General features: G+C 46.9%; 1 protein-coding gene across 5 annotated transcripts; it reads right to left on the bottom strand.

The window, feature by feature from the left end:
• Positions 1 to 31,168: 31,168 nt before the first annotated feature.
• On the bottom strand, positions 31,169 to 67,983 carry LOC140494829 (proteinase-activated receptor 3-like). 5 transcript variants are annotated; one of them, XM_072594486.1, is made up of 3 exons: positions 67,881 to 67,976; positions 55,388 to 55,489; positions 31,169 to 32,778 (listed from the first exon to the last, which is right to left on the bottom strand). In XM_072594486.1, the coding sequence occupies exons 1-3, from the start codon at positions 67,954 to 67,956 to the stop codon at positions 31,643 to 31,645; spliced, it is 1,314 nt and encodes a 437-aa protein (XP_072450587.1). In that variant the 5' UTR covers positions 67,957 to 67,976; the 3' UTR covers positions 31,169 to 31,642. The 5 variants fall into 5 exon arrangements, with proteins under 5 accessions (XP_072450587.1, XP_072450590.1, XP_072450589.1 ...); XM_072594489.1 differs by lacking the exons at positions 55,388 to 55,489; positions 67,881 to 67,976 and adding exons at positions 36,972 to 37,118; positions 44,523 to 44,617; XM_072594488.1 differs by lacking the exon at positions 55,388 to 55,489.
• Positions 67,984 to 72,089: the final 4,106 nt, after the last annotated feature.

Genomic DNA, 72,089 nt, shown 5'->3' with positions numbered 1-72,089 from the left:
GCCCTCCACTACCACCTGATGAAGGAGCGTCGCTTCGAAAGCTAGTGTGCTTCCAATTAAACCTGTTGGACTATAACCTGGTGTTGGGGGATTTTTGACTTATTTAGAGGTAGGATTGTCTCTGTCATGACAGCAAGTCTCTCAAAGAGGAGAAATGTACTCATAAGAAGCCAACAATTCGTGCAGCAGCTTTGAACAAGTCAATCACCAGCAAGAAGGATATTAATGGAAAAACAAGCAGGGGTTTCTCTTTGGTTAAGAGACATTCCAAGCTGAACGAGAACAAAGCATTAGGTAAAAGGAAGGAATATTTGGAGAAAAACCAGCAGTAAAATCAAAGCCAAAGAGCAGGATCGAACTTTTGTGGAGTACATCACAGAAAGGAACGAGGGATTTTCTCCAGCACTGGCAAAGCAGTGTTCAAACTGGAAGGAACTGGTTCACTTTGGACATAATTGTTCAGCTGGGGAAAAAAAGCCAATAAAAATGGCCGCTGGAGAGATATCAGCTGGTGATTCTGACAGGTTGGCATTATTAGGTCACATTGGGAGTAGCTGTTAGAATAATGATGGAGAGGGAATGTGTAACGACAAACAGATTCCAATGCTTCCTGCAACAGAGAGTCATAGAGATGTACAGCATGGAAACAGACCCTTCGGTCCAACCCGTCCATGCTGACCAGATATCCCAACGCAATGTGGTCCCACCTGCCAGCACCCGGCACTTATCCCTCCAAACCCTTCCTATTCATATATCCATCTAGGTGCCTTTTAAATGTTGTAATTGTGCCAGCCTCCACCACATCCTCTGGCAGCTCATTCCATACATGTACCACTCTCTGCGTGAAAACATTGCCCCTTAGGTCTCTTTTATATCTTTCCCCTCTCACCCTAAACCTATGTCCTCTAGATCTAGACTCCCCCACTCCAGTGAAGAGAATGTCTATTTATCCTATCCATGTCCCTTGTGATTTTATAAACCTCTATAAGGTCACCCCTCAGCCTCCGACACTCCAGGGAAAACAGCCCTAGCCTATTCAACCTCTCCCTCCTTGAAAGTGGAGTCACAGCTAGATAGGATAGTGAAGAAGGCATTTGGTATGCTTTCCTTTATTGGTCAGAGTATTGAGTACAGGAGTTGGGAGGTCATGTTACAGCTTTAACTGAACGTTTGGAATATTGCATGCAATTCTGGTCTCCTTCCTAGCAGAACGATGCTGTGAAACTCTGTGTGGAGTTTGCACATTCTCCCCGTGTCTGCGTGGGTTTCCTCTGGGTGCTCCGGTTTCCTCCCACAGTCCAAAAATGTGCAGGTTAGGTGAATTGGCCATGCTAAATTGGCCGTAGTGTTAGGTGAAGGGGTAAATGTAGGGGAATGGGTCTGGGTGGGTTGCGCTTCGGCGGGTCAGTGTGGACTTGTGGGGCCGAAGGGCCTGTTTCCACACTGTAAGTCATCTAATCTAATCTTGAAAGGGTTCAGAAAAGATTTACAAGGATGTTGCCAGGGTTGGAGGTTGAATAGGCTGGGGCTGTTTTCCCTGGAGTCTTGGAGGCTGAGGGGTGACCTTATAGAGGTTTATAAAATCATGCGAGGCATAGATGGGATGAATAGACAAAGTCTCTTCCCTGCTGTGGGGAGTCCAGAACTAGAGGGCACAGGTTTAGGGTGAGAGGGGAAAGTATGTATGGAATGGGTGCATGTATGGATTGAGCTGCCCGAGGAAGTGGAGGAGGCTGGTACAATTGCAGCATTTAAGAGGCATTTGGATGGGTATATGAATAGGAAGGGTTTGGAGGGATATGGGCCGGGTGCTGGCAAATAGGACTGGATGAGGTTGGGATATCTGGTCGGCATGGATGGGTTGGACCGAAGGGTCTGTTTCCATGCTGTACATCTCTATGACTGTAAGTCGATGAGTGAGTGAGAGAGAGCACCATGGTACCTCCTGAGGAAGATTCCAATATTGCTCAGCCTGAGCATGAGCTGGAAAAGAATAATCCAGGAAGGGATAACTCCAGTAGACCGGGCAGCATGGCAGATGTAATATCCTGAGGTGATGTTCTGTAGAAAGGAAATAATCATTAACCTTAAGGAGATGAGAAGAGATACTGAAACATCTCCAACTGAGCTGTTGGGGATTGAGTCTAGTCTGAGGAAAGCTCTACTGACCAAACACAAGCAATAAACAGCCCATCAGCCAGTGACTGTGAAGACTTGAGCTCAGGAAACTAAAGAGGCACACGTGAACCTCGAGGGAGCACGGATGAAGCTGGGAGTAAACCTCTTCAATCTCTCATGGTCCCAGTGATGTCTATCGAGAGGAACTGGGAGTTAGATTCACTGACTTCAGCAAATACCAATGGGATTGTAGGCTGCCTGAGAAAACACAACTTCAGCTGCTCCAGCGTTCCAACATTCGGGATGAAGGCAAATGTACACATAGTAAAGACTGAGAAATTCATTCCCACACAACATCCACACACTATCCCCAATCCAATGGGAAATCTGAAGTGATGATCACCAAAGGAATCATACAGTAGTGAGTAAATCTCACTCTGGTGTACAAGGGGAGCTGCTCAGTGACTGAGAGTCTGCAGAACATCACCCATAACCATCACTTCCAATTGGAAAGTGCCTACTTTAATCGTGTCAGTAACAAAACCAAAGTGGAACAATAGAAAGACAAATTTCACTTTCGCAAAACAGACAAGTCCTCACGGAGCAGAGTATCTGTACCCACAGCTCAGGCAGGAAGAGCTGACTATGAGTTGGGTTTGGTTAATAATTTATTGACATTTACTCTGATGAATATCTTTGTTCAATGTATGATTTCTTATCAACAAATAGAATTTCTGGTCACAATGAGAGCTTGTGAAGCACTGACTCACACATTTAAACATAGTGAGCTGTGGTTTTCAATGGCTAACGACAGACAGAAATAGAGGTAAGAAGGTCAGTTCATTAACTGGATTAGTGGTGCTGGAAGAGCACAGCAGTTCAGGCAGCATCCAACTTGCAGCGAAATCGACGTTTCGGGCAAAAGCCCTTCATCAGGAATAAAGGCAGTGAGCCTGAAGCGTGGAGAGATAAGCTAGAGGAGGGTGGGGGTGGGGAGAGAGTAGCATAGAGTACAATGGGTGAGTGGGGGAGGAGATGAAGGTGATAGGTCAAGGAGGAGAGGGTGGAGTGGATAGGTGGAAAAGAAGATAGGCAGGTCGGACAAGTCAAGGAGACAGTAACTGAGCTGGAAGTTTGAAACTAGAATGAGGTGGGGGAAGGGGAAATGAGGAAGCTGTTGAAGTCCACATTGATGCCCTGGGGTTAAAGTGTTCCGAGGCGGAAGATGAGGCGTTCTTCCTCCAGACGTCTGGTGGTGAGGGAGCGGCGGTGAAGGAGGCCCAGGACCTCCATCTCCTCAGCAGAGTGGGAGGGGGAGTTGAAATGTTGGGCCACGGGGCGGTGTGGTTGATTGGTGCGGGTGTCTCGGAGATGTTCCCTAAAGTGCTCTGCTAGGAGGCGCCCAGTCTCCCCAATGTAGAGGAGACCATGGATACAATAAATGATATTGGTGGATGTGCAGGTGAAACTTTGATGGATGTGGAAGGCTCCTTTAGGGCCTTGGATAGAGGTGAGGGAGGAGGTGTGGGCGCAGGTTTTACAGTTCCTGCGGTGGCAGGGGAAAGTGCCAGAATGGGAGGGTGGGTGGTAGGGGGGTGTGGACCTGACCAGGTAGTCACGGAGGGAACGGTCTTTGCGGAAGGCGGAAAGGGGTAGGGAGGGAAATATATCCCTGGTGGTGGGGTCTTTTTGGAGGTGGCGGAAATGTCGGTGGATGATTTGGTTGATGCGAAGGTTTGTCGGGTGGAAGGTGAGCACCAGGGGCGTTCTGTCCTTGTTACGGTTGAAGGGGTGGGGTCTGAGGGCGGAGGTGCGGGATGTGGACGAGATGCGTTGGAGGGCATCTTTAACCACGTGGGAAGGGAAATTGCGGTCTCTAAAGAAGGAGGCCATCTGGTGTGTCCTATGGTGGAACTGGTCCTCCTGGGAGCAGATACAGTGGAGGTGGAGAAATTGGGAATACGGGATGGCATTTTTGCAAGAGGTAAGATGGGAAGAGGTGTAATCCAGGTAGCTATGGGAGTCAGTGGGTTTGTAAAAAATGTCAGTGTCAAGACGGTCGTCACTAATGGAGATGGAGAGGTCCAGGAAGGGGAGTGAGGTGTCAGAGATAGTCCAGGTAAATTTAAGGTCAGGGTGGAATGTGTTGGTGAAGTTGATGAATTGCTCAACCTCCTCGTGGGAGCACGAGGTGGCGCCAGTGTAGTCATCAATGTAGCGGAGGAAGAGGTGGGGAGTGGTGCCGGCGTAATTACAGAAGATCAACTGTTCTACGTAGCCAACAAAGAGACAGGCATAGCTGGGGCCCATACGTGTGCCCCTGGTTACCCCTTTGGTCTGGAGGAAGTGGGAGGATTCAAAGGAGAAATTGTTAAGGGTGAGGACCAGTTCGGCCAAACGAATGAGAGTGTCAGTGGAAGGGTACTGTTGGGGATGTCTGGAGAGGAAAAAACACAGGACTTGGAGACCCTGGTCATGGCGGATGGAGGTGTAGAGGGATTGGATATCCATGGTGAAGATAAGGCATTGGGGGCCGGGGAAACGGAAGTCTTGGAGGAGGTGGAGGGCGTGGGTGGTGTCTCGAACGTATGTGGGGAGTTCCTGGACTAGGGGGGATAGGACAGTGTCGAGGTAGGTAGAGATGAGTTCAGTGGGGCAGGAGCATGCTGAGACAATGGGTCGGTCAGGGTGGTCAGGTGGATCTTGGATCATTCGTGTGGCCGAACTGGTCCTCACCCTTAACAATTTCTCCTTTGAATCCTCCCACTTCCTCCAGACCAAAGGCGTAGCCAGGGGCACACGTATGGGCCCCAGCTATGCCTGTCTCTTTGTTGGCTATGTAGAGCAGTTGATCTTCCGTAATTACACCGGCACCACTCCCCACCTCTTCCTCCGCTACATTGATGACTGCATTGGCGCCACATCGTGCTCCCACGAGGAGGTTGAACAATTCATCAACTTCACCAACACATTCCACCCTGACCTTAAATTTACCTGGACTATCTCTGACACCTTGCTCCCCTTCCTGGACCTCTCCATCTCCATTAGTGACGACCGACTTGACACTGACATTTTTTACAAACCCACTGACTCCCATAGCTACCTGGATTACACCTCTTCCCACCCTATCTCTTGCAAAAATGCCATCCCGTATTCCCAATTTCTCCGCCTCCGCCGTATCTGCTCCCAGGAGGACCAGTTCCACCATAGAACACACCAGATGGCCTCCTTCTTTAGAGACCGCAATTTCCCTTCCCACGTGGTTAAAGATGCCCTCCAACGCATCTTGTCCACATCCCGCACCTCCGCCCTCAGACCCCACCCCTCCAACCGTAACAAGGACAGAACGCCCCTGGTGCTCACCTTCCACCCTACAAACCTTCGCATCAACCAAATCATCCACCGACATTTCCGTCACCTCCAAAAAGACCCCACCACCAGGGATATATTTCCCTCGCCACCCCTTTCCGCCTTCCGCAAAGACCGTTCCCTCCGTGACTACCTGGTCAGGTCCACACCCCCCTACGACCCACCCTCCCATTCTGGCACTTTCCCCTGCCACCGCAGGAACTGTAAAACCTGCGCCCATACCTCCTCCCTCACCTCTATCCAAGGCCCTAAAGGAGCCTTCCACATCCATCAAAGTTTCACCTGCACATCCACCAATATCATTTATTGTATCCGTTGCTCCCGATGTGGTCTCCTCTACATTGGGGAGACTGGACGCCTCCTAGCAGAGCGCTTTAGGGAACATCTCCGGGACACCCGCACCAATCAACCACACCGCCCTGTGGCCCAACATTTCAACTCCCCCTCCCACTCTGCTGAGGACATGGAGGTCCTGGGCCTCCTTCACCGCCGCTCCCTCACCACCAGACGCCTGGAGGAAGAACGCTCATCTTCCGCCTCGGAACACTTCAACCCCAGGGCATCAATGTGGACTTCAACAGCTTCCTCATTTCCCCTTCCTCCACCTCACCCTAGTTCTAAACTTCCAGCTCAGTTACTGTCTCCTTGACTTGTCCGACCTGCCTATCTCCTTTTCCACCTATTCACTCCACCCTCTCCTCCTTGACCTATCACCTTCATCCCCTCCCCCACTCACCCATTGTACTCTATGCTACTCTCTCCCCACCCCCACCCTCCTCTAGCTTATCTCTCCTCGCTTCAGGCTCACTGCCTTTATTCCTGATGAAGGGCTTTTGCCCGTAACGTCGATTCCGCTGCTCGTTGGATGCTGCCTGAACTGCTGTGCTCTTCCAGCACCACTAATTCAGTATTTGGTTTTCAGCATCTGCAGTTATTGTTTTTACCCAGTTAATTAACTGACCCAGTTCTTGCTATCATTATCTCTTATGGTTATTTGCTGCGGAAATGTGTTGTTTGATCTTGGAAGGTGCTGTCCTAAGAGAGCTTTGCTTCTTTCTCACTGGCTTTGCACCTGAATTTCTACACCCCCCAATTCAAAATGTCCTTAAACTCCTTGCTTGGTCCCCAGATGCCAAGTCAAACCCAGTATGGAAGGTATACACACAGTGCATCGATCTCCTTTCCACATCCTTTCCCTCCTTCCATGGTGTCGAACAGATCTGCACCGTAGCCAATCACACCACACAGCCCTTCAGCCCCTCAACATTGCACCTTCATTCTATCCTGCTTCATTCCCAATACCACTCCCAGTTCTCCTGGAGTCTCTCCACCTTCAGCATCTCCTCAAATTAAGTCTGACAGAAATGCCTGGCCAAAGAGGGAAGCAACAGTAGGGGGTGGGGGTCTGGACAAGGGGGAACGCGAGAGTGGGGCGTGGGGGAGGAGGGTGTGGGAAGGGAATTTCACATCCTGGAGTCCCAGGTGGCTCTCACACCCAATTAGAATTGGACTCTGGAGCCCATCCCCTCACCCTGTCAGTGAGCATGTCCCAGACTCCAGCTGTCCCTAGTGTGTGTAGGTCACAGCTCACCCCTCACTCAGTGACACCTTTTAACTGGAGACTGCTGGACCCTGAAGGAATCTCTCCCTCGTCACTTACAGAAACACTTGCTGCCCAGGCCAGGAGGGGAAGCACAGAGAACACGGAGAAAAACACAGGAAGCGTTTGAATAAGAGATTGAAAAGTGTGCTGGTTGTATTGTTGCAGAATTGTGTCCTTTCCAATGTCCACAATATGATAGTGCAAACCCAGCCGAGTACAGGTAATAACTCATCGAGGCTCCAAAGAATCCTGACCTCAAAATTCATCACCTTCATTGTCGCTGGGTCAGCATCCTGGGATACCCTCCCTAAGGGCATTCTGGGTCTACCCCCAGCACACGGTTCCGGAAGGCAGCTCATCTCCACCTTCTGAAGGGGCAACTAGGGACGGGGTGATAAATGCTAGGCCCAGCCAGCGATGACCATGTCTCCTGAAAGAGTGTTAAAAGTGACTCAAAGTTCTGATGAGAATCTACTGGAAGTCTGCAAATTCTCATCAACATTCTCATCAACATTATCTGTTTAACTGATGCATTTCTCAGGAAAGTTTCCAAAAACTATCAAACACGACAGCAAAGGCTGAGGCATTCAGACAGACACACAAACAGGCAGAGAATAGCGAGAAATAGACCATCTGCAGGCAGACTGGATTAGTTTAGGATGACATCATGGTCAGTACAGTCTTGGTGGGCTGAAGGGCCTGTTTCTCTGCTACACTGTTCTTCATAAATTTAACTATAAATATATTCCAAGTTAGGGAGTACAGCAGCAGAGGGATCTTGGAGTTCATGTACATGTTTCTGAAGGTGGCCAGGCAAGTTGTTCAGGCTAGAGTCACAGATAAGCATCAATAACACCCAGGCAGGATGTGTCACAGCACAACTGCTCTGCCCAAGACCACAAGAAATTACAGAGAACTGTGAACACAGCCCAGTCTATCACACAAACCAGCCTCCCATCCAATAACCCCATCTACCCTTCCCACTGCCTCGGGGAAGCAGCCACTATCATCACAGACCCCTCCCACCCTGGTTATACTCTCTTACAGCCTCTTCCTTCAGACAAAAGATATAAAATTTAGAAAACACACACCAACAGAATCAAGAACAGTTCTCCGCTATTATCAGACTTACGAACAGACCGCTCATAAATAAGGATTGGTCTTTCCCTGAACCTTCCCTGTAGCTGTCACACTATATTCTGCATTCTGTGCTATTACCCTGATGTACTTATGGAGGGTATGATTGTCTGGTTAGCACACAAAACAATACTTCTCACTGTAACTTGGGTAGCCAGGACAATAATAAAATCAAATCGAAAGACTTTTGGCCCATCCAGTCTGCAGTCGGTCAAAACCAACCACGTAGTGATTGAAATCCCAGTCCCAGCACTTAGCCAAGATTCTCACCTCTCTTGGAAATGTAAGTGCACATTGTTAACAATCACACAACACCAGGTTATAGTCCAACAGGTTTATTTGGAAGCACTAGCTTTCGGAGCACTGCTCCTTCATCAGCTGGTTGTGGAGGAGACAATTGTAAGGCACAGAATTTATAGCAAAAGTTTACAGTGTGATGTAACTGAAATGATACATTGAAAAATACCTTGATTGTTTGTTGAGTCTCTCATCTGTTAGAATGACCATGATAGTTTCACTTCTTTCATGTGTAAATCACAAAACTTTTTTTATTTAAAAGTTGCATTCTCAGGTTAACTGGAACAATTGGTGTCAGCCAGACAATATGTTGAAGGTGTTGGCCCCCTGTGTTCTCTGTCTATGCCATGATGTTTAGACTGATTCTAATCTAAAAAGTGAGATAACAGAGTCTTACATGAATTCATGCAGTTTTTGAGCAAAGTACATTGTAACTCGGCAAGTACAAACTCACCTCACAAACATATATGTATATGTGTGCATGTGGGTCTGTGTGTGTGTGTGTGTGTGTGTGTGTGTCTGGGTTGAGGGGTTGTGAGTGTGAGAGAGACTGTGTGTGTGTGTGTCTGGGTTGGGGGATTGTGAGTATGAGTGTATATGTGTGTGTATGTGAGTGTAGAGTGTCTTAAATCTGTGAGAGGGTGCATGTGTGTGTGGGAGTGTGTGTGTGTCTGGGGTGGGGGGTTGTGAGTGTCTGTGAGAGAGAGTATATATGTGTGTGCATGAGTGTAGAGTGATGTAAGTCTCTGAGAGGATGCATGTGTGAGTGTGGGTGTGTGAGTGAGTGTCCGTGTATATGTCTGTGTATATGTGTGTCCGTGTGTATAGGAGTGCCTGTGTGTGTGTGTGTAGTGCAATGGTGGTCACCTGTAATGTGACATGAACCCAAGGTCCTGGTTGAGGCCCTCCCTATGGGTACGGAACTTAGCTATCAGCCTCTGCTCGGCCACTTTTCGCTGCTGCCTGTCCCAAAGTCCACCTTGGAGGATGGTCACCCGAAGGTCCGAGGTTGAATGTCCTGGACCACTGAAGTGTTCCCCAACTGGGAGGGAACCCTCCTGTCTGTTGATTGTTGTGCGGTGTCCATTCATCTGTTGCCATTGCCTCTGCTCGGTTTCCCCGATGTACCATGCCTCAGGGCATCCTTGCCTGCAGTGTGTGAGATAGATGTTGGCTGAGTCACATGAGTACCTGCCATGTACATGGTGGGAGGTGTCCACCATGTACATGGCAGGGAACACTTAAACGGTCCAGAACATTCGACCTCGGACTTTCGGGTGACCATCCTCCAAGGCGGACTTTGGGACAGGCAGCAGTAAAAAGTGGCCGAGCAGAGGCTGATAGCTAAGTTCAGTACCCATAGGGAGGGCCTCAACCAGGACCTTGGGTTCATGTCACATTACAGGTGACCCCACTGCACTATACACACACACACACACATTCCTATACACACGGACACACATATACACAGACATGCACACACACCCTTACAGACACACACACATGCACCCCCTCACAGACTTAAGACACTCTACACTCACATACACACACATATACGCTCTCTCTCACACTCACAAACCCCCAACACAGACACACACACAGGCCCACATGCACACATATATTTTGTGGGGTGAATCTATACTTGCAGGGTTACATTGTACTTTGCTCAAAAACTGCATGAATTCATGTAAGACTCCATTATCTCACTTTTTAGATTAGAATCAATCTAAACATTATGGCACAGACAGAGAACACAGGGGGCTAACACCTTCAACATATTGTCTAGCTATTGTTATAGTTAACCTGAGAATGCAACTTTTTAAAAAACGTTTTGTGATTTACACATGAAAGAAGTGAAACTATCATGGTCATTCTAACAGATGAGAGACTCAACAAACAATCAAGGTATTTTTCAATGTATAATTTCAGTTACATCACACTGTAAACTTTTGCTATAAATTCTGTGCCTTACAATTGTCTCCTCCACAACCACCTGATGAAGGAGCGGTGCTCCGAAAGCTAGTGTTTCCAAATAAACCTGTTGGACTATAACCTGGTGTTGGGGGATTTGTAACTTTGTACACCCCAGTCCAACACTGGCATCTCCAAATTGTAAGTGCACATTGAAATCCTTCTTCAATGTGATGAGAGTATCTACTTCTCCCAGCCTCACTGGCAGCGAGTTCCACATTCTCACCTTCCTCTGGGTGACAAAGACTTTCCTCACCTCTTCTGTAAACCTCCTGCTTCTTTCTGTAAATCTCTGTCCCTCTGGGCTGCCAAGGCGAAAGCTCCTTCTTGTCTAGTTTTATAGACATAGTTTTATACAATTCAATCCTGTCCCTCTCTATCTCCTCTGCTCCAAGACAAACAAACCCCAATCTGTCCGATCTCTCTTCAGAACTGAAACTCGCTAGCCCAGACAATACATCTCCTCTGCATGGTCTCCATTACAACATGATCACATTGCTCTGAGGATGAGTTGGTTGATTGATCCCACACCAACACTCCATTCATCCTTTTTGGTAAAGCTACCAAATTTATAGAAATAGAAATTTATAGGTTTAAGAATAGCTGCCAAATCCTCATTGCATCATTGCTCAGGCAGCCCTGCACTGACCTGTCTGTTTGTGAACTTTCAGAGAGATAAGAGACACACTGGAACATAAATTGCTTCAATGACAAGTTCAGTCTCATCCCAGTAAGAGAGATGTCTCATAGTTCCATCACTAAAGCCAGGATTATTCTCATCACCTTGCAGCAAGTTATTTGCAAAGGAACCTGTTAACAGGCATGTGAGGTGGTGAAACATTGGGAGGAAAACAAATCCTTCAACTATGCCTCTATGGGTGGGCAGGAGTGACACAGGTTAGTGAGACCAGGACAAAAAGGAAAGAAATTGGGTTCATTTCCAGAGGGATACAATTCATAAGCAGAGAAATTAATGTTTATAGAAATTTAGTTTGATAACATCTTGACATCCTAGAGGTCACCATTCACCAGAAACTGAACTCAGCCGCAGGTGAAACCCCATGAACAATGGTGGGCCCAGTTAGAAAGACACAGAGACATTGGGGAAAGGTACAAAATAGAATACAACTGAGAGGCTCACAGTGCTATCTGATGTAATTGTAGTGAGGTCAGCTAATTGAATATGCATTCCCTGATTGGGGCTGTTAATCTGGTTCCATCAGGGACCCTTAGCTGACGGATATAAACAGGAGTGTTGAGGATTCCGTCTGAGAGCTGGTTCTGAGGGAGCTGGACAAGTGTCAAGTGCTGTGCATGTGCAGATAAAGAGTAACCTGGTGACAGAATACTGGCCTCTGTGGGATTATTTCAGCATCGTGATAGGCTGGACAAAGGGATCATGTTGTGTCTGGTCGAGGAGTTCACAATTAACGTCATCAGTATTAAAGCGCTGCTAATAAAAATCCAACAGACAATTCAGGAGAAACCTTTTTACCCAGAGGGGGCAAAGTTTGTGACAGGGAAAGGTTGAGGTGAATTGTGTTAATATATTTCATCGTGGTTATAGAAACATACAACAGAGAGAAAGAAGAATAAGCCAATGGTGTGAGATGAAGACTGATATCAGCAACTGCTACACAAATACCAAGCAATGACCATCTCCAACAAGAGAGAATCTAAATGTTGGCCTCTTGACATTCAATGGTGTTGCCATCATTATCAGCATCCTGGTGTTTACACTTTTAGGTGTGTGTTCATATTTAAAACAAGCAGAAAACCTGAAATCATTCAGCATTCAGGCAGTCTCTGTGGTGAAAACAAGATGAATGTTTCAGCTTGAAGCTCTCAGTCAGTGATGTACCTGGCACTGAATTCACATTGAAACAACATTTACCTCTCTCTGGTCCCTCTGCCCAGCTCCATGCATTCACAGAGGGAGATTGGTGGGGCTCTGAAAGGAACACAGAGATGACAGGTCTGACACCATCAAACACTCATATTGGACACTGTTTCTCTCTCCACACATACTTCTGGACTTGCTGAGTTTCTCCAGCCCTTTCTGTTTATTGAGCTGTGTTTTCTGTTGTCTGTCATGGGACAGTTTTTTTTCTCATTCCCAATCCTTGCACACATCAGGTAACAGAATCAAAGTTCCCTTTAAATTCTCTCAGTTATCTTCAACTGAAACAGGATTTTTTCCGATTCCAGTGAACACATTAATGAGTTAAATGGGGTGGGGGTGGGAAGGGGGGATATTCGAATGAAAAAGAATAACCTGGAAATTGTCAAAATCATGCTATTTTTCCATCTGGCATGGAGTAAACTCTTATAGAGTCACCAAACCATTCCTGTTCAACACAAATCGGTCATCAATCCTGTCAGAATTACAGGGGCAGAGTTAGGGACATGGGGTTGCAAATCCCTGACACAGACAGTGGCTTGAGTGCCCAGTTCCACAGGGACCAGTGCTGGGAGCCCAAGCATCTGTAATAGATAGAAATGGCTTGGAGAAGAATGTAGACGGCCTGACTAGCAAGTTTGAGAATGACAGAAACATTTGGGGGTGCTGTAAATAGTGAGGAGGATTACCAGAGGACACAGCACAATATGGATAGGTTGGAGACTTGGGCGGAGAAATGGCAGATGGAGTTTAATCCAGAGAAATGCGAAGTGATGCATTTTGGGAGATCTAATGAAGGAGGGAAGTATACAGTAAAAGGCAGATCCCATAGTAGTATCAACACACTGAGGGACCTAGGTGTACTTGCCCACAGAGCCCTGAAAGTGGCAACACAAGAGGATAAGATAGTGAGGAGGCACATGGTATGCTTGTCTTCATCAGTGGGAGCACAGAGTATAAAAATTGGGAAGTCATGTTGGAACTGTATAGAACTTTAGTTTGGTAATGTTTGGAATATTATATACAGTTTTGGTCACCACATTTCTCGAAGGATGGAGGCTCTGGAGATGGGACAGAAACAATTAACCAGCTGTTGCCTGGTTTGGAGGGTACTACCCGTGAGGAGAATTTGGACAACTTGGTCTGTTTCCACTTAAGCATCAAAAGGGGATGAGCAATAGCCTGATCGAGCTTTCCAACAGTATGACAAGGATGGACAGTCAGAGTTATTCTGAGATGTGAGAGGCAGATTTTTTACACAGAGGGAGGTAAGTGCCTGGAAACACTGCCAGAGGAGGGGAGCCCAGTTACAAGTGGAGTTCAGCCTGGAGCCCAGTTACAAGTGGAGTTCCGCAGGGATCAGTTCTGGGTCCTCTGCTGTTTGTAATTTTTATTAATGACTTGGATGAGGGAGTCGAAGGGTGGGCCAGTAAATTTGCAGATGATACGAAGATAGGTGGAGTTGTGGACAGTGAGGAGGGCATTTGTCGTTTGCAGAGGGACTGAGATATGATGCAGAGCTGGGCTGAGGAGTGGCAGATGGAGTTCAACCCTGCCAAGTGTGAGGTTGTCCATTTTGGAAGAGCAAATAAGAATGCGGAATACAGGGTTAATGGTAGGATTCTTAGTCAGGTGGAGGAACAGAGGGATCTTGGGGTCTATGTACATAGATCTTTGAAAGTTGCCACTCAGGTGGATAGAGTTTGTAAGAAGGCCTATGGTGTATTATCGTTCATTAGCAGAGGGATTGAATTCAAGAGTCGTGAAGTGATGTTGCAGCTGTACAGGACTTTGGTTAGGCCACATTTGGAGTACTGTGTGCAGTTCTGGTCGCCTCACTTTAGGAAAGATGTGGAAGCTTTGGAGAGGGTGCAGAGAAGATTTACCAGGATGTTGCCTGGAATGGAGAATAGGTCGTACGAGGATAGGTTGAGAGTTCTCGGCCTTTTCTCGTTGGAACGGCGAAGGATGAGGGGTGACTTGATAGAGGTTTATAAGATGATCAGGGGAATAGATAGAGTAGACAGTCAGAAACTTTTTCCCCGGGTACAACAGAGTGTTACAAGGGGACATAAATTTAAGGTGAAGGGTGGAAGGTATAGGGGAGATGTCAGGGGTGGGTTCTTTACCCAGAGAGTGGTGGGGGCATGGAATGCGCTGCCCGTGGGAGTGGTAGAGTCAGAATCATTGGTGACCTTTAAGCGGCATTTGGATAGGTACATGGATGGGTGCTTAATCTAGGATAGAAGTTCGGCACAACATCGTGGGCCGAAGGGCCTGTTCTGTGCTGTATTGTTCTATGTTCTATGTTCTATGTTCTAGGAGGTGGTTGGAAAACAGCAGCAGACAGAAAAATCAATTTTCTAAAGCAACAGATAATTGTTAACAGAAGGATGTTGATATGATCAGGCACTACAGTCCAACTCTGCCTTATAGCCCTGTATCAATCCCCAAACTCATCCCACTGTCCCTATAGTCCTGGATTAATCTCCAAACTAATCCGACGGCCCCACTCTCTCCCATAGCCCGGAGTCAATCCCCTAACTAATCTCATTGCCTGCTCTCTCCCCATAGTCCTGAATTGATCCCCAAACTAATCCCACTGCCCCACTCTCTCCCAATACCCAAAGTCAATCCCCAAATTAATCCCACAGCCCCACTCTCTCCAATTACCCAAAGTCAATCCCCTAACTAATCTCATTGCCTGCTCTCTCCCATAGTCCTGAATTGATCCCCAAATTAATCCCACAGCCCCACTCTCTCCAATTACCCGAAGTCAATCCTCAAACTAATCTCATTGCCCCACTCTCTCCCCATAGTTCTGAATTGATCCCCAAACTAATCAAGCTATTGTTGTGTCTCCGTTGGCTTACCAGCTCTCTCATTCGAGGGGGAAGCAACTGATTTAACCTGAGGGCCCCCAGACCTCAGGCAAGGGAAGGGGTTGAGAAGGAGAGTCCTCTGTGGTAACCTCAAACCGGTGATGGGAATTGAACCCACGCTGTTGGCATCACACTGCGGTATCAACCAACAATCCAGCCAACTGAGCTAAGCCAATTCCCTAATCAATCTACTCTTCTCATATAATGGAAAAGATAATCTCAGATATTGTCTAAAAGGATTTAATCTATAGACAATAATCTGTCTGAATTGCACTAGCTGTTCTCACTAACAGAAAAGATTCATGGTGGTGCCACTGGGTCTTGAGGAGGTTCTTAGTAGTCTTTTTAAAATTGAGGTGCTTCTTAATTTGGGATCTCATTCTTCAGCAACAAATTGATTTTTCACTTTTTTTTATTTTAACCTATTTTTCTAATCAATCTGTTCAGAGACATTATTACACACCTTGGGAGCAGGTGGGTGTGGAGCCTGGTTTGAGTAAAAGGAGAGGCTGGATAGGCTGGAACTTTTTTCACTGATGGGGTAGGAGGTTGAGAGGTGACCTAATCGAGGTTTATAAACTAGCGAGGGATATAGATAAAGTGAATGGCAGGTATCTTTCCCTTGGAGTTGGGGGTTTCAAGACTTGGAGGCATTTTTTAAAGGCATGAGGTGAAAGATTTAACTAGGATATGAGGGGCAACATTTTTACACAGAGTGGGGCCTGTGTGGAATGAACTTCCAGAGGAAGTAGTGGAGAGTGTACAGTTACAATGTTTAAAAGATATTTAGCTAAGTACATGAATAAGCAATATTCAGAGGGCTATGTGCTAAAAGTAGGCAGGTGGGACTAGTTTAGTTTGGGACTATGGTCAGCATGGACAGGTTGGACCAGAGGGTCTGTTTCTGCGCTGTATCAGTCTGATTCGATAACCCTCGGGCACATTACCATCTCACCACAAGAGGGCCCCCTGATTCCTCTCATTACAGACACAGTTCACTTCTAAACTGAGGAGGTTCTCCTATGATCCTGTGTCCTATGACCCTGTGTCTAATATTCCCATGTTTTATAATCTCGTGTCCTATGATCCCGTGTCCTATGACCCTGTGTCCTATGATCCTGTGTCTAATGATCCTGTGTCTAATGATCCTGCACCACTAGTTTCCTGATGAAGGAGCAGCATTCCAAAATCTTGTGCTTCCAAATGAACTTGTTGGACCATAACCTGGCGTTATGTGATTTTTTAAAACTTCTTCTGCACTCAGTATTAGCTCCAAATCGTTATCCAGTTTTAATGGTTCAGTGATTTTTCTCAGTAAATTCAAAGTTAATCTGGTTTAGTTTTGTATTTGGCTGCTGCAAGATCTTGAGAATGTTAATTACAATCAACAAAACATCCTAAATTATATATTTGAATGAAACTTTACAATTGAGCAGCTGTGATGAATTTATTCGTATTTTAAGCACATTCTTGCCTACCTTTAACAATCCCAAAAGGGACCAACCTCTTCCTAAAGGGTAACCTTGGAGCTACGAGAAAGTTCAGCTTTCTTCCCTGCAACAGCCAAACCTCACAGTTGGGTTTGGGGTATTGTTGGAGGGAAAACATTGAGTCTGACCAAAGCTGTGAAGCTTCTCCTACCCCGATACATAATATACAACCCAACCTCACCGACCGAACCTCTCCCCAACCAGCCGTGAGCAGGGGCCTGTGGGGTGGGGATGTCCGAAAATGGAAATGCCGTCACCTTGGTGAAAATTCAGGCCACGGCAATCTAGAGAATTCTTCTGAACCCATCCCTCTCTGTCCTTTCCACTCCTAATCCAGGCAATGTTGAGATAATGTCTGTCTCTCCCTCCCCCTCCTCATCCCCCCATTATAAAGGCAGTATACTTTTCTCATACCTTGTTCCAGAATCACAGGCTGGTCACAGATCACAGTCTGACCCTCTGTCCTGAACCTGGCCGACTGAACTGGCTGGTCCAGAAAGATAGGAGGTGGCAGAGCAGGATGGTGCAATCACCCTGAGAAACCATCCAGGTAGCCTTTCCCACCCAGAACTAGCTGGTCATGACACTGATGATGTTGACGCTGTTCCTCCTACTAAGTGTCCCGTTTCAGAAATTACTCCAATCAGGGATGGGGTAGGTGAAGGTCTCAATTCTGATGAAGTCAGTTCCTACTCTCACCCTCTCCAATTCTGCCAAAGATGCCCTATCAGAGAGACTCTGCTGGCCTTGATTGAAATACCTGTGAAAACTGGAATAACAGTCAACAATGTAACCTGTATGTTGTGGTGATATTTTCTTACAAAGTGTGGAGATGTATGTAACCCATCAGAGGGAGTTTTAATATTTCATGGTGATAAAATAAACTGTCATTTGATTTAATTTTCTAACTTATCTTCTTGATTTGTTGAGTTATCCAATAACACAATATAATCTCAATATTTTTGAAAAAGAACTTGAAATAACTCCAGAGATGTCTTTATCCCATCACCAATCAATCTGTATTTACACTAGAACAGACACTACTCCGCACGGAGACAGGTACCAGAGAGTCAGTATCTCCGGAACAAACTTGGAAAGGATAACGATGGAATCCTTCCAAACTGGCTTTGGTTTGAGTGCGTATTCCAGTTTATTTATTCCAAGATGATTGCTATACCCTCAATGAATTAATACTGCGTCAGGTGTTCTATACCTGGCAGCATTGTACCTGACGTTTAACCAGAATACTGTTCATATTCCCACAAAGACCTCCAGAAGTTTGTGAGGCCATCATTGTCTCTCCTCAAAGATTCTGTGCTCTTTGAAAGTCAAGCTGCTAAATTAAAAGAAAAGTACAGCTAATTTGTTTTAACCAGCACCGTATAATTAACCGACAAATTGTACATACCCGATAAAACACTACGTTTACCGTATTATCACGATCTCCATGATGTTACAACCACCTGATGAAGGAGCAGTGCTCTGAAAGCTAGTGCTTCCAAATAAACCAGTTGGACTATAAGCTGGTGTTGGGGGATTTTTAAGTTTGTTACTTAGTGTATTCTATTGCTTAGTTTTTACATTGATAACGTGGATCTCTTGATCATACCCTTGGTCCCACACGTGCCAGTTAATGAAAGCTTGTCAGTGCAATTATTAAACTGGGTTGGGCTTACACTGTAGATTGAGTGTTATATTAAGACCAAGAGACCAGCAGCAACACCAGCTTCAGGTTTGCTGCCAGAAGGACTGAAGGGGAAAATAGACTGTGTCCGTTTCTGCTAATCACAAGTACCTACCTCTCGCTAGAAACTATTCTCTAGCTCAAAGCTGTGAGTATGTATTCGGTTCATACAATCACCTTTACTGGCTTGAATATGATTGGATAATGTAGTCATGTATCCTAGCCTGCAAAGTAGACTGTGTGAGCACTGTCAGGTAGAGATAGGGTCAAGCACGTGTGCAACCTTTTGACTAAAGATTATTATCTGCAGAATGATGTAGCAGCCCACCACACTCAAGTAAAAATAAAAATAATTAAAAATAGAAGCCGGAAATGCAAACACAGCAACTGAAATAAACAGGCACAGAAATTGGCAAAACAAGCAAGGTATGCTGTGAATCTCTCAGCCAAGACTCAGAAACACAGAGACACAGACACACAGAGACATAGACACACAGAGACACACACACAAAAATGCAGAGGCACAGATACAATTCTGCTTGGAGATAGATTTTTGCAAGATTCAAGCCCAGACAATTAAACACCAGAGAGGAGCCAGAACACATGAGCAAGTGTAGAGGGGCAGTTTGACATTTCCTGACAGACAGATCCCCACTACTCACATGAGACAGATGGGGCTCAGTAAAACAAGAGACCACAGGAATGTTCTGAACCCAAAACCAGACACCCAGTTCCCCAAAGCAGATAGCTCAAAGGGTTCACTGTTAGCAAACCACTAAAAGCCATTCACAGCATTTCAAATTGATAAAGTTCATTAACACAATGCCCCCGATTGGTCAAGTTCTTGGAGAATTTGAGAAGGTGGACAAGAAGGTATAATGAGCAAGTCTCGGGGGAAATCCCACTTGCCAGTGGAGTTACGGCCAGGACTCAGCCTGCCGGCCAGAGAGAGAGAACAACTCATCAAGAAAGAGACAGACAGAGAGAGAGAGACTGAAGGAAGGAGGGAAAGACAGAGGAAGGAGTGGACCAAAGAATTTCAGTGAAGGAGCGAAAGCTGTGAATTTCTGGGAAATATTCAGAATCGTGCAGTCAGCCATAAAATTGTTAAAGTTAAAGCTGTAAAGTTTAATTCTTCCCGTCTTTGGTGATGCCGGTGTTGGACTGGGGTGGACAAACATAAAATTCACACAGCTACCTGATGTAGGAGCAGCACTCCAAAAGCTCTTGCTTCCAAATAAACCTATTGGATTATAACCTGGTGTTGTCTGACCTTTAACCAAATAAACCTGTTGGATTATAACCTGGTGTTGTCTGACCTTTAACCAAATTAACCTGTTGGATTATAACCTGGTGTTGTCTGACCTTTAACCAAATAAACCTGTTGGATTATAACCTGCTGTTGTGTGGTTTTAAATTTTGAATAAAGTCACTGACTGCAGGATCATGCTGTGTGGCCACTTCCCTGATACACACAAAGATATCTGACTACATTAATATCACATCTACAGATCCGAGAGAGACCCTGTCCCAGAAAATAGAGAGTTGGTTGTTACCCCTAAAAATAAAGGTTTGAGTTGTATGCCTTTTTTGTGCTATGTACACGCAGGTATGAATAAATGTTTAAACAATGGAAACGTGAGTCTCAGGTGGTCTTAGAGGGAATAAAGGGTTATATTCACCCTCTCACACCAACTCTGTTTTTACTGATGGTTAAAAGAAATTTTAGTTTGTCTTCTCGAAAACTTGTTTTTTAATATCTGTTTTTAAGAAACATGGAGTAAGGTTTCTATGTTCACTCTTTCACAGCTTGACTGTTTTAGCTCCTGCCTTGAGCCTAATTTCAGACAGTGCGGATCACAACTTGCTGTACCATGGCAATACCACTCCCTAGAAATTCCCCTCCAAACCACTCCCCATCCTGACAAACCACTCCCCATCCTACAAACCGCTCCCCATCCTGACAAACCACTCCCCATCCTGACTTGGAAATACATTGTTAATAGAGTGACGTCCCAGAATATTTGTATTTGTTGAGGAGAATGCTGAGGTACAGGTTACTAGACGAGTTGGGATTGAGGTTCACCTGGAGGAGGTGTTAGCAATTCTGGAAAGTGTGAACATAGATAAATCCCTGGAATGGGATTTATCCTTGGATTCTCTGGAAAGCCAGGAAGGAGATTGCCAAGCTTTTGGCTTTGATCTTTATGTCATCATTGTCTACAGGAATAGTGCCAAAAGACTGGAGGGTAGCAAATGTTGTTCCCTTGTTCAAGAAGGGGAGTAGAGACAACCCTGGTAATTATAGACCTGTGAGCTTTACTTCAGTTGTGGGTAAAGTGTTAGAAAAGGTTATGAGAGATAGGATTTATAATTATCTAGAGAGGAATAAGTTGATTAGGGATAGTCAACACGGTTTTGTGAAGGGTAGATCGTGCCTCACAAAATTTAATTGACTTCTTTGAGAAAGTGACCAAACAGGTGGATGAGGGTAAAGTGGTTGATGTGGTGTATATGGATTTCAGTAAAGTGTTTGATATGGTTCCCCACGGTAGGCTATTGCAGAAAATATGGAAGGCATGGGATTGAGGGTGATTTAGCGGTTTGAATCAGAAATTGGCTAGCTGAAAGAAGACAGAGGGTGGTGGTTGATGGGAAATGTTCATCCTGAAGTTCAGTTACTAGTGGTGTACCGCAAGGATCTGTTTTGGGACCACTGCTGTTTGTCATTTTTATAAATGACCTGGATGAGGGCAGAGAAGGATGGTATAGTAAATTTGCGGATGACACTAAGGTCAGTGGAGTGGTGGATAGTGCTGAAGGATGTTGCAGGTTACAGAGGGACATAGGTAAGCTGAAGAACTGGGCTGAGAGGTGGCAAATGGAGTTTAATGTGGAAAAGTGTGAGGTGATTAGAAGAAGCAACAGGAATGCAGAGTACTGGGCTAATGGTAAGATTCTTGGTAGTGTCCATGAGCAGAGGAATGTTGGTGTCCATGTACACAGATCCTTGAAAGTCACCATCCAGGTTGATAGGGTTGTTAAGAAGGCCTACGGTGTGTTAGCTTTTATGGGTAGAGGGATTGAGTTTCGGAACCATGAGGTCATGCTGCAGCTATACAAAACTCTGGTACGGTTGCACTTGGAGTATTGTGTACATTATAGGAAGGATGTGGAAGCTTTGGAAAGGGTTCAGAGGAGATTTACTAGGATTTACTAGGATGTTGTTCGGTATGAAGGGAAGGTCTTACAAGGACTTGTGACTGTTTTCATTAGAGAGAAGAAGGTTGAAAGGTGACTTAATTGAGACATATAAGATAATCAGAGGACTAGATAGCGTGGACAGTGTGAGCCTTTTTCTTCTGATGGTGTTGGCTAGCTCAAGAGAATATAGCTTTAAATTGAGGGATGATAGATATAGGACAGATATCAGAGGAGGTTTCTTTACTCAGAGATTGGTAGGGGTGTGGAACGCCCTGCCCTGCAACAATAGTAGACTCGCCAACTTTAAGGGCATTGAAATGGTCATTAGATAAACATGTGGAAGAGAATGGAATAGTGTAGGATAGATGGGCTTCAGATTGGTTCCACAGGTCAGTGCAACAGCGAGGGCTGAAGGGCCTGTACTGTGTTGGAAAGTTCTATGTTCTATGTTCCAATAGCAACTCAAACCCACACTGGGATACAAACTCCAATCTACAGATTCCCAAAAACAAAACTCATTGTTCAGATTGTAATACACTGATCGACCCTTGCAGATAACAAGAGATATTCAGTTCTCTCTATTGATTCAAGCCATATGGGCACCTCTGATTGGGCCCAGCATTTATTGCCCATCTCTAGTTGCCTCCTTGAGAAGGTGAGGGGGAGCTGCCTTCTTGAACGACTGCAGTCCGTGTGCTGTGGGTAGACCCACAATGCCCTTAGGGAGGGGGTTCCAGGACTGTGACCCAGTGACACCGAAGGAACGGTGGTATATTTCAAAGTCAGGATGGTCAGGGGCTTGGAGGGGAACTTGCAGGGGGTGGACTTCCCATGTATCTCCTGCCCTTGTCCTTCCAAATGGAAGCGGTTGGGGGTTTGGAAGGTGCTGTCTGAGGATCTTTGAGGAATTTCTGCAGGGCATCTTGTAGATAGTACACACTGCTGCTACTGTGTGTCAGTGGTGGGGGGAGTGGATGCTTGTGGATGTGGTGCTAATTTAGCACCTTCTTTGTCCTGGATGGTGTTGAGCTTCTTCAGTGTTATTGGAGCTGCTCCCAACCAGGCATCTGGGGGGTATTCCATCACACTCATGCTTTGTAGATAGTGGACAGGCTTTGGAGGGTCAGGAGGTGAGTTACTCGCTGCAGGATTCCCAGCCTCTGACCAGCTCCTGCAGCCACAGTATTTACATGGCAAGTTCAGTTCAGCTTCTTGTCAATGGTTAATCTCAGGATGTTGGTCAGGGGGGTTTCAGTGATGGTAATGCCATTGAAGGGGCATTCAGAGGAAGTGAGGGTGAGATTAGTCCTGGAGCAGTCAGTTTTCAAACATGGAGTCATAGAGTCATAGAGATGTACAGCACAGAAACAGACCCTTCAGTCCAACCCGTCCATGCTGACCAGATATCCCAACCCAATCTAGTCCCACCTGCCAGCACCTGGCCCATATTCCTCCAAACCCTTCCTATTCATATACCCATCCAAATGCCTCTTAAATGTTGCAGTTGTACCAGCCTCCACCACTTCCTCTGGCAGCTCATTCCATACACGTATCACCCTCTGTGTGAAAAGGTTGCGCCTTAGGATTTTTTATATCTTTCACTTTCACCCTAAACCTATGCCCTCTAGTTCTAGACTCCCTGAACCCAGGAAAAAGACTTTGTCTATTTACCCTATCCATGCCCCTCATGATTTTGTAAACCTCTAAGGTCGCCCCTCAGCCTCCGACGCTCCAGGGAAAACAGCCTCAGCCTGTTCAGCCTCTCCCTGTAGCTCAAATCCTCCAGCCCTGGCAACATCCTTGTAAATCTTTTCTGAACCCTTTCAAGTTTCACAACATCTGTGTATAAGTCCTGCTAAGATTTGCTTTTTTTTCTTCTCTTCCCTTGTTTAGTTCTGTGTGGGCTTTCAGCGTAGCAGTTGTATGTTCGTCCTACAGAATGTGGCAGGTGAGAGACACGACACGTCTCTGCCGACTACATCTGAGGGAAGTGCACCCAACTCCAGCTCCTCGAAATCCGAGGTGGGGAACTGGAGCTGAATGAACTTTGGATCATCCGGGAGGCTGAGGGAGAAATTGAGAGGATGTACAGGGAGGTGGTCACTCCCCAGACACAGGATAAGGACAGCTGGGGAACTGTCAGGGGGAGGAAAGGGAACTGACAGATAGAGCAGGGATCCCCTGTGGCCGTTCCCCTCAGCAATAAGTATACCGTTTTGGTTACTGCTGGTGGGGACGGCCTACCAGGGGAAAGACATAGTTGTCAGGTCTCTGGCACTGAGCCTGGCACTGTGGCTCAGAAGGGAAGGGGGGAAAATAGAAAAGTGCTAGTGGTAGGGGACTCAATAGTTAGACGGATTGACAGGAAAATTTGTGGTCAGGACTGGGACTCCTGGAAGGTATGTTGCCTCCCTGGTGCCAGGGTCCGAGATGTCACTGATCGGGTTTACAAGATTCTGAAGGGGGAGTGTGAGCAATCAGAAATCATGGTACAATGATTTGGTACAATGACACCAATGATATAGCCGGGAAAGGGATTGATGATCTGAAAAGTGACCACAGAGAGCTCGGTTGGAAGCTGAAGAACTGGATGAGTAGAGTAGTGATCTCAGGTTTGCTACTGGTGCCACGAGATAGTGAGGTGAGGAACAGGCAGCGAGTGCAGCTTAACACATGGCTGTGAGGCTGGTGCAGGAGGGAGGGCTTCAGATACCTAGACCATTGGGACACCTCTTGGGAAGGTGGGGCCTGTACATGAAGGATGGGTTACACCTGAACTGGAGGGGCACAAATGTTCTGGGTGGGAGATTTGTTTGTGTGGTTCGGGAGGGTATAAACTCGATTGGCAGGGAGGTGGGGCAGTGCTACATATCTGTGAGGGAGGTAGTTACATATGGCGCAGTGACAGGATGTAGTGAATCTATCGGGAAGGTTTCTCAAGTGATGAAACAAAGGGATCGGTTAAAGTGTGTCTGCTTTAACACAAGGAGTGTCAGAAATAACAGTGAGGAACTTAGAGCATGGATCAGTATCTGGGACTTTAATGTTGTGGCCATAACAGAGACGTGAATTTCATGGGGGCAGGACTGGTTGTAGATGCTCCAGGGTTTAGAACATTTAAAAAGAACAGGGAGGGTGGAAAAAGAGGAGGGGGCGTAGCATTGCATCACAGCTACAGAAACTAAGGTTGTTGAGGAAGGTTTGTCTACTGAGTCAGTATGGGTGGAAGTTAGGAACAGCAAGGGAACAGCCCCCTCATTGGGGGTTTGCTACAGACCCCCTAATAGCAGTAGGGAGATTGAAGATCTCATAGGCCGGCAGATTTTGGAAAAATGCAGAGGTAGCAGGGTGGTTGTTATGGGTGACTTCAACTTTCCCAATATTGACTGGAACCTCCTGAGTGCAGATGGTTCGGATGGAGCCGTTTCTGTCAGGTGTGTTCAGGAGGGTTTCCTTATTCAGTATGTAGACAGGCCAACGAGGGGAGAGGCCATTTTGGATTTGGTGCTCAGCAATGAGCCAGGACAGGTGTCAGATCTCGCGACGGGAGAACACTTTGGTGACAGTGATCACAACTGCCTCACATTTACCATAGCCTTGGAGAGGGAAAGGAGCAGTTACCGAGGGAAGATATTTAATTGGGGAAAAGGAAATTATGACACTATCAGACAGGAGTTGGGAAGTATAGACTGGGAGCAATTGTTCCACAGAAAGGGCACAGCAGACATGTGGAGACTATTTAAGGAGCAGTTGTTGCGAGTGATGCACAGATTTGTTCCACTGAGACAGGTAAGAAGGGGTAAGATTAAGGAACCTTGGATGACGAGAACAGAGGAGTTTCTCGTCAAAAGGAAGAAGGCAGTTTACATCAGGTGGGGGAAGAAAGAATCAAGCACAGCTTCAGAGGATTACAGGCTTACTAGGAAGGAGCTCAGAAATGGACTGAGGAGAGCCAGGAGGGGGAACGAAAAATGCTTGGCAAGAAGGATTAGGTAGAACCCAAAGGCATTTTACTGATACGTAAGGAATAAGAGAATGATCAGGGAGAAGGTTGGGCCAATCGGGGGTAGCGAGGGAACTTGTGCATGGAGTCTGAGCAGATAGGGGAAGCCCTAAATGAGTTTATTTGCTTTGGTTTTCACCAAGGAAAAGGAACTTGTTATAGATAAAAACTTTGAGGAGCTGGGATACAGTCTTTACCAGATCGAGATTGATGAGGTTAATGTGCTCGAAAATTTGGAAAACATTCAGATTAATAAGTCCCCAGGGCCAGACCAGATTTATCCCAGGCTGCTCCGGGAAGCGAGAAAGGAGGTTGCTAAGTCGCAGGTGAAGATCTTTGCCTCCTCACTCTCCATGGGAGTGATACTGGAGGATTGGAAGGAGGCAAATGTTGTTCCTCTTTTCAAGAAGGGCAATAGGGAAATCCCTGGCAATTACAGACCAGTCAGTCTTACATCTGTGGTCAGCAAAGTTTTGGAAAGAATTCTAAGGGATAGGATTTATGACTATTCGACAAAACATAGTGTGATTAAAGGCAGTCAGCATGGCTTTGTGAGGGGCAGGTCATGCCTCACAAATCTTATTGAGTTCTTTAAGGAGGTGACGAGACAGATCGACGAAGATCGAGCAGTGGATGTGGTGTAAATGGACTTCAGCAAGGCATTTGATAGGGATCCCCATGGTCGGCTCATTCATAAAGTCAGGAAGTATGGGATACAGGGAGATTTGGCTATCTGGATTCAGAATTGGCTGGCTGACAGAAGGCAGGGAGTGGTTGTAGATGGAAAGTATTCTGTCTGAAGGTCAGTGTTGAGTGGTGTCCCGCAGGGCTCTGTTCTTGGGCCTCTGCTCTTTGTAGTTTTTATAAATGACTTGGATGAGGAGGTTGAGGGGTGGGTTAGTAAATTTACAGATGACACAAAGGTCGGAGGTGCCATTGATAGTATCGAGGGCTACTGCAGGCTGTAGCGTGACATAGACAGGATGCAGAGCTGGGCTGAGAAATGGCAGATGGAGTTCAACCTGGATAAATGTGAAGTGATGCATTTTGGAAGGTCGAACTCGAATGCTGAATATAGGATTAAAGACAGGATTCTTGGCAGTGAGGAGGAATAGAGGGATCTGGGTGTTCAAGTACATAGATCCCTCAAAGTTGCCACCCAAGTGGATAGGGTTGTTAAGAAAGCATATGGTGTTTTGGCTTTCATTAACAGGGGGTTCGAGTTTAAGAGCCGCAAGGTTTTGCTGCGGCTCTACAAGTCCCTGGTCAGACCACACTTGGAATATTGTGTCCAGTTCTGGTTGCCCTACTATAGGAAAGATACAGAGGCTTTGGAGAGGGTGCAAAGAAGGTTTACCAGAATGCTGGAGGGCTGGAGGGCTTGCCTTATGAAGAAAGATTGAATAAGCTCGGACTTTTCTCTCTGGAGAGAAGAAGGAAGAGAGGTGACCTGATCGAGGTATACAAGGTAATGAGAAGCATGGATAGAGTCAATAGCGAGAGACGTTTCCCCAGGGCAGGATTGACTGGTACGAGGAGTCACAGTTTGAAGATATTAGGAGGAAGGTATAAAGGAGACGTCAGAGCTAGGTTCTTTACGCAGAGAGTTGTGAATGCATGGAATACGTTGCCAGCGGTGGTGGTGGAAGCAGAGTCATTGGGGACATTTAAGTGACTGCTGGATATGCACATGGATAGCAGTGAGTTGAGGGCTGTGTAGGTTAAGTCTCGGCACAACATTGTGGGCCAAAGGGCCTGTTCTGTGCTGTACCTTTCTATGTTCTATTTTTCCAATAGGAAGGAGACCTGAATTGCATGCAATACTCCAACACTGGCCTAATTGTACATAGAACATAGAACATAGAACAATACAGCACAGAACAGGCCCTTCGGCCCACAATGTTGTGCCGAACTTCTAACTTAGATTAAGCACCCATCCATGTACCTATCCAAATGCCGCTTAAAGGTCGCCAACATGACCGCCTAACTCTTGTACTCCATACTCTGACCAATAAAGGAAAGCATACCAAACGCCTTCTTCACTATCCTATCTAACTGTGACTCCACTTTCAAGGAGCTATGAACCTACACTCCAAGGTCTCTTTGTTCAGCAACACTCCCTAGGACCTTACCATTAAGTGTATAAGTCCTGCTAAGATTTGCTTTCCCAAAATGCAGCACCTCCCATTTATCTGAATTAAACTCCATCTGCCACTTCTCAGCCCATTGGCCCATCTGGTCCAAATCCTGTTGTAATCTGAGGTAACCCTCTTCCCTGTCCACTATACCTCCAATTTTGGTGTCATCTGCAAACTTACTAACTGTACCTCTTATGCTCACATCCAAATCATTTATGTAATGACAAAAAGTAGAGGGCCCAGCACTGATCCTTGTGGCACTCCACTGGTCACAGGCCTCCAGTCTGAAAAACAACCCTCCACCACCACCCTCTGTCTTTTACCTTTGAACCAGTTCTGTATCCAAATGGCTAGTTCTCCCTGTATTCTGTGAGATCCATATAGATCACGTCTACTGGTCTGCCCTCATCAATCTTCTTTGTTACTTCTTCAAAAAACTCAATCAAGTTTGTGAGACATGATTTCCCATGCACAAAGTCCTTGCCTTTCCAAATACATGTACATCCTGTCCCTCAGGATTCCCTCAAAACAACTTGCCCACCACCGATCTATAGGTTCACCAGTCACCTGTTACCGGCTCACTGGTCTATCGTTCCCTGGCTTGTCTTTACCGCCCTTCTTAAACAGTGGCACCACATCAGCCAATATCCAGTCTTCCGGCACCTCACCTGTGACTATCAATGATACAAATATCTCAGCAAGAGGCCCAGCAATCGCTTCTCTAGCTTCCCACAGAGTTCTCGGGTACACCTGATCAGGTCCTGGGGATTTATCCACCTTTATGTGTTTCAAGACATCCAGCACTTCCTCCTCTGTAATATGGATATTTTGCAAGATGTCACCATCTATTTCCCTACAGTCTATATCTTCCATATCCTTTTCCACAGTAAATACTGATGCAAAATATTCATTTAGTATCTCCCCCATTTTCTGTGGCTCTACACAAAGGCCGCCTTGCTGATCTTTGAGGGGCCCTATTCTCTCCCTAGTTACCCTTTTGTCCTTAATATATTTGTAAAACCCCTTTGGATTCTCCTTAATTCTATTTGCCAAAGCTATCCCATGTCCCCGTTTTGCCCACCTGATTTCCCTCTTAAGTATACTCCTACTTCCTTTATACTCTTCTAAGGATTCACTCGATCTATCCTGTCTATACCTTACAATATGCTTCCTTCTTTTTCTTAACCAAACCCTCAATTTCTTTAGTCATCCAGCATTCCCTATACCTACCAGCCTTCCCTTTCACCCTGACAGGAATATACTTTCTCTGGATTCTCGTTATCTCATTTCTGAAGGCTTCCCATTTTCCAGCCGTCCCTTTACCTGCAAACATCTGCCCCCAATCAGCTTTCAAAACTTCTTGCCTCATACCATCAAAATTGGTCTTTCTCCAATTTAGAACTTCAACTTTTAGATCTGGTCTATCCTTTTCCATCCTTTTATCCCTCTGCCTCCCACTGATGCCTTGAATTTTATTGGCAATGACATTCACGGCTTTGGGATTTCCTGACCATCACCCGGGGTGTGCCACAGATGATTTTCCGACCAGCTTTTAAAGGAATGTTTCCGGAAATATACAGGCCCATGTGAGTCCGGGCTTCTAGGGATTTGGAGTCTATGGTTAGTGAGTAATGTCTGGGAAACCTGCATTGAACAATTTTAACCATCTTCACCGTCTACTTGGAGAAAGTAGTGAAAAGCAACACAGACTTGGGATTAAACTCCAAAGTTGCTGGAAAAGCTCAACAGGATCTCGTGGATCTGTGCAGAGAAATCTGAGTTAATGTTTAGGGTCCGGTGACCCTTCCTCAGAACAGGGACTTGGGATTCTGTCTGTGAAAGGGAGCTGCTTTACACTGGTAATGCTCGGAATGGCCTGGGGTTACAGCTCTGCTCGGCTGATATTGTGGGGGCTAACTCCATTTTTCTTGGGTTTCAGTGGTTTCTCTGGAGGACTGCCTCAAGATTCAAACTTGGTGTATCATATGCAAAGCCCCAGCTGGGCCAGTGTCAGGATGGCTCAGTGGTTAGCACTGCTGCCTCACAGCGCCAAGGACCCAGGTTCAATTCCAGACTTGGGTGACTGTCTGTGTGGTGTTTGTACACTCTCCCTGTGTCTGCGTAGGTTTCCTCCGGGTGCTCTGGTTTCCTCCCACAGTCCAAATTGTGCCGGTTAGGGTGGATTGGCCATGGAAAGTGCAGGGTAACAGGTGTGGGGTGGGTCTGGGTGGGATGCTCCTTGGAGGGTCAGTGTAGACTCAATGGGCTGAATGGCCTGTTTCCACATTGTAGGGATTTGATAACAGTGAGAGATCAACATTGACTGCATGATCATTCCACCCAACAGTGAATGAAACAAACACAGAGACTGTGTGAAGCTGTGTTTATACAAGTTCTAATGCAATACTGTGAGATACAAGTCTATTATAGAGAATAATAACAGTCACAGGGTGAATTACATACCCTTCTAAATTCCTGCCCAATAATTGAAAAGTAAGTTGTAACAGGTACTCAATTTTACAATCTCCCAGTCCACCCCCAGGCAGTGGGGTGGGGGGAACACAGACTAGGGGTTTAACTACCCCCACTACCCCAGCCAGCCCCCTCAACATGTTTCGAGGGATTGAAATCTAAGTCAATCTGCTTGACTGGGAAGGGGGTGTGGGGTGCAGGCACAGTGGGGCGGGGAGGGCAAATGGGGAAGGAGGGGGACATTGGGGGATGGAGGGGGAGGGACTGTTGGGGAGGGGGACAGTGGGGGAGGAGGGACAGTTGGGAAGGGAGGACAGTGGGGGAGGGAGGGGGGTGGGACAGTGGGGGAGGGAGAGGGAGGGACAGTGGGGGAGGGAGGGGGAGGGACCATGGGGGAGGGAGGGGAGGGACCGTGGGGGAGTGGGGGAGGGACAACATTGGGGGAGGGAGGGGGAGGGACAGTGGGGGAGGGACCATGGGGGAGGGAGGGGAGGGACCGTGGGGGAGTGGGGGAGGGACAACATTGGGGGAGGGAGGGGGAGGGACAGTGGGGGAGGGAGGGGGGTGGGACAGTGAGGAAGGGGGAACAGTGGGGGAGGGAGGACAGTGGGGAGGGAGGGGGAGGGACTATGAGGGAGGGGGTGGGACAGTGGGGGAGGGAGGGGGTGGGACAGTGGGGGAGGGAGAGGGACGGACAGTAGGGGAGGGAGGGGGAGGGACCGTGGAGGAAGGAGGGGGAGGGTCGGCGGAGGAGGGAGAGGGAGGGACCGTGGGGGAGGGAGGGGGTGTGGGGGAAGGAGAGGGAGGGACAGTGGGGGAGGAGTAACAGTGGGGATGGGGTGACAGTAGGGGATGGAAGGGAGGGACACTGGGGGAGGGGGAACAGTGGGGGAGGGGGGACAGTGGGGGATGGAAGGGAGGGTGAGTGGGGAAGTGGGGGTGGGACAGAGGGTGGGGGGAAGGGGGAGCCCTGTGATCCCAGTTCAAATCTGGACAGATACTTTCTGGCACAGCGGTAGTATCCCTATGTCTGGATTAGGAGGTACAGGCTCATGCTGCAGCTGCTGCAGGCGGTGTATCCCTGTACGAGTCAGACTGAAAGAGCATTGACAAACCGGGGACAGGCTGATCCCATGGAGAGGAAGCTGACAGCAGCTCAGCTGGACTGATTCAGGGGCTTGGAATCTAACCTGATCCCCTTCACCCTCCCCCCTCACCACACACACACACACACACCAAACACTTCTATTTTCTAAATTCCAAAATGATGACTTTGGGGGATTCAGAATCTGTTTGGATTGACTGATTGGGATTATTTTCCATCTGGTGATGTGTCTGGGCCTGCGAGGTACTGTGAGCAGACTTTGGGTTTGTTCAGTTTTTGGACCTGTCCCTTGTGGAGCTTGTGGTCTGTGTGGATGGTGAGTAGGTGCTCGTAGACAGAAGCTCCTGAGACGTTTTACCTGAGAAGGTCCTGTCTTTGACTTTCCGACAGTAAATGACGCGTTTCACTTTGGCTCGAAACTCATCGGAAACATAATAATAAATGAAGGGGTTGATGGAGCTGCTGCAGCTACTGAGGACCAGAGCTATCATGTAATAAATATACAGCTTACTGCTTTGGTGCTGCAGGTACTCTGAGTGGTGAATGAGCAAAATGCAATTACTAGGGGCAAAGCAGACCACAAACACCAGCAGGATCAGCCCTGTGAGCACTGCAGCATGGACATAGCGTCTCTCTGTCTGGATCAGGGTCCAGATGACAGAGCCATAGCAAAACACTGTCACACAGCAAGGAACAACAAAGCCCAAGCCAACCAGACACACAAAATAATAGAAGAAATAGTCATTTAGACTTTCCAGGGGTAAGGCATCATGGCAGGTGGTGATGTTGAGGTTCTGGATTGGATAGGTCTGTCTGCGGAGGAGAAACGGTAACATGGCAATGACAACAAGCAGCCAAATCACACAACAGCTCCTGACAGCGAAGCCATTGCCCCGGAATCGTTTGGAGAGAAACGGGTGGACCAGAGCGAAGTATCTGTCCACACTGATGAAGGTGAGCAGCAGGACGGAGCAGTACATGTTCCCGTAGAAGAAGGCGGTCATTGTCCGACACAGAGCCTCACCAAAGAGCCAGTGGTTGCCCAGGAAGTGATAGTGAATTTTGAACGGCAGCACGAGGCACAGGAGCAGGTCAGCTACAGCCAGGTTCATCAGGAAGATGGTGGATGGTAATTTCCGGACTCTGGTTGCCAAGACCCAAAGCCCCAGGCCATTGGATGGAAGGCCGATGACAAAGACCAGGGTGTAGAGAGCTGGGATGGTGGCAGTGGTGAGGGGTCCAGAAAGTAACTGTGAGGCTCGTTCACGCACCACCCACACTGTGTAATTGGAACCATTCAGAGTTTTACGCACAGCAGTAAACGTCCTCATGATATCAGCCGTGCTCGGGATTGAACCCTTCACTGGGGGAGCTGGTGGATCATTATCGGAGTAATCATCATACTCTAAACAGAGTAACAGAAAAGACAAAAAAATTAACATATTATTTTCACATTAATGACAAAATTAATGTATTAAAATACCAAAGGAGACCATTCGGCCCACAGTGCCAAAGATAGTTCCCTTAAAGCAGTATCGAATCCATCCTATTGTCCTGAGCATCACCGAACTCCCTTTAAAGAATCAATACTTCAGCCACTGCCATTTTAATTTTTATGTTTCAAAGCTGAGCCCAAACATTATCATAAATGTCACTTTTGGTCTCACTGTAAAAAATCAAACATGCAATTAATGACAGGTGATTTGGGGAAAACAGATTTATGAACCTCCAGACTGTGTCCCATAGTGGCCCAGAAAAGCAGACCCAGAGAGTACCTTGTAAAGCAACAATCAGGAAAAGATGTGGGCTTTGAGAGCCCTCTTGTGCTGCAGTGGTAGTGTCCCTTCATCTGGGCTAGGAGGCTCAGCTTCCAGTCCCATGTGCTCCAGACTTGTGTAATAACATTTCTGATCAGATTCTTTTAAAAAAAGGCCAAAGTAAAAAAAATTCCTTTCTGATAACACAGAGGGGGCGCCGCACTGTCGGAGGGTCAGTGCTGAGGGAGTGCTGCACTGTCGGAGGGTCAGTGCTGAGGGAGTGCCGCACTGTCGGAGGGTCATTGCTGAGGGAGTGCTGCACTGTCGGAGGGTCAATGCTGAGGGAGTGCCGCACTGTCGGAGGGTCATTGCTGAGGGAGTGCCGCACTGTCGGAGGGTCAGTGCTGAGGGAGTGCCGCACTGTCAGAGGGTCAATGCTGAGGGAGTGCTGCACTGTCGGAGAGTCAGTGCTGAGGGAGTGCCGCACTGTCGGAGGGTCAATGCTGAGGGAGTGCTGCACTGTTAGAGGGTCAGTGCTGAGGGAGTGCCGCACTGTCGGAGGGTCAGTGCTGAGGGAGTGCTGCACTGTTGGAGAGTCAGTGCTGAGGGAGTGCCGCACTGTCGGAGGGTCAGTGCTGAGGGAGTGCTGCACTGTCGGAGGGTCAGTGCTGAGGGAGTGCTGCACTGTCAGAGGGTCAATGCTGAGGGAGTGCTGCACTGTCGGAGGGTCAGTGCTGAGGGAGTGCTGCACTGTCGGAGGGTCAGTGCTGAGGGAGTGCTGCACTGTCGGAGGGTCAGTGCTGAGGGAGTGCCGCACTGTCGGAGGGTCAGTGCTGAGGGAGTGCTGCACTGTCGGAGGGTCAGTGCTGAGGGAGTGCTGCACTGTTGGAGAGTCAGTGCTGAGGGAGTGCCGCACTGTCGGAGGGTCAGTGCTGAGGGAGTGCTGCACTGTCGGAGGGTCAGTGCTGAGGGAGTGCTGCACTGTCAGAGGGTCAGTGCTGAGGGAGTGCTGCACTGTCGGAGGGTCAATGCTGTGGGAGTGCTTGAGAACATTACAATTGAGGGGATCATGTGTATCTCTGTCCTCAGATCTTTTTGGGTTTGGTCTTTGAACTCGGAGCTCTGAGTGGTCTGGAAGAAGTTGCTGTCATGGAGTTGCTGCATCTCCACTTCCCACCCATAATCCTTTGCTCAGATAATAGGCTTTTTTTTAACTGTTGGACCAAAGCTTTTATTTGTCTGGAGATCTACTTCTTTCCCCTGGAGTGTTGGTTGCAGTTCAGCAACAACTTGTGTTTGCATTTTTGTAGCTCCAGGATTTCCTGTTTTTTCTCATCGAACTAATTTCAGTTTTTCCTAGTCAGGTAACATTGAGGGTCTTCACAGTAATCTCCTAATGATGATGTGTTGGACACTGTTTGTGTATCCTGACCGGGGAGCGCAGGGTTGTCTGTGAGGTGCTGTCTGAGTCTGTCTATCTTCACACTCCATTGCCCTTTAATGGCCTGCCGCAGTTTCTCTGTCGCTGTTGGTGGTTACAGGCCAGGCTGATGGTGACAGATGCCTGAATGAAGCAAAGGCCAGTCCAGCAGTGGTCAGATGCTGGCAGGGTCAACTGGAAAACATCCTTGTGGTTCCTCACGTGGACAATGATGTGGTCAAGTAGCTGCCAATTGTGTGTGTGCCAACTGGAATACATTTCAGACGGATCTTGCAACTCATGAAGGGCATCCATGAGGTGCTGTGGGCAATCAACAACAGCAGAATTGTACTCCAGCACAATCTGCAATCTCATAACCCAGCATATCTCCCTGTCAACCACTACCATCAAGCAAGGACATCAATCCTGGTTCAATGGAGAGTGCGGGAGGGCATGTCAGGAGCAGCTCCTACCAGGATATCTGAAATTGAGGCATCAACTTGGTGAAACTACCAGACAGGATTACTTGCAGAAGCAGCAAGTGATAGACAGAGCTGAGCAATCCCACAACCAATGGATCAGTGTGAAGCTCTGCAGTTCTTCCACATCATGCCATGAATGGTGGTTGGCAATGAAACATCTCACTGGAGTCAAGTAGCTTTTATTTATCATTTCTCCCATATACAACTGAGACAGTGTTCCACCAGGCCCGAGGGTGCTACATGGACAGCACAAACTACACACTCGTACATGGCCTAAGGTGCATAAGAAGCACAAAACACGCAAGTTACAGTGTAATGGAAGAATGATAAATAATAGGCATTGTTCAAGAGCAATTCAAAGTTGTGCAAAGACTTTCTGATGGGAAAGAGTCCAGTCATACTGTGTTAAGGAGCCTGATGTCTTGGGGAGAAAAGAAACGGTTGCACAGTCTGGCCGTGAGAGACCGAATGCTCTGGTATCTTCTGCCAGAGGGCAGGAAGGAGAGGAGTTTGAGTGAGGGGTGTGTGGGGTCTTTCACAATGTTTTTAGCCTTTCGAATGCAGTGTGTGATATAAGTGTCTGTAATGGGGGGGGAGAGAGACCCTGATGATTCTCTCAGCTGTCCTCACTGTCCATTGTAGGGTCTTACAAACTTAGACAGTGTAATTCCCGAACCAGGCAGTGATGGAACAGCTCAGAGTAGTCTCAATGAACCCTCTGTGGAATGTGATGAGATTGGGGGGCGGGGGGGGGGGTGGGTGGGCTTTCCTCAGCCTGTGCAGAAAGTAGCGATGCTGCTGGGTTTTCTTGGCTGTGGAGCTGGTGTGGAGCGTCCAGGTGAGATTTTCCACCAGGTGGACATCTAGAAATTTGGTGCTGTTCACGATCTCCCTGGGGGAGCTGTCGATGTCCAGGGGAGAGTGGTCGCTCCGTGCCCTCCTACAGTCAACAGCCATCTCTTCCATCTCGTCCAGGGTCCAAGTCAGGTTATTGGCTCCACACCAGTCCGTTAGCTGTAGCACCTCCTCCCTGTATGCTGACTCGTCATTCCTGCTGTTGAGACCCACCTACAGGTGTGTGAGCAATGAACGTGATGCCGTGATTCGAGTTGTGCATCGTTGCACAGTCGTGTGTCAGCAGGGTGGACGGCAGTGGACTGAGCACACAGCCTTGGGGGGGGCCCCCCCCCCCATGCTCAGTGTGATGGTGTTGGAGTCAGTTCCCAATCCAGACTGACTGAGCTCTCCCAGTCAGGTCCAGATCCAGTTACAGAGGGAGGTATTCAGGCCCAGCAGACTCAGCTTTCCAATCAGGTGCTGAGGAATTGATGGTGTTGAATACACAACTGAAGTCTATGAACAATAATCTGATGTAGGTGTCCTTGACCAGGTGGGTGAGGCCGAGATGGAGGGTGGGGAAATGGAATCATCTGTTCAGTCGTTTGGTCGATACGCAAACTGGAGGAGGAGGCTCCACAAATATCCTTATCCTCAAATACAGAGGAGCCCAACACATCAGTGTAAAAGATAAGACTGAAGCTTTCTCAGGAATCTTCAGCCAAAAGTGCCGAGTAGATGATCCATCTCGGCCTCCTCTAGTGGTTCCCAGCATCACAGAGACCAGTCTCCAGCCAATTCAATTCATGTGATATCAAGAAACGGTTTGAGACACTTGTAACTGCAAAAGGGTCTGACAATATTCCAACAGTAATACTAAAGACTTGTGCTCCAGAATGTGTCCCTCCCCTAGCCAAGCTGTTCCAGTACAGTTATAAATGTACCCAACAATGTGGAAAATTGCCCAGGTATGTCCTGTACAAAAAGAGCAGGATAAATACAACCTGGTCAATTACTGCTCCATCAGTCTCATGTCATTGTGTCAAGGAGCCTTAACCAGACTGGAATCAGGGGGAAAACTCTCCACTGGTTGGAGTCATACCTGGCACAGAGGAAGATGGTCGTGTCTGTTGGAGGTCAGTCATCTCAGCTCCAGGACATCTCAGCAGGAGTTCCTCAGGGGAGTGTCCTAGGCTCAATTATCTTCAGCTGCTTCCCTCCATCACAGGGCCAGAAGTGGGGATGTTCCCTGATGATTGCACAATGTTCAGCAGCATTCACCACTCCTCAGTTACTGAAACACTCCGTGCTCAATTGTAGCAAGACCTGGACCATATCCAGGCTTGGACCGACAAGTGGCAAGTAACATTTACGCCACACACATGCCAGACAATGACCATCACCAGCAAGAGAGAGTTTAACCTTCATCCCCTAATATTTAATGGTGTAATCATCACTGAATCCCATCACATCCTGGGGCTTACCATTGATCAGAAACTCAACTGGACTCACCACATAAACGCTGCGGCTGCAAGAGCAGCTCAGAGGCTAAGAATATTGTGTCGAAGAGTGTAGTGCTGGAAAAGCACAGCTGATCAGGCAGCATCCAAGGAGCAGGAGAATTGGCATTTTGGGCATAAGCCCCTCTGAACGGCTTGAGCCTGAAACATCAATCCTCCTGCTCCTCGGATGCTGCCTGACCTGCTGTTCTTTTCCAGCTCCACTCTAATCTAGACTCTGATCTCCAGCATCTGCAGTCCTCACTTTCTCCAAGCAATACCGCAGCAGTACCTCACCGCCTGACTCTCCAAATCCTGTACACCATCTAAAAGGCACAAGGAATGTGATGGAATACTCCCCAACATCCAGGACAAAGTAGCCCATATAATTGGCACCTCATCCACAAATGTTCAGAAGCAGCGGTGTGTATTGTCTGCAGGACATTCACTAAAACTACTTTGACACCATCTTGTAAGCCCATAACCACTCCTATCCAGAAGGACATGGGAACACCATCCCCTGCAAGTTCCCCTCACCATCCTGACTTGGAAATACATCACTGTTCCTTCACCGTCACTGGGTCAAAATCCCGGAATTCCCTCCCAAAGGGCATTGTGGGTCAATCCTACCTTCTCAAGGGGCAACTAGGGATGGGCAATAAATGCTGGGCCCAGCCAGAAACACCCACATCCCACAAATAAATATTGACTATACACATTTTGGATAGTTAAACTGAATGATTTGAAGGAACTTTACTGTGTATCTAATGCTATGTTGTACCTGTCCTGGGAGTCTTTGATGGGGTCAGTACAAGGAAGCTTCACTTTTAGTAGGAAAGATTAAAGAGAGCTTTACGTTCATTTTAAAAGTGTACAAGGAACTTTTACCTAACTCTGACCCTGACCCTGTCCCTGTCCCTGTCCCTGTCCCTGTCCCTGTCCCTGTCCCTGGGAGTGTTTGATGGGGGACAGTGTGGAGGGAGCTTTACTCTGTATCTAACCCCGTGCTGTACCTGTCCTGGGACTGTTTGATGGGGACAGCGTGGAGGGAGATTTACTCTGTATCTAACCCCGTGCTGTACCTGTCCTGGGAGTGTTTGATGGGGACAGTGTAGAGCGAGCTTTACTCTGTATCTAACCTTGTGCTGTCCCTGTGCTGGGAGTGTTTGATGGAGGACAGTGTAGAGCGAGCTTTACTCGGTATCTAACCCCGTGCTGTCCATGTCCTGCGAGTGTTTAATGGGGGACAGTATGGAGGGAGCTTTACTCTGTATCTAACCTTGTGCTGTCCCTGTGCTGGGAGTGTTTGATGGGGACAGTGTAGAGGGAGCTTTACTCTGTATCTAACCCCGTGCTGTACCTATCCTGGGAGTGTTTGATGGGGACAGTGTAGAGTGAGCTTTACTCTGTATCTAACCCTGTGCTGTCCCTGTCCTGGGAGTGTTTGATGGGGGAACAGTGTGGAGGGAGCTTTACTCTGTATCTAACCCCGTGCTGTCCCTGTCCTGGGAGTGTTTGATGGGGACAGTGTGGAGGGAGCTTTACTCTGTATCTAACCTTGTGCTGTCCCTGTCCTGGGAGTGTTTGATGGGGGACAGTGTAGAGAGAGCTTTACTCTGTATCTAACCTTGTGCTGTCCCTGTGCTGGGAGTGTTTGATGGGGGACAGTGTAGAGGGAGCTTTACTCTGTATCTAACCCCGTGCTGTACCTGTCCTGGGAGTGTTTGATGGGGGACAGTGTAGAGGGAGCTTTACTCTGTATCTAACCCCGTGCTGTACCTGTCCTGGGAGTGTTTGATGGGGGACAGTGTGGAGGGAGCTTTATTCTGGACGTTCTGCCTGATGCTGAAAAAAATTGACAGCCACTAGCGGTTGAATACCCGAAGAAGATTGAATTGCTGGGAATGACGGTGAGGGATCAGGAGTAGGATCTCTGTTGTGGTGATGGTATGTTTTGAACTTGATAAACACATGGAAACTGGTTGTCATTTCCAGGAAATCTGAGTTGTTTTGGTTAATTTTCCAATAATATCCAGTTTAATGTCTGTCTATCGTTCCTATGACTCTAGCACTAGCACAAAGCGACTTCCTTTTTGACATTTTAAAAACAAACCCCATTACAATGTGGCTGCAAGATGATTTCCAGTTGTTCTACAGGAAAGGGAAGAGCCTGTATTTCCTGCAGGAATATCTTCTCTGGCCTTCACGGTAACCTCACTCGCTCAGTCACAGTCCTCTTGTCAGGCTCCATGATTTCAGCTTAAACCATTTCTCTCACAATCCTATTCCTTTCAGAATTTTATTTCATAAAGTTGTTTTCAACCCAAACTCTGCTGGATATTCTCAGTTTCAGGGTCATTGCATCTGAGACTGAAAATCGCCATTCCCCAGGCACCCGAATTAAGCCTGGGTTGTCTACCATATATCCTTTAATTATGCAGGAAATGTCAGCATTCTGACCAGACCATCATTTATTGCTCATCGTTAATTGTCCTTGAACTGATTCGATCATTCGGTTGTTTCAGAGAGCAGTTATGAGTGACGATGTTGCTGCGAGTCTGCAGTCATATGTCGGCCAGTCCAGGTGAGGATGGCAGATTTCCATCCCTAAAGGACAGTAATGAACCAGGTGGGTTTTCTGATATTTGACCATTGCTTCAATTTCCAGATTTATGAAATGAATCTATATTCCACCCCAGCTGCTACTGTGGGATTTGAACTTACGTTCCCTGGGGAGTAGCCTGTGACCCCTGAATTTTTAATCTGGTGACATTATTATGACACTACACCCCCATCTCTGACAACATCTGATATTCTTTCCAGCTGCAGACAAATGGACATCATACAGACACTGTGCTCAGTCAGTCTCACTCTCACCCACACAATACCAACTCCATTAACCATTTGAGGGTTTCATGACAAAATCCCCAAATCCCAACTCCCAAACTGCACAGTTACATCTTGCTTTATCTGTCCAAAAGCTTTTTGGAAGCTGTGCTCTGGGTTCCTCACATTCAGAGTGTTGTGAAATCTGTCAATAATTAAATACTGAATCCTGCTGGATATTAAACATTGCCTTAAGGAAAGACATGTGTTTAACAGCAGAAAACAATGAAATGACTAATCTATGTCTTTTGTACAATTTTCTGCTCACCATTTCCTCTTAATCCTTTTCTTCTTAGGAAAGTGTCAAATTTTGTTAAATTGTTTTATCAATAAATTGTCAAGGCGATGTGTCAAATTGTGATAATGACACAAATAAATCAAGATTCGTTAATTCACAGCGTACTTTGAGAAAAACATTAAAGTAAAATTAAAATTAATATATAAAAATACTTAAAATCATGTAATCCTGATTGTATTAGCAAACGGGTGGTTACACATTGTTGCTGTGACAGTAAAAGGCTTTAGTGAGACCACCCCTGGGATATAGTGTACACCTTGCTGCCCTCATTTAAAAAGGGATGGAGTTGCATCTGAGGCAGTTCGGAGGAAGACCACTGCATTGATCCCAGAGATGAGCGGTTTGTCTTATGAGGAGAGATGTAGAAGTTTAAACCGATAGTTTCTGGAGTTTATAAGAATGAGACGAGGTCTAACTGAGGGATGTAAGATGCCAAAGGGGATTGACAGAGCAGATGTCGAGAGGATGTTTTCTCATGTGGGGTCAATCTGGAATGAGAGGTCATAGTTTTAAGGTAAGGGGCGGCAGATTTAAAACAGAGTTGAGGAGAAATTACTTGTCTCGAAGAGTTGTGAATCTGTGGAATTCACTCCCCAGAGTGCAGTGGGTGCTGGGACATTGAGTAAGAACATAGAACATAGAACATAGAAAATACAGCGCAGTACAGGCCCTTCAGCCCTCGATGTTGCGCCGACCGAAGCCTACCTAACCTACACTAACCCAATAACCTCCATATGCTTGTCCAATGCTCGCTTAAATGACCATAAAAAGTGTAAGGAGGAAGCAGACAATGAAGAATGGGTGAAGGGTTATGGAGACATTGAGACATTGAGTAAGTGTAAGGAGGAGGCAGACAATGAAGAATGGGTGAAGGGTTATGGAGAGTGGGCAGGAAAGTGGAGTTGAGGCTGAGTTGAGATCAGCCATGATTGTACTGAATGTCAGAGCAGGCTGGAGGGGCTGAGTGGCCTCCTCCTGCTCCTAGTCCTTATGTTCTCATGTTTTTAATATTTATTGTAATGCAGGAAGACGTTGTTTGTGGCATGGTTGGTAATGATCCGGTGCCATCAACAGGTTTTATTACCAGGGGCAGGAAAGGTTGGTGTGCGGGAGCAATAAACTATCCCCCAAACAAGATCAGGTAACAAAGAGTTACCAGGGGAATTGAAAGACCTGACGCTGAAGTCCATTCACAGATACTGATAGAGAACTGCAGCTGTTTTACACACAACCTATCTGCATGACTATTCCAAAGCCCTGCCCATGTAAACTGGATCAAACAATCTCATTTCAATCTGCTCACTCTATGTAATGATTGTTAATTTGTAAATTGTATATAAAACCATCCAGCAATTCTCAGGAATACATTACATTGTGTGAATCAAAACATAAACAGTTTTATTCAGACAGGTGTATAGGACGTTTGTGTCTCTGTGATAGTGTCATACCACCTCTGACCAGGTGGATTAAACAATATCTTCAGACTGATGCATGACAGTTAGCTTTAACACAAGGGGCTTTATTGCAGGGAGTGAGGCTGAAGGTCCAGCTCACATACAGGCTGTGTTTCTCCCACAGCTCAGTTGCTGTTCTAACTTCCACTCACTTTCTTCCCTGCTCCGTCCTTCTGTTCATTGTATAATATTTCTGCACGTTCACTCTGAGAAAACATTTTTCAAACTTTGCAAATTGCATTCCATTGCCATCATTAGCTTGTCTCAGAGGGCTGCCCTGTTATCAGCTTATCTTTCAGAAGCCCATCACTTCCTTCCTTTCAGGAACATTGACTGTGAGATGTTATCATTCTCTTGGTGAGTCCCCAGAGCTTCACTCTCCACAGTCACCACTCCCAACCTCAAGTGCCAGTGGTGTTCCTGACATTTCCCTTAGAGATGTTGAACAAACCAGAACTTCTGGAACCTTCCCTCTCCCCTGCCCTCAATCCAGCTCAAATCACCTCAATACCAAAGTCCAAACTTTTCCAGCTCTTCACCTGTTTTGTTACCAGCCTCGTCCTCTCCCCCCTCTCTCTCTCTCCCTGCTCTCCCTCCTCTCCCTCCCCTCTCTCTCTCTCCCTGCTCTCCCTCCTCTCCCTCCCCTCCCTCCTCTCTCTGCTCTCCCTCCTCTCCCTCCCCTCCCTCCTCTCTCTGCTCTCCCTCCTCTCCCTCCCCTCCCTCCCCTCCCTCCCCTCCCTCCTCTCCCTGCTCTCCCTCCTCTTCCTCCTCTCTCTGCTCTCTCTGCTCTCCCTCCTCTCCCTCCCCTCCCTCCTCTCCCCGCTCTCCCTCCTCTCCCTCCCCTCCCTCCCTTCCCTCCTCTCTCTGCTCTCCCTCCTCTCCCTCTCCTCCCTCCCCTCCCTCCTCTCCCTGCTCTCCCTCCCCTCCCTCCTCTCTCTGCTCTCCCTCCCCTCCCTCCCCTCCCTCCTCTCCCTGCTCTCCCTCCTCTCTCTGCTCTCCCTCCCCTCCCTCCCCTCCCTCCCCTCCCTCCTCTCCCTGCTCTCCCTCCCCTCCCTCCTCTCTCTGCTCTCCCTCCTCTCCCTCCCCTCCCTCCTCTCCCTCCTCTCCCTCCCCTCCCTCCTCTCTCTGCTCTCCCTCCCTTCCCTCCTCTCCCTCCCCTCCCTCCCCTCCCTCCTCTCCCTCCTCTCCCTCCCCTCCCTCCCCTCCCTCCTCTCCCTCCCCTCCCTCCCCTCCCTCCTCTCTCTGCTCTCCCTCCTCTCTCTGCTCTCCCTCCTCTCCCTCCCCTCCCTCCTCTCTCTGCTCTCCCTCCTCTCCCTCCTCTCCCTCCCTCTCTCTGGCTGGCTGGATAGTTTTCTCTCCTGCTCGGTGCAGTCCTTTTTATCCTGTTATTAACCACAGTTCTGTGAGAGCCTTTAGAATCATAGAGTCATAGAGATGTATAGCATGGAAACAGACCCTTCGGTCCAACCCGTCCATGCTGACCAGATATCCCAACCCAATCTAGTCCCACCTGCCAGCACCCGGCCCATATTCCTCCAAACCCTTCCTATTCATATACCCATCCAAATGCCTCTTAAATGTTGCAATTGTACCAGCCTCCACCACATCCTCTGGCAGCTCATTCCATACACATACCACCCTCTGTGTGAAAAAGTTGCCCCTTAGGTCTCTTTTATATCTTTCTCCTCTCACCCTAAACCTATGCCCCTCTAGTTCTGGACTACCCCACCCCAGGGAAAAGAACTCGTCTATTTATCCTATCCATGCGCCTCGTGATTTTATAAACCTCTATAAGGTCACCCCTCAGTCTCCGACGCTCCAGGGAAAACAGCCCCAGCCTATTCAGCCTCTCCCTATAGCTCAAATCCTCCAACCCTGGCAACATCCTTGTAAATCTTTTCTGAACCCTGTCAAGTTTCACAACATCTTTCCGATAGGAAGGAGACCAGAATTGCACGCAATATTCCAACAGTGGCCTAACCAATGTCCTGTACAGCCGCAACATGACCTCGCAACTCCTGTACTCAATACTCTGACCAATAAAGGAAAGCATACCAAACACCTTCTACCTATCTACCTGCAACTTCACTTTCAAGGAGCTATGAACCTGCACTCCAAGGTCTCTTTGTTCAGAAACTCTCCCTAGGACCTTACCATTTAGTGTATAAGTCCTGCTCTGATTTGCTTTTCCATAATGCAGCACCTTGCATTTATCTAATTTAAATTCCCTCTGCCACTCCACGGCCCATTGGCCCATCTGATCAAGATCCTGTTGTATTCTGAGGTAACCTTCTTCACTGTCCACTGCACCTGACGTCTTCAAGCTTACTAAACATACCTCCTATATTCACATCCGATCATTTATGTAACTCTGAATGAAAGCTCATTTCAGGCATTTCCTGATCCTGGTTTTGTGGGATATAAAAAACACTGGCAAACACTCCTCAAACTCAGTGGCTGCGCAGCTGATGTGATCTTGTTACATCTCAGCAGGAATGAAAGCAGAAAATTCTTACCGTCATAATCCACAGAGCTGTCAGCTGGTACAGCAGGCAGGATTAACAACGGAGTCAGCAGCAACAAGGTACACTTCATCTCAGTCAGCTTCAACTTCAGGCTCTGAGCAACACAGCAGCCTCTGTAGAGAGTGGCCAGCTTTCAGGAGTGGACCCGCTGGAGGAAGCAGCTCACTGAACAATGTCTTCAAGCTGTATAAACATCAACAGCTTGATATCCTTTATCTATTGGATCCAGACTTCTGGAAAGGATTTTTGGAATTTAAAGGACCATTAGGAGATGGGGCTAAAGCTGTAAGTCTGCTTTCCAAAAGTTGGGAAATATTGGAGGAATTTAATCCGTCCTCTTTCCTGCTCTCCCTGCTCCTGCCGTTTATCTTGCAGCAGGAATGTTGCAACACTTGAGTAATAAATATTAACAAGGCATTTCCTACAACTCAGAGAGAAACTGAGGACTGCAGATACTGGAGAGTCAGAGATGAAAAGTGTGGTGCTGGAAAAGCACAGCTGGTCAGGCAGCATCCGAGGAGCAGGAGAATTGACGTTTTGGGGTGGGTGCAGGTATAGGGCTCAGAGATAAATAGGTGTGGGTGGAGGTGGGCCTGGGGGGAAGGTAGCTAGGAAAGCAATAGGCAGATGCAGGTGGTGGGTGATGGTGATAGGTCAGAGAGGAGGGTACAGCAGATAGGTGGGAAGGAAGATGGACAGGTAGGACAGTTCAAGAGGGCTGTGCCAAGTTGGAAGGTTGGGACTGGGATAAGGTGCAGGGGGGTGGAATGAGGAAACTGGGGAAATCCACATTGTTGCCTTGGGGGTGGAGGGTCCTGAGGCAGAAGCTGAGGGATTCTTCCTCCAGGTGTCGGGTGGCTTGGATTTGGCGGTAGAGGAGGCCCAGGACTTGCATGTCATTGGTGGAGTAGGAGGGGGAGTTGAAGTGTTTGGCCATGGGGTGAGTGGGGTTATTTGGTGCATTTGTCCCAGAGATGTTCCCTAAAACATTCCTTGGGGGCACGTGGACCCAACGAGGGAATCATGGAGGGAATGATCTCTGCAGAATACTGATAGGGGTGGGGAGGGAAATATATCTCTGGTAGTGGGATCTGACTGTAGGGGGTGGAAATGGTGGAGGATGACGTGGTGTATCTCAGAGATTGGTGGGGTGGAAGGTGAGGACCCGGGGGAGGGGGGTCTATCCTTGTTGAAGTTGGAGGGGTGGGGTTCAAGGGCAGAGGTACGGGATGTATTGAGATGCGTTGGAGGGCGTTGTTGACCACGTGGGAGGGGAAATTGCAATCCTTGAAGTTGGAGGCTATCTGGGATGTTCTGGAGTGGATTTGCTCCTCCTGGGAGCAGATATGGTGGATGCAGAGGAATTGGGAGCAAGGGGTAGCGTTTTACAAGAGGGGGGATGGGAGGAGGTGTAGTGCAGGTAGCTGTTGGAGTCGGTGGGTTTGAAATAGACGTCTGTGTTGAATCTGTCGCTGGAGCGGAATTCCACCCCACTCTCCTATTTATTTCTCTGCTCCATTCATTCCTCACCCCCAACCTACCACTTCCATTCCTGATGAAAGGTTTATGCCCGAAATGTCGACCCTCCTGCTCCTCAGATGCTGCCTGACCTGCTGTGCTTTTCCATTTCCTGCAAGTCCCAAATCCTACAGGAATGTTTGAAGGGAAAGAAAAGGAGGAAATTGGTAGAACCCCAATTATATTCCCAAATGAAGGAATTTGTGAGGACTGCTCAGAAAACCTGCAGCTAAATATTGGAAAGAGCTGACACATGAACAGGAATTCCTATCATTTCAGTTTAACTAATGAAAGCATGAGAAACAATTGGCTTCGAGAGAATGAGCTGAAAAGGGGAAAAATGGTATAAAAATATAATGATGAAAAATGATGATGTTCACCAGTCTCAGATTCCCACGCTGTGAAATTCACAACACGGAGTAATCCAACTTCTCAGTGTGGCAGCTCTCAACACATCACTGCATCAGTCCCCACTGACATCACCACATCAGTTCCTAATGACATCACCACATCAGTCCCCACTGACATCACCACATCAGTTCCTAATGACATCACCACATCAGTCCCCACTGACATCACCACATCAGTCCCCACTGACATCACCACATCAGTTCCTAATGACATCACCACATCAGTTCCCACTGACATCACCACATCAGTCCCCACTGACATCACCACATCAGTTCCTAATGACATCACCACATCAGTCCCCACTGACATCACCACATCAGCCCCACTGACATCACCACATCAGTCCCCACTGATATCACCACATCAGTTCCTAATGACATCACCACATCAGTCCCCACTGACATCACCACATCAGTCCCCACTGACATCACCACATCAATCCCCACTGACATCACCACATCAGTTCCTAATGACATCACCACATCAATCCCCACTGACATCACCACATCAGTCCCCACTGACATCACCGCATCAGTTCCCACTGACATCACCACATCAGTTCCCACTGACATCACCACATCAGTTCCCAATGACATCACCGCATCAGTACCCACTGACATCACCGCATCAGTCCCCACTGACATCACCACATCAGTCCCCACTGACATCAACGCATCAGTTCCCACTGACATCACCACATCAGTTCCCACTGACATCACCACATCAGTTCCCACTGACATCACCGCATCAGTCCCCACTGACATCACCACATCAGTCCCCACTGACATCACCACATCAGTTCCCAATGACATCACCACATCAGTCCCCACTGACATCACCGCATCAGTTCCCACTGACATCACCGCATCAGTTCCCACTGACATCACCGCATCAGTCCCCACTGACATCACCACATCAGTCCCCACTGACATCACCACATCAGTTCCCAATGACATCACCACATCAGTCCCCACTGACATCACCGCATCAGTTCCCACTGACATCACCGCATCAGTTCCCACTGACATCACCGCATCAGTCCTCACTGACATCACCACATCAGTCCCCACTGACATCACCGCATCAGTCCCCACTGACATCACCGCATCAGTCCCCACTGACATCACCATATCAGTCCCCAATGACATCACCGCATCTGTTCCCAATGACATCACCACATCAGTTCCCACTGACATAACCGCATCAGTTCCCAATGACATCACCACATCAGTTCCCACTGACATCACCGCATCAGTCCCCACTGACATCACCGCATCAGTCCCCACTGACATCACCACATCAGTCCCCAATGACATCACCGCATCTGTTCCCAATGACATCACCACATCAGTTCCCACTGACATAACCGCATCAGTTCCCAATGACATCACCACATCAGTTCCCACTGACATCACCACATCAGTTCCCAATGACATCACCGCATCAGTACGCACTGACATCACCGCATCAGTCCCCACTGACATCACCACATCAGTCCCCACTGACATCATTGCATCAGTCCCCAATGACATCACTGCATCTGTTCCAAATGACATCACCACATCAGTCCCCACTGACATCAACGCATCAGTTCCCACTGACATCACCGCATCAGTCCCCACTGACATCACCACGTCAGTCCCCAATGACATCACCGCATCTGTTCCCAATGACATCACCACATCAGTTCCCACTGACATAACTGCATCAGTTCCCAATGACATCACCACATCAGTTCCCACTGACATCACCACATCAGTTCCCACTGACATCACCACATCAGTTCCCACTGACATCACCGCATCAGTCCTCACTGACATCACCGCATCAGTCCCCACTGACATCACCACATCAGTCCCCAATGACATCACCGCATCTGTTCCCAATGACATCACCACATCAGTTCCCACTGACATAACCGCATCAGTTCCCAATGACATCACCACATCAGTTCCCACTGACATCACCACATCAGTCCACACTGACATCACCGCATCGGTCCTCACTGACATCACCGCATCAGTCCTCACTGACATTACCGCATCAGTCCCCACTGACATCACCGCATCGGTCCTCACTGACATCACCACATCAGTTCCCAATGACATCACCACATCAGTTCCCACTGACATCACCGCATCAGTCCTCACTGACATCACCGCATCAGTTCCCAGTGACATCACCACATCAGTCCCCACTGACATCACCGCATCAGTTCCCACTGACATCACCACGTCAGTTCCCAATGACATCACCACATCATTTTCCACTGACATCACCGCATCAGTCCCCACTGACATCAACGCATCAGTTCCCACTGACATCACCACATCAGTTCCCAGTGACATCACCGCATTAGTCCTCACTGACATCACCGCATCAGTTCCCAATGACATCACCACATCAGTCCCCACTGACATCACCGCATCAGTTCCCACTGACATCACCGCATCAGTTCCCGCTGACATCACCGCATCAGTCCCCACTGACATCACCACGTCAGTCCCCACTGACATCACCGCATCAGTTCCCACTGACATCACCGCATCAGTCCCCACTGACATCACCGCATCAGTCCCCATTACATCAGTCCCCAATGACATCACCACATCAGTTCCCACTGACATCACCACATCAGTTCCCACTGACATCACCGCATCAGTCCCCACTGACATCACCGCATCAGTCCCCAATGACATCACCGCATCAGTCCCCATTACATCAGTCCCCAATGACATCACCACATCAGTTCCCACTGACATCACCACATCAGTTCCCACTGACATCACCACATCAGTCCCCAATGACATCACCACATCAGTTCCCAATGACATCACCACATCTGTTCCCAATGACATCACCACATCAGTCCCCAATGACATCACATCAGTCCACAATGACATCACCATGTCAGTTCCCAATGACATCACCACATGAATTCCCAATGACATCACTGTCTAATGCTCCACTCTGTAAACTAAGTAGTGATTATCTGGTGGGGTTCGAGTCCATCCATTAAATGTAACTCCTGATCCCAAAATATTTACTTTCTGATAGAAATAGTACAGAACTTGGATACTGCTGAAAAAAAGGCATCATTTTGTGAAAGCATTCCATCTTACATTCATCGGGACAATTTGCAAGAAATACCAGTTTAAAGGGGAAAACAACATTTGGCATGGATGAGAGGAGAGTTCTGATTAGATACACACTGCACATTTTCAATTCAGCAGAATTCATTCATTTCAATTCAAACATCATTTTTCAGATCCATGTCTTAGCCAATCAGATTCAATATGTTGGATTCAACATTTAAACAAAGCCTGACAGTTAACTGTCAATCATCCTTAACTGATTCATTTACAATGGCAACATCACTGTCAATCATTGTCTACTTGCCAACAAATCAGCACTCTCGTATAAATTATTAATGTTGGTTTTCTCTAGTTGTGAACTATCCTCATGAGTATGAGGCAAAAATGTTCGACAAATTGTGTCCTTTTGTGCAATACTCAAATATTTACCAGCTTCAGCTATTCCATGAATTCCTCTTTCTACTTCTCCTATTCCATCTGCAATCAATTTGTTTGCATCAGGATATACTCTCCAGTGTTGTTCTCCATGGTTATGTAAACAATAAATCTCGGAAACTGGCCTATTAGTTATATTCTCCCAGGTAAACAAGGTAAGCTCTATGACTCCAAGACTCTATGAGGCTATGACGCTACAGACTCTATGACACTATCTCTCTATGACTCTGTGACTCTGTGTCTCTGTGACTCTGTGTCTCTGTGACTCTGTGTGTCCGTGTCTCTGTGACTGTGACTCTATGAGGCTATGACACTCTGATACAATACTCTATGACTCTATGAGGCTATGATTCTATGACTAGATGACTCTATTGCTTAGGGAATAAAGCTATGAATTTGGCACTGCATTTGTGGAGTTTTGGAACCTCAGCATCTCTTTTCACTTTTTAATATTTTTCACCAATTTGTAACTAACTGCTTGGCCAGTGTTTGACCATTAGACAGTGGAGCAGAAGTGGCATGTGGGTGTTGCTGACTGGACAGCATTTATTACCCATCTCTAGCTGCCATGGAACTGAATAGGCCACTTGAGAGGGCAGGTCATAGTCAACCACATTGCTGTGGGTCTGGAGTCACACATAGACGCAACCAAGTGAGGTTTGCAGATTTCTTCCCCTGAAGGACACCAGATGGGTCCTTTCAACAATGGTTTCATGGTCATCAGTAGATTCTTAATTCCAAATATTTTTATTGAATTCAAATTCCCCCATTCTGTGGTGGGATTTGAACCCGGTCCACAGAACATTAGCTAAATTTCTGTATTAACAGTCTAGCAATAATACCATGAGGATAAGCCCATTAATTCTGCTGTCGTTCAGTGGGATCATGGTTAGCACAGAGGCTAAAATCCAGACATAATGGATCAAACTGATTATTATATACCATATGATTACCGTCGTTAATTAAATTTAAGAAAACAAATGTATCCAATGTACCGAAAGTAGCAATTTGTGTGTTGGAAGGGTGACACTGTTTGTGTCTCTATCCCTGTGGTAGACACATTATCACTTTCAACAGATTTCCTGTTCCCTTTTGCTTATCCTGGCAAAAGCATCACAGAAATTGACATTTTGAGATAAGTTCACAAGTTTAAAATAGCGTTCCCGGATGCTGTATGTTTCCACAATGTCAGTGATGCTCCAGTGGTAATGCCATGTTCTCTGAGTCAGAAAGTTGTGGCTTCTAAGGAGCAGGTGTGGACCCACATATAACGGTGACCAGGAATGTTTATAAGGAGCACAGACATGGCAGGGGCCCAAGTGAAAGCTCAGTTTTTAATCAATCTGTTCAGAGATGTTGATACACCTCTGGAGCAAGTGGGGCTTGAACATGGGCCTCCTGGCTCAAAGGTAGGGACAATACCACTGCACCACAAAAGACTTTTCTCATGTTGTGTGCATATATAAGAGATGTTAATGATTGGCATCTGTCTGCATCCAGTACTCGCATGTCTCAAACTCCAAGCATCTCTGGACTATAACCTACAGCTTTCAAATCTAGCCCAAGACATGAGCACTAGGTCCAGGCAGATATTCCCTGTGCAGTAGCTGACAGAGTGCTGCACTGTTGTGGGTGGCATCTTTTAAATAAGACAATAAACTCAAGCCCTGAGCACCCTCCCATAGAATGAATAATGTCCTGTCATCGCTGTTTATCCAACTGCCACTTCATCAAGCAAATAAAAGCAAAATACTGTGGATGCTGGAAATACGAAATAAAAAACAGAGAATGCTGGAGAAACTCAGCAGGTCTGGCAGCATCTGTGGAGAGAAAACCAGAGTTAACATTTCGAGTCCACAGTGACCTCTACCTGGGTTAACTAAGTCTTACCACAGTTGCTACTAAACCTGCTCAGTTTCTCCAGTACTACTGAGAAAGATTTTACAACGAGTGTGCTTCTCATGTAGATTACCACTTCACTCCATTTTAATGACAAGCCTATACATGTCTGACAAGAGCCTCAGCTCAGGGCTCCCTCACAAATTAGGAGCCGAGGTTCCATTCTGACATTTCTCCCATAGTGCAGAACTGTCAGGGAAATACAAACCATGCTCCATTTTCACAGCAGCCATGTTCTTAAAGATCCAGCATCAGAGACAGCCATTTTGACAGCGTCTGTCAAATGATAAATGTGAGGAGAGGGTGCCGAGGTGGGGGGGGTATGGGAGGGGATTGGGCGTCAGGTGGGTAGGGTGCCACGTGGGTATGAGGTAAAAGGTCAGGGGAGTGGCTGCACAATGGGTAAGGTAGAGAGAGTCATTGCGCAATGTGGCATGGGAGCCAGGTAAATGATGGAGTGTTTAGGGTAGTCATGGTGGATCTGACATATTGGTTCCCAATGAGGTGGAGAGGTTTATCTGAGGTCTGAGGAAGGGTGGTGCTGCGGCTAGGTCCCAGGTTACGAAGATGGAGTGGGATTGAAGAGTTTGATTAGCAGAGCAGGCTTGATGGACTGAATGGCCTATTGCTGGTCCTTTGCTCTTCTGTATTCTTGTTTACCATTCTCGCCCTTTCTCAGGAATGTTGACGTAAACACTGACTTTCATCCAACGGCTTCTGCAGAACTGCGACAAACTAAACCTAACAAAAACACTTTTGTTTATAAATGTGGGTGTTTCCACTAAACGTAGAAAAGAATCAAACCCAGACATTTCCAACAGAGACGCTGATACAAACGTATTTACCCGAGTTCAATCCGAAACTCTCCCAATGATCACAATAACTCACTTGTTCTGAAACTTGATTCAATTTCTTTATAAAGGAGTCACCATGGCTTCAGAAATACAATTTAATCTTCAAATGCACAGAAAAATCCAGATAGCACAAAATCAAATTTCAAACATCCAAACTTAAAAATAAATGATACTAAAATATATATCAATCACATACACTACCTCACAAGAGATTGTCCAAACTGGACAAAATAGCTGATTTACAGTGCTGAGGTGAGAGTGAGCCCTTAACATCAAGGTTGCATTTGAACCGAATGTGGCATCAAGGAGCCCTGGCAAAACTGGAATCAATGGGTATCGGGGGGCAAACCCTCCACTGGCTGGAGTCTCGTACACTGGAAGATGGTTGTGGTTGTCATTCATCTCAGCTCCAGGACATCTCTGCAGGAGTTCCTCAGGGGAGTGTCCTAGGCCCAACCATCTTCAGCTGTTTCATCAATGACCTTCCCTCCATCATAAGGTCAGAAGTGGGGTGTTCGCCGATGATTCCACAATGTTCAGCACCATTCGCCACTCCTCGGATACGGAAGCAGTCTGAGTTCAAATGCAGCAAGATCTGGGCACTATCCAAGTTTGGGCTAACAAGTGGCAAGTAACAGCCCCACAAACTAACAGGCAACAGCCACAAATCCAGCAGGTTCAGGGGAACACCAACCACTGCACATTCCCCTCCAAGCCACAAGCCACAAGCCATCCTGACTTGGAAATATATTGCTTCATGAGAAATTTTTAATTATTTAAGTTTGAAAAGTTGGGATTTTGTTTATTTTTTTTGTTATCAGGCAGCAGAGAACATAAAACAGTACAGCATGGGAACAGGCCCGTTGGTAAACCATGTTGTGCTGAACATGCACCAAATTAAACTAATCCCTTCTGCCTGCCCTTGGTCCATATTCCTCCGCCATATATCCATGTGCTTATCGAAAAGTCTCTTAAATGCCCCTTTGCCCCTGCCTCCACCCCCACCCCTGGCAGCTTCTTCCAGACTCCTACCACTCCCTGTGTAAAAAAACTTGTCCCTCACATCTCCTTTGAACTTTTCCCCCCCTCACCTTAAATGTATGCGCCCTAGTATTAAACATTTCAACTCTGGGAAAATGATTCTGACCATCAACCCCATCTATGTGTCTCATAATTTTATCGATTTCGATTAAGTCTCCCCTCAGCCTCTGCTGCTCCATAGAAAACAACCATGTTTTTCAGCCCATACTCTCTAATTCAGGCAGCAGCCTGGTAAACCTCTTCTGCACCCTCTCCAAAGCCTCCACATCCTTCCTGTAGTGTGGTGACCAGAATTGAATGCGATACTCTATATATGGCAGAACCAAAGTCTTAAAAAGCTGCAACATGACATTCTGACTCTTGCACTCAATGCCCCAATCAATAAAGGCAAGCATGCCATACGCCTTCTTTACCACCCTATCTACTTGCATGGCCACATCAGGGAGCTATGGACTTGAACCCCATAATCCCTCTGTACATATCAATGCTGGTCAGGGACTTGCCAGTAACTGTATACTTTTCTTTAATATTTGATCTCCCAAAGTGCAGCACCTTACACTTATCCAGATTAAACTTCATCTGCCATTTCTCTGCCCATATCTCCAACTGATCTATATCCTGCAATATCCTTTAGCAACCTTCTACATTATCCACAAAGATCCACAATCATTGTGTCATCTGCAAACTTACTAACCCACCTCTCGACATTTTCATCCAAGTCATTTATATATATCACAAACCGAGGTCCCAGTACGGATCCCTGTGGAACACCACTAATCTAATCTAATCTAATCTAATCTAATCTAAACCACTAGGCATGGACCTCCAGCCTGAAAAACTCTCTTCCACCACCACCCACAGCCTTCTATGGGCAAGGTAATTTTGAATCCAAGTGGTCACGTTACTGTGGATCCCAAGCATTTTGATCTTCTGGATGAGCCTACCACGAGGGACCTTGTCAAAAGCCTTAGTAAAATCTATGTAAACAACATCCACTGCTCTACACTCATCAATTACCTTTGTCACCTTCTTGAAAGATTCAATCAACTTAGTGCAGCATAGCCTTCCCGGCACCAAGCCATGCTAACTGCCCCTAATTAGGCTGTGCTTTTCGAAATGTGCATCCCCAATAGCGTTCCAACCATCAATGTGAGACTCATTGGTCCATAGTTTCCTGGATTTCCTTTCATGAATAGAGGCATGTGAAACTTTGTTTAAACATATCCCATCCACATACGTTTCTCAACTATCTCCTTTGTGCTCAAGTCCAAATGTTCTCATGACTCTTTCTCATTTGAGAGTGTTTCGACTCTGTGTTTGGATGTGCCCAAAACTCTCTGTCGGATGTGGAAGGATCCTTTGAGGCTTTGGATGTCGGCCATTTCCACCAACAACACATCATCCTCCACCAATTCTGCCACCAAGAGTCAGACCTCATCGCCAGAGATATATTTCCCTTCCCATCCCTTTTAGCATTCCGCAGAGACCATTCCCCCCATGACTCCCTTGTTTCCACGCCCCCCACCAATCCATCCTCCACTCCCAGAGCCTTCCCTTGCCACTGCAAGAGGTGTAAAACCTGTGCCCACATATTCCCCCTTACCTCCATCCAAGGCCCCAAAGGATTCTTCCACACCCAGCAGAGAGTTCTCTGCACATCCAACCACCTCATCTACTGTGTCCGTTGCTCTCGATGTGGTCTCATCTACATCAGGGAGACAAGACACCAACTTGTGGAATGTTTCAGGGAACATCTCCAGGACACCCTCACCAAACAACCCCACCGCCCCATGGCTGAACAGTTCAACTCCCCCTCCCACTTTGCCAGGGACATGCAGGTCCTGCGTCTCCTCCATCGCTGCTCCCTCACCACCCAACACCTGGAGGAAAAACACCTCATCTTCTGCCTTGGGACCCTCCAACCATATGGGATCAATGCGGATTTTACCAGTTTCCTCATTTCCCCTCCCCCTATCTTATTCAAGATCCAACCTCCCAACTCAGCACTGCCCCGTCAAACTGTCCATCTTCCACTCCACTTTCCTCTCTGACCATCACCATCAGCCCCCACCTGTGTCTACCTATCACCTTCCCAGATACCTTCCCCCTCGCTCCACCCCCTTCCTATTTAACTCTCAGCCACATTCCTGATGAAGGGCTTTTGCCTGAAATGTTGATTCTCCTGCTCCTCGTGTGCTGCCTGACCTACTGTGCCTTTCCAGCACCACACTCTTGACTCTGGTCTCCTGCATCTGCAGTCCTCACTTTCTTCTGTAACCACCAGCTTTGATTGTTCATTTTCTTTTGACCCGAGAGCTCCTCAAAAAATGTCAGCTACAGATAATTCTCAACAACTGAGGAATGATTCAAACAGCTGCCCTGCAGAGAGGGAGCCCGGTCTCCCACACAATACAAACGCAATCGCTCAAAACCCAGCTCAAAGGTTTGAACAGAGTTGGACTCAAGCAGAACCTCAACAATGACATTATTCTCAGCTTCATAGTCATGAAACAAAATATTTCAAATACAGAACTGGCTCAAAGGTAGAAGACAGGTGGTGGAAAGTTGCTTTTCAGACTGGAGGCCTGTGACCAGTGGAGTGCCACAAGGATCGGTGCTGGGCCCTCTACTTTTTGTCATTTATATAAATGATTTGGATGCGAGCATAAGAGGTACAAGTAGTAAGTTTGCAGATGACACCAAAATTGGAGGTGTACTGGACAGCAAAGAGGGTTACCTCAGATTACAACAGGATCTGGACCAGATGGGCCAATGGGCTGAGAGGTGGCAGATGGAGTTTAATTCAGATAAATGGGAGGTGCTGCATTTTGGGAAAGCAAATCTTAGCAGGACATATACACGTAATGGTAAGGTCCTAGGGAGTGTTGCTGAACAAAGAGACCTTGGAGTGTAGGTTCATAGCTCCTTGAAAGTGGAGTTGCAGGTAGCTAGGATAGTGAAGAAGGCGTTTGGTATGCTTTCCTTTATTGGTCAGAGTATTGAGTACAGAAGTTGGGAGGTCATGTTGCAGATGTACAGGACATTGGTTAGGCCACTGTTGGAATATTGTGTGCAATTCTGGTCTCCTTCCTATCAGAAAGATGTTGTGAAACTTGAAAGTGTTCAGAAAAGATTTGCAAGGATGTTGCTGAAAACGTGTTGCTGGAAAAGCACAGCAGGTCAGGCAGCATCCAAGGAACAGGAGAATCGACGTTTCGGGCCGAAACGTCGATTCTCCTGTTCCTTGGATGCTACCTGACCTGCTGCGCTTTTCCAGCAACACATTTTCAGCTCTGATCTCCAGCATCTGCAGTCCTCACTTTCTCCTTACAAGGATGTTGCCAGGGTTGGAGGATTTGAGCTACAGGGAGAGGCTGAACAGGCTTGGGCTGTTTTCCCTGGGGCATCGGAGGCTGAGGGGTGACTGTTTAAAGGATTATAAAATCATGAGGGGCATGGATAGGATAAATAGACAAGGTCTTTTTCCCTGGGGGGGGGGGGTGAGTCTAGAACTAGAGGGCATAGGTTTAGGGTGAGAGGGGAAAGATATAAGAGAGACCTAAGGGGCAATCTTTTCACGCAGAGGGTGGTACGTGTATGGAATGAGCTGCCAGAGGCTGGTACAATTGCAACATTTAAGAGGCATTTGGATGGATATATGAATAGGGAGGGTTTGGAGGGATATGGGCTGGGTGCTGGCAGGTGGGACTAGATTGGGTTGGGATATCTGGTTGGGTTGGACTGAAGGGTCTGTTTCCATGCTGTACATGTCTATGACTCTAAGGAAGGATTGAAGAGTTAACTTTAAAAAGTTACAAGGTGCAGGAGTAAAGATGAGAATATTTATTTTAACATATTACACACAAACTGTCTGCTTCACAGCAAAATACATTTCCACTTTTGGAAAATATAACAATGATAGGATATTGTTGAAGAAATCATCGTAACCATGTGAATAATCAATGCGCAGGAACAACTGACCAGAATCCCTCGCACTCACACAATCCGGATTCTGGGATCTTCACTATCATCATTTCAGACTTGGACAGTCCAGGGACAGTGATACAGACGGGACTGGGGGGTGGGGGACAGTGATACAGGAGGGACTGGGGGGGGGAGGGGGACAGTGATGCAGGAGGGACGGGTGGGGGGGTGGTGAGGGACAGTGATACAGGAGGGACTGGGGGGAGGGGAACAGTGATGCAGGAGGGAATGGGGGGAGGGGGACAGTGATACAGGAGGGACCAGAGGGGGGAGGGGGACAGTGATACAGGAGGGACGGGTGGGGGGGGGGGGGGAGAACAGTGATACAGGAAGGACGGGGGGGGGGGGGGGGGGACAGTGATACAGGAGGGACCGGGGTTGGGGGGGGGGGGAGGTGAGGGACGGTGATACAGGAGGGACTGGGGGGGAGGGGAACAGTGATGCAGGAGGGAATGGGGGGAGGGGGACAGTGATACAGGAGGGACCAGAGGGGGGAGGGGGACAGTGATACAGGAGGGACGGGTGGGGGGGTGGAGAACAGTGATACAGGAGGGACGGGGGGGGACGGGGGGGACAGTGATACAGGAGGGACCGGGGTTGGGGGGGGTGGGGGAGGTGAGGGACGGTGATACAGGAGGGACTGGGTGGGAGGGGGACAGTGATACAGGAGGGACTGGGGGGTTTGGGGTGACAGGAGGTATTGGGGGGCATCAGTGTGTGAGAGTTCAGGGTCAGCAGTGGTTAGTGATGGGGATATGAACCTTCACATTCCCCACTGTGTCATCAGCACAGGACATTCCTTGTGTTCTAATTTCTCACTTTCTCCTTCCCCCCACACCCTCACTTTTTGTTGCCTTCTGGCTTTTTCTTATCTGCACGTTCTCTCTTGTTCAGCTCCATAAGTGCAGTGCCTGTGTTCTCCTTCCTTGTCCTCAGGATATGTATTCATTATTGAGTGGCCACTCCCAGTTACCAGGCAGACTTGATGAGCTTCCAGAAGCAGCTTTCAAGCCTGTTGGTAAACACTGGAGTGTTCAGCTCAAAGAACATATTTCCCCATCTGCACTGGACCAGTGGGAAACCCCTCTATACCCACCCAATGGGAATTCACCTTGCTAAACTTCCCAGGAATGAGGCGAGTGTGTGTGTTAATACTGGGATTAATCCAGGTCTTGGGGAGCACTGTGGATGAGACTGGTGAATGGTCAATGTAGTGAGCTACTGAGGCCAAGAAGTATTGCAGCATTTGAGAGGGTGGTCAGATCTGGGACTAGATGTAAGATCCGGGATCACATTGACATTGTATGTTTGGAGAACAGCAGATGAGGTATCAAGATATCAGAAGACTGGCTCAGGTGAGTTCAAACCGAATTCCTGAAAGCAGTTCAAGTCATTAAGGGGATTACTGCAACACAGTGAGCAGACTTGGAATCTATAGGGTGACAGGGTTACATAGAAGGTCTTATTCTATAGGTGACTGGGTTACATAGAAGCTCAGAATCTATAGGTTGACAGGGTTATATAGACATTTAAAAATATTGATGTTACAGTTATAAAGTGTTGCAAAATATAGAAAAATTAGCCCATAAATTCCCAAAATCCCAAACTTCTAATCTCCATAATAACCCCACTGCCGCACTCTCTCCCCATTGCCCGGTATCAATCCCTAAACTAATCCACCTGCCTCACTCCACAGTTCCTTGTACTCATGACCTAATATTTGTCCAATTCTTCATTACCAGATGCAATAGTCTGTGTCTCCACCACTTCCTGTGACAGGAATTTGTCTGTTAACAGCTGTCTGTGAAAATGGAATTCCTCCTCTTTATTTTCCTCTTTGTTTTTGATTATTTAAAACTATTTCCTCAATTCCTGATGCTGTAATTAGAGAACATGCCTTTTTATAATGCAGCTGAGCAAAGGCATTTCATAGTTTACAAATCTCTGTTCCACCCTTCACAAGGACACTAATCCTGTCACAAGGGTGTTGGTCTATTCTCTGTTTGGAATGACTGTCTGATTCCAGTAAATTTCTACTGCTCACTCTCAGGCCCTTGCAGCTGCTAATGGGGTTCCCAAAACTGCACACAGCTCTTGATTGGTAACTTGATTAGCACAGAATTGCTTTCTGATACCCCCTGCACCTTCACATCCAGTGTATTAATTTATAAAACCAAAAATGCTGTTTGCTTCTTTAATTGTTTACCATCCTGAAATTGTACTGTCAGAAAATTTTCCATTGAACCCATTCACTTTCTCCTTGACAATCCCATTCCAGTTAAACATATCTCAGTGTGGCTGCTGATCTGGAGGCTGAGGAGCTGTCTGTATGAATGAGGCCATTCCTAGATCCTTTACTTTTCTTGACTTTATTAAATAATATTCTTCTGACTTCATTCCGAAATTCCTCAGAAATGTAATAATAGATGAAAGGGTCAAGGCAGCTATTGAAGGTGCTGAGCAGAAGGCAGATCAGATAGAGTAAATACAGGTCATTGCTGTTAGTGAGGTGGATCGGTGAGTGATGTACCAACAGGGTTATATTACTGGGAGTGAAACATATCAAAAACACAGTCAGTACCAACACCATGGTCATTATAGCTTTCGAATACTTGCTTTCTTCCAATATCAATGATCTGACGATAGACAGGTAACAGAATATAGTAATAAGAGACGGAATAAAAAACCCAAACACAACCAAACACAAAAAGTAGTAAAAAAAATAATCAGTGACCAATGATGTTGGTAAAGCATCATGGCAGGTGGTGATGTTGAGGTTCTGGATTGGATAGGTCTGTCTGCGGAGGAGAAACGGTAACATGGCAATGACAACAAGCAGCCAAATCACACAACAGCTCCTGACAGCGAAGCCATTGCCCCGGAATCGTTTGGAGAGAAACGGGTGGACCAGAGCGAAGTATCTGTCCACACTGATGAAGGTGAGCAGCAGGACGGAGCAGTACATGTTCCCGTAGAAGAAGGCGGTCATTGTCCGACACAGAGCCTCACCAAAGAGCCAGTGGTTGCCCAGGAAGTGATAGTGAATTTTGAACGGCAGCACGAGGCACAGGAGCAGGTCAGCTACAGCCAGGTTCATCAGGAAGATGGTGGATGGTAATCGCTGGGCCTTGGTGATGAGATTGTACATGGCTAACCCATTGGCTGGGAGCCCGATGACAAAGACAATGGTATAAAAGCTGGGCAGCACCATTCTGGTGAAACTGCTGGTTAGTAGACCTTCCGCTGATTTATTTAAAATGGCCTTAGAATTATTTGGCAACTTTGTTGATGTATCAACGTCAAAAACTAAAACTCTTCCACGATTATCATCTCCTGAGAACTCTGCACAGACAAGAGAAAACTGAAAGATTAGACTCTCAGGTTGACAGTAGCGTTTCTGGTTTTGTAATAGTCTCAAGCTACATTCAGGTCTAGTTTTCTTTGCTAAGCATTATCTTCAAAAGATGAGGAGAATGAGGACCACTCCCACATGGACCTTTCAGGCGAACACAAACATGGAAGCTGTGAGGAGGCCATTCAGCCTTTTGAGCCTGCTCTACTGTACAATGTGATGATGGCTAATCCTCAATCTCAATGCCACAAGGCAGGATGTGGTCCGGGCGGGGGGGGGGGGGGAACTTGCTCCATATTTAAAATCAAACAATGAAACAGTACAGAGAAAGCCATTTGGCCACTGTACCTTTGCTGAGAACTTTATTGTTTCCCATTGATTGTACCCGGGGACAGATACTGACATTACTGAGGTAACAAAACTCAGGGAAAGCTGAAGTCTTTTAAAATTCACAAACAAAAACAGAAATTGCTGGAAAAACTCAGCAAATCTGGCAGTATTTGTGGAGAGACAGCAGCAGAGTTTACATTTCAGGCTGGGTGACCCTTTTTCAGAACTTGTTTTTTATTCACTCACAGGATGGAGGTGATGCTGACACCCACAATTGCTCTGAGGGAGGGATTTCCAGGTTTTTGACCCAGTGACGCTGAGGCTCATGGGACCATGAACAAACTTGGGTCAATCTCAGCTGAAATTAGCATTCCTGTAAAAGGACACTCTAGCTGAGTTTGAGATCTGCCAGAGATTTCTGGAAGTTACAAACTGAAATGAAAGATTGTCTGCAGAGTATTCAGCTCAGGAAAGCAATCAACGAATTCAGGAATATGCCAATATAACTTTATCAATAGCTGATAGCGAGCAGCAGAACAGAGACAAGGGAAAATAGGTTTGTAAGCAAAAATTGGAAGATATTCTGGTTGTCTCTCTTTCTCATTAAGTTCAAAAGTCAGTGATTGATGACAAATCATCTTGAAGCAACAGGAATTCACCAAGAACCAAGGATATTTGCATGGTCACTATTACTGAAGAAATGGAAACAGCTCAACAGAACTTTAAACTGAACTTGCCTTTGCCTTCCTGTCTGTATGGACATCTCTCCCCACTGTCTTTGTAAGTTTATTACCTATGTCTGTGCACATGTTTGATGTCAAATTTTTCCTTTTTCTTAAGTTTAATAGAGAATAAATCTCCGCTTTTTCACTCAAGACAATCTGGGCATTGGCTTTACTTTTGATCTGGTGAGCTAGGTTTAATGAAAGTGTGATAGACACATATTAAAAATGAATTTAAAAATATTTGTTGTGATTACCTAAAATGTTGTTGAAACGATCACTTCTCCTCACCTGCTTGAAGTAGAATTAGGCGCATGAGGAGGCCATTCAGCCCCTTGAACCTGCTGTAACGTTCACCAAAATGGTGACTGTTCTGATTGTGGTTCCGGCTCCACATTTGCACCAAGGCCCCGATAACCATTGACTCATACAATTTGGTTAAATTTCTCATCATGTTATTCCTGGCCCAGGATGATTCTGACTAGTATTAGTCAAGAATCTATAAAGCTGTTCAAAGTCTCTGGGTCCACTGATCTCTGAAACAGAGGGTTCCACAGACTCACAGCTCTCTGAGAGAAAAAGAAACAATCTTCTTATCTCACTCTTAAACTGGCAATTCCTTATTTTTAAGCATTTGTTCTATATCCACCTACAAGGGATTCTTTCATCATGGTATGTATGAAGCCCCCTCAGCCCCCGCACCTGTTTCAATAAGATCACCTCTCACAGGCACAGCCTGTTCTACTTTCCCCAAAAAACAGGCTCTTTTATCCCATGATGATGTGGAGGAGGAGCTGCTGTTGGACTGGGGTGGACAAAGTTAAAAATCACGTAACACCAGGTCATAGTCCAACAGGTTTAATTGGAAGCACTAGCTTTTGGAGCGCTGTTTCTTTATCAGATAGTTGCGAAGTATAAGATCATAAGACACAATTTATAGCCAGTGGGCGCGGTTGATGAATCTGACATTTATATATCTCCTGACAGATTGAGCATACATGTCAAGCCCAGGGCAGCGGCCCTCCGATGAGGTCCAAGTTGACTCCTTCTTTGGTCATCCTTCTACAGATCCGTGTGATGACAGTTCCGGTTCCTCATTGGGCTCATTAGGACCACTGCTGGTGTCTTGAAAGAATTCCCAGAGTCTCATTTGTCTGATGAATTCCTCCGTGTCTGTTCAAAACCAATGAGGTGCATTTTGGTGGTGGGGCAGAAATTGAGACCCCTGCGAGAACTTCAATCTCTTCCTGTTGAATGGTGTGGTCCGATAGTTGATGATCAACTTCCCTGCGGTGATAACGTTTCTCACTGTGGTGCAGGGAGGGCTTGGCTACTGCTGGTGGTGATGCCAAGTTTCTCCAGTTTCTTGTTCTTGGTGTGCATGTATGTAGTGTAGTTTTGTTGCCTTGCCTCTTTGCCAATGTTCCGTATACATACTGCAGTATCCTGAGCACATGCTGAGAGTGTGGACTCCATCTTAATTTCAAGGTTGTGGCGCCTGCTGTAGAGTTGGCGCACAAGGTAATTGAGGAGTTTACGACACGTGAGGTGGCAAAATCACACAGCACCAGGTTATAGTCTAACAGGTTTATTTGGAAGCACTAGCTTTCAGAGCACTGCTCCTTCATCGGGTGGTTGTGGAGAATAAGACACAGAATTTATAGCCATCAATTCTGTGTCTTATGATCTTATTTCTCTACAACCACCTGATGATGGAGCAGCGCTCCGAAAGCTAGTCCTTTTATCCCAGGAGGCTGTCGAGTGAACCTGCTCTGAACAGGCCCTATAGCAATGTATCCTTTCTTGACTATTAGCCACATCAAGACAGTAGTCCTGATGTAGTTTCACCATGGCATTGTATTCATCACCCCCTACATTTTCCAAAACTGCATACTTGTTTGAGATGGGGATAGACACAGGAGACTCCTGCACAACCTACCTCCCACTCCTACCTTTCCTGGAGTTAACCCATCTACCTGACAGTATCTGCGACTTTTCTCCCTTCGTATAACTGCACCTATCACATCCCCCGGCTCCTGTAAATTCCTCATTGCCTCTGACTGTCACTCCAACTGATCCATGCGATCTGATAGGATTTGCAACCAAACACACTTACTACAGCCATAATCCTCAGTCACATGGAAACTCTCCCTACCCTCCCACATCCAACAGGAAGAGCACGTCACTTTACTAAAGGCCATCTCTGCACCTTAACAATCGACAGAAAACAGCACAGTCTTACTGCTCGAAAAACACACTGCTCCACGCTAACGTAGCATCTATGTTTTATATTTTTAAATTTTAAACAACAGACAGATCTCGATATAACATATAACCAAAAAAGAATCCACTCTAGTCACTATTAAAAAAGGCAGCAACAATATATTTAAAAACGATGCACTTATCTGTTCCTGTGCTAGGAGCTCTCCCACCCAGGTTCCTCCAAGGTCAGCTGTGATCTTCGCTGTTTGTTAATTTTTCTTCAATACATTCTGATATCTAGATATACTTGAACTCAAACAGCAAAGGCAGTAGCTGTGTCACTGCTGTATCAGACAGCAGTGTAGGTTTCTCTCTCTCTCTCTTTCTCTCTCTCTCTCGCTCTCTCTTTCTCTCACTCTCACTGAACATGTGGTCTTTACCTTTGTCTCTCTTTCTCCTTCCTCTAAAGTGCCGTTGTTTTGATTGTTTATCCCCCAAAGTTCCAAAACAATACAACAGTTTATAAAACAGTAATTATACTGCTCCTGAATTTGAGGAAATCACCTCCAAACCTAAAATACCTCAAAAAAGGAGCAGCTCCTACAGCCACAATCTTTTCCAAGATTCCCTCCAACTTGGAATACCATGATGTGCAGGATCCTGTTCTCCCACTCTCCGGATAGGAACGAGATGCTAAGCATTCCCAACACAAGAGTCCGAGTGGGAACCTGACGACCCCAGGTCTCCACAGGCTCCTCCCAGCTGCCATCTGGGACACCTGGTACCAATACCTCAGGGTCCACTCAGTGGGCAGTGACCATGAACACCCCATATCCATGGACATTGACACCTGACAAATACCAACACAGCTGTACTCTTATGGCACATCTCTCATCCATGTACTGTCCAGAGCTACCCTTCAATGCTGCACTTTGGGGTACCCTAGTGGGGGAGCTGCAGAAGGACTTGGACGGATTAGGAGAGCGGGTAAAGAAATGGCAGATGGAGTACAATGTGGGAAACTGTGAGGTCATTCACTTTGGTAGGAAGAATAGAGGCATGGACTACTTTCCAAATAGGGAGAACATTTTACGGCGGCATGGTGGCTCAGTAGTTAGCACTGATGCCTCAGCACCAGGGTCCCAGGTTCAATTCCAGCCTCGCGTGATTGTCTGTGTGGAATTTGCACATTCTCCCCATGTCTGCGTGGGTTTCCTCCGGGTGCTCCTGTTTCTTCCCACAATCCAAAGATGTGCAGGTCAGGTGAATTGGCCATGCTAAATTGTCCCTAGTATTAGGTGCATTAGTCAGAGGTTACTCTGACTTTCCATGTGACAGGATTATGGCTGTAGTAGGTGGTAGGTTACTCTTCGGAGGGTTAGTGTGGACTTGTTGGGCTGAAGGGCCTGTTTCCACATTGTAGGGAATCTAATCATTCATGTCTCTGAAGTGCAAAGAGACTTGGGAGCTTTAGTCCAGGATTCTCTCCAGGTAAACCTACAGGTTGAGTCAGTGGTTAGGAAGGCAAATGCAATGATGACATTTATTTTGAGAGGACTTTGAATGTACTTCTGCATCCCTATAAAGCTCTGGTCAGACCACATTTGGAATATTGTGCACAGTTTTGGGCCCCATATCTCAAGAAGGACATACTGGCCCTGGAGTGTGTTCAGCGGAGGTTCACAAGAATGGTGCCAGGAATGAAAAGCTTATAATATGAGGAATGTTTGAGGACTCTGGGTCTATACTCGATGGAGTTTAGAAGGATGTTCATCTAGATCCCTCTGTACGTTGATGCTACTATGGGATCTGCCTTTTACTGTATACTTCCCTCCTGCATTAGATCTCCCAAAATGCATCACTTCGCATTTCTCTGGATTAAACTCCATCTGCCATTTCTTCGCCCAAGCCTCTGACCTATCCATATCGTGCTGTGTCCTCTGGTAATCCTCCTCACTATCTGCAGCAGCCCCGCCCCCAATCTTTCTATCACCCACAAATTTACTAATCAGGCCACCTACATTCTCCTTCAAATCATGTATAAACATTACACACAACGGGGGTCCCAGCACTGATCCTTGCAGAACACTACTGGGTGGCATGGTGGCTCAGTGGTTAACACTGCTGCCTCACAGTGCCAGGGACCTGGGTTCGATTCCAACCTTGGGCCATTGTTATGTGGAGTTTGCGCATTCTCCCTGTGTCTGTGTGGATTTCCTCTCACAGTACAAAGGTATGCAGGTTAGGGTGAATTGCCCGTGTTAAATTGCTCATAGTGTTCAGGGATGTGTAGGTTAGTTGCATTAGTCATGGGAAATGTAGAGTAATAGAGTAGGTGGATGGGTCTGGGTGGGATTCTTTTCAGAGGGTCAGTGTGGACTTGTTGGACCAAATGGCCTGTTTCCACACAGTAAGGATTCGAAGATCTATGGTCACCACTGTCTCAGATCTCCAGACAGAAAACCACCCTCCCACTGCTACTCTGTCTTCTGTGACTTAGACAGGTATCTGTATCCATCCTGGAAACAGTGAGGTCTGCAGATCAGAGTCAAGAGTGTGGTACTGAAAAAGCACAGCAGGTCAGGCAGCATTCGAGGAGCAGGAGAGTTGATGTTTCGGGCATAAGTTCTTCATCAGGAATGTGGGGTGGGAGGTGGGGAATGGGGCTGAGAGCTAAATAGGAGTGAGAGGTGGGGCTAGGGCAGGGTAGCTGGGAAGGTGATAGATGAGTGAAGGTGGGAGGTGTGATGGTGATAGGTCGGAGAGGAGGGAGGAGCGGATAGTTGGGAAGGAAGATGGACAGGTAGAACAGGTCACGAGGGCAGTGCCGAGTTGGAGGGTTGGATCTGGGATGAGGTGGGGCCAGGTGTTTTCTCTTCTATGTCTGGGCAGAGATTGAGAACCATCTCAAAAAGAATAAAGACAGAAAAGAGAAAAAAACTGTTTCAGCTGGGGCAGAGGGACTGAGTGAGAAACATCCCCACAAAAGGTGCTGGGATCAAGAGAGAGCTGCAACCACAGGACACAAAAAAAACCAAGAATATCCAAGAAATGGAACTGAGATTGCTACTTGGCAACGTCTGAATTAAACACTGAATTCAACAAAATATTCAAATTTCACTTAGACTGTAACATGAGGTGAAAGTCAGAACCATACATTGACCCAGGTCACCCTCCACATTGTTCCCATCAAACCTTCGCAGGACAGGGACAGCATGGGGTCATATACAGAGTAAAGCTCCCTCTATATTGTTTCAAGAAATACTTTAAGGTCAATGTGGTTGAATGCAGTTCAGGGACAGCAAAGGTTTGATGCAGGACAAATGGAATATGGAATAGTGGAGCTTTCCTGAGCTGAGCTCTGGCTTGCTCACAGACAATGTTTGAGTTCTTATGAACTCTGAGCAGGAAGACACAGGGCAATGAAGATGAGAGGTTACTTTTCTAAACTGGTTTGAATGCAGAAACTTACATTGCTCTCTGAAAGTATGGTGCACAAACCTTACCTTCCTGTGACTGAGCGTGGTCTGTCATTGACAGTAGGAGAGCTGAGACCATGAGAATGAAGCCAAATTGCTCCATGACTTCTCAGTCTGTCTTTGCGGAACAGGTTTGCTGTGGACTATCCCACCAGAATGTCTCTATCAGCGAGTCTCCTTTTATTTTGAGAGTTTATAAATGACGCTGCAGGAGAGTTGACCAGTTGTCACAGTGAGATTAGGAGTTTGCGTCATTTTCTGGAGATCACACTGCACTTTATCAAACAACTGACAATAACGTCTCAGCCCAGGTTCCTCTCAATCTAATCTGCCAGTTGCAGGGCAACGGAAGTTTCTTCATAATATTCCTGATTCTCATAGTTCAATTTTTAAAATATTTCAGGCTTGGCATATGTTGCATGAACAGAAATGTAATGGTGAAAAACCAAAAATGTGAGAAATTTGACACCATATTACCAGGTTAAATTCTAATGGACTGAGCAACCACTGGACTAGGTTTGTATCTGCTTGGTTTCTGAGTTACCCCCTGGTCGTTCTGAGGGAAATAATGGGAAGCTGCCTGTTCTGTCTGGGTCAGCACTCACTATTATTTTACATAGAGGCACTGGGTAACAGCTCTTCATATAAGGTAATATCGTAGCTGGGCTGGAGTTTTAACTATCACAGACCATTGTTAACACCAACATCAGAAGGGCAGTAGGTGTCATTTCTGCCTTAGCTTTTTGCTGGTTTCCATGTGATTTCAATTCAAACTTTCCAGCAACACCCAGGAAGGTGAGGGTGAGGGAAGGTTGGGATTATTGAACATCATCTTCATATCAGAATGAAACAGGTCTGAGCTGAGCAGGAAAAGAATGTCCTGGACAAAAAAGTTGCAAATCACACAACACTAGGTTATAATCCCAACAGGTTTATGTGGAAGCACTAGCTTTCAGAGCAGTGCTCTGTCATCCTTCACAACCACCTGATGAAGGAGCAGTGCTCCGAAAGCTAGTGCTTCCAAATAAACCTGTTGGACTATAACCTGGTGTTGTGTGATTTGTACTGAAAATGTATTGCTGGAAAAGCGCAGCAGGTCAGGCAGCATCCAAGGAACAGGAGAATCGACGTTTCGGGCATCAGCCCTTCTTCAGGAATGCTCCTTGGATGCTGCCTGACCTGCTGCGCTTTTCCAGCAACACATTTTCAGCTCCGATCTCCAGCATCTGCAGTCCTCACTTTCTCCCTGTGTGATTTGTAACTTTAGTCCAACACTGGCTCCTCCAAATCTGGACAAAAATGGATTTCCTCATCATGAGCACAGCCTTCCCACCCAGCTGAGTGTGTAGTGTCATGGGAACACCACAGATACAGTCATTTGGAGCATTGTAACAAAGACCTGAATCCCATCACTCCAACTAGTGAAATTTGAATTAAATTCAAAAAAATCTAGAACTGGAAGCTCAAATCATTAAATGTGGATTGTTGTAAAACCTGAGCTGGTTCGCTGAAGTCCTGTAGAGAAGGGAACAACTGTCCTCAACAGGTCTGACCCACATGTCACATGTGACCCCAACATTGGGGTTGACTCTGAAACATGCCGAGTCAAAAAGTGTGGCATTGGAAAAGCACAACAGGTCAGGCAGCATCTGAGGAGCAGGAGAGTTGATGTTTCAGGCATACACCCTTCCTGATGAAGGATCCTGGCCTGAAAGGTCGACTGTCCTGCTCCTCAGATGCTGCCTGACATGCTGTGCTTTTCCAGCACCATACATTTTGACTCTAACTCTCAGCATCTGCAGCCCTCACTTTCTCCTGCTCTCTGAAACATGTGGAGCTTATCAGTTCAGACACATATTAGGATGGGACAGTAAATGCTGGCTCATAATTCCTCAAAACAAATTAAAACGCAAAGCATTTATTGAGAGCACAAAGGAAGGACACAGCTGTCATTCAAATTAAAGTTTTGCTTGCAAATATTTCTCATGAGATCAGTTTGATTTGGGTCACATGGGTGTTACTATTATATCAGAGAACTCCAGGTCCTGACTCACCTTCTGCTGGCTGCTCCTTGCTGGAAGCTTTAGGAGCACCTCTGTTACCGGGGAAAGAACAATGTCAGGTTCCTTTGTTGAATGTTTGTGTTAGTGCTTGTGGTTGTACTCACTGCTCTATGACACATTGCTCAGCTGGCCCTCCCTTCAAGGTGTTGTGAGGGACTTTGTCAGAGAACCCTCGGCACCTAATGGAAATGTAATTGATGATGACCTCAAAGCTGTTTAAGGGCTCGTCCAGGCAACCCCATGTAGTGGAGCCATATTTGGACAGTCACTATCTACAGCCCTCCTTTACAGACACGTTGTCCCTACACCTCATCAATATTCAGGATACCAGGCCCTTCCCTCCTCCAATTCTATCCCACTCCCCCTCATCACTGACTCATTGATGCCAGTCTATTGCCCCCTGAGCATAGAGACAACTGTAAAGAGGCAGCTGGTGAATGCCATTTTGAAACAACCATGAACTGGTAGCTGCCCACTCCTCATGACTCATTGACTCAAACATGAATGGAGTTTTGCAATTCCACAGAGAGTTGATATAATTGGGTATTTATACAAACAAATATATTAGGAGCAGGAGCAGGCCATTGGCCCCTTAAGCCTGCAACCCCATTCCAATAAGATCATGACTGACCTGTTTCTGTTTCTGTTTTGAATTCAGCATTCCCACCCACACCCCCCCAATAACCCATGATACTCTGCCTAACAAGGATCTCTTTACCTCTGTCTTCATTTCCATTGACCGTCATCTCCACTCACCTCCTGGGACAGTGAGTTCCAAATACTCCCTGTCTCTGCCCTAAAACAGTGATCCCTAATTTGAAAACGATGGCCCCCTGTTTCTGGACAGACCCACAAGAGGAAACATCTTTCCCACATCCACTTTGAGCAGACCATTCAGGATCAATCAGGTCACCCCTCACCCTTCAAAACTCCAGGAGAGACGAATCTGGTCTGATTAACCCGTGAGCTCCAACGTCGAGGCTCTGCAAATTCGTTTCAAGTAAGAAGCCAATACAATAGGATGTGAGGCCAAACACATTACACTCACAATGCAGGCTCAAAACTTTCAGCTGCCTTCTTCCCCCCACCCCTCCCCTGCTTCTGCCCTGCCCTCCCCCCTTAACCCCCTTTCCCACCCCTCACATTCCCCACTCCTTCAAGATGAGCAGCTAAACAAAGTTCCATTTAAGAGCCAATGTGATTGGATATGGATGGATGGTACTGACTGGTGGCAATAAAGTGGCTATGAAACAGAAACAGTATCACTGACTGGGCCAGTCTTTATAGCATGTCCCTAATTGCCCTGGAGGGGCTGATGATGAACTGTCATCCACCAATGTCATTTATTGTATCCGTTGCTCCCGATGCGGTCTCCTCTACATTGGGAAGACTGGGCACCTCCTAGCAGAGCGCTTTAGGGAACATCTCCGAGACACCCGCACCAATCAACCAAACCGCCCCGTGGTCCAACATTTCAACTCCCCCTCCCACTCTGCCGAGGACATGGAGGTCCTGGGCCTCCTTCACCGCCGCTCCCTCACCACCAGACGCCTGGAGGAAGAACGCCTCATCTTCCGTCTCGGAACACTTCAACCCCAGGGCATCAATGTGGACTTCAACAGTTTCCTCATTTCCCCTACCCCCACCTCATCCTAGTTTCAAACTTCCAGCTCAGTTACTGTCTCCTTGACTTGTCCGACCTGCCTATCTCCTTTTCCACCTATCCACTCCACCCTCTCCTCCTTGACCTATCACCTTCATCTCCTCCCCCACTCACCCATTGTACTCTATGCTACTCTCTCCCCACCCCCACCCTCCTCTAGCTTATCTCTCCACGCTTCAGGCTCACTGCCTTTATTCCTGATGAAGGGCTTTTGCCCGAAATGTCGAATTCGAAGCTCTTTGGATGCTGCCTGAACTGCTGTGCTCTTCCAGCACCACTAATCCAGTATTTGGTTTCCAGCATCTGCAGTCATTGTTTTTACCTCGTCATCTTGAATAGTTGGGCTGTGTGCGGTGTAAGGACATACACAGGGTGTTTAGAAGGTGCAGTCAATGGAGCCTGGGAGAGTTGTTGCAGAGCAGCTTGTAGATGGTACACACTGCTGCTACTGTGTGTCGGTGGTGGAGGAGTGGATATTTGGGGTTGTGGTGCCAATCAAGTGGCTGATTT

Source organism: Chiloscyllium punctatum, chromosome 24 (genome assembly GCF_047496795.1).
Source record: "Chiloscyllium punctatum isolate Juve2018m chromosome 24, sChiPun1.3, whole genome shotgun sequence".
NCBI classification, from domain to species: Eukaryota; Metazoa; Chordata; class Chondrichthyes; order Orectolobiformes; family Hemiscylliidae; genus Chiloscyllium; species Chiloscyllium punctatum.
Note: the sequence above shows the minus strand (reverse complement) of the source record. Positions and strands in the feature narration are given on the sequence as shown.

Coding starts and splice junctions, on each gene's coding strand:
- LOC140494829 (XM_072594486.1), bottom strand. CDS start 67,956: ATGGAGCAATTTGGCTTCATTCTCATGGTCTCAGCTCTCCTACTGTCA. Junction 55,490..67,880: donor CCACGCTCAGTCACAGGAAG/GTAAGGTTTGTG, acceptor TCCCTGATGTAG/ATGAGACCACATCGAGAGCA. Junction 32,779..55,387: donor CTTTGGGGCCTTGGATGGAG/GTAAGGGGGAAT, acceptor TACTCTGTTTAG/AGTATGATGATTACTCCGAT.